We start from the raw sequence: 72,089 nt of genomic DNA, 5'->3' as shown, positions 1-72,089 counted from the left end.
TCGTATTCCCTTAGTTAATAAGAACAATCGCGCAAAAATAAAACAACCATGGATTACCAAAGGGTTAATGCGTTCTATACTCACCCGTAATCGCTTATATAAAATGTCCTTACGTAAACCAACACCACAGAACAAAGCAAAATACAGAACATATCGAAATACATTAACCACATTAATCCGGGCATCTCGAAAGCGATATTATTCAGACATATTAGAATCAAATAAGGACAGTAAAACCAAACTGTGGCGAATTATTAATGACCTTATTAAGAATAAAAAGAAAGAACTCCCGACCGTTATTTCCGAAAATGACCAAGATGTTAACGACCCTGAAATCATTGCAAATTGTTTTAATAAGTTCTTTACCAACATAGGCCCCAATCTCGCCTCAACAATACTTCCAAACGCTGGAAATTTTACAGATTACCTTCCTGAAAGTAATAATAATTCTTTATTTTTTACTCCCACGAATGAAAATGAAATACTGAATATTGTTCGATCTTTTAAGTCGAGTAGATCATGTGGCCACGATGGATTAAGTATGCACTTACTAAAACAAATAATATATTTTTTAGTAACCCCCATAGTACATATCTGTAACTTATCATTATCTACTGGGATCTTCCCAAATTCTTTAAAGATTGCGAAAGTAATCCCTATTCACAAAAAAGATGATGCGTCCCAAATAAAGAATTATCGTCCAATTTCATTATTGCCCGTCATTTCCAAAATCCTTGAAAAGATTGCACATGAACGTTTGTATAAGTTTCTAGTTGATAACCACATTTTAAATCCTAACCAATTTGGTTTTCGAAAAGGTTTTTCTACAGATTTTGCAATCATTCAAACTTGTGACAAAATTATCGATTCTATTGCGAACAAACAGCACGTGATAGGAGTTTTTATGGACCTGAGCAAGGCCTTTGATACAATAGACCATGGAATTTTATTAAAAAAGCTACATAATTATGGCATAAGAGGAATAGTTCTTTCCTGGTTCCGAGATTATTTATCCCAACGTCAGCAATACGTAGCATTTCATTCAAGTACCTCGTTTAAGTCATATATTACTTGCGGTGTACCACAGGGATCCATTTTAGGACCTCTACTTTTTCTTATATATATTAACGATATTATAAATTCCTCAACCCTTCTCACCTATGTATTATTCGCGGACGATACCAGTGTCTTCTACTCTCACAACTGTTTAAACACACTAGTGGATATACTTAATTCTGAGCTTGCAAAAATTTCTACATGGTTTAAATGCAATAAATTATCACTAAATATAGATAAAACGTGTTTCATAAACTTCAATACTTCACATTTGCAACCGATAATGCCTAATAACATTATTATTGATGGTATGCCCATTATTGGAAAAAAATCAACCAAGTTCTTAGGGGTAACCCTTGACTCCAATTTAAATTGGAATAACCACATTGATAATATAACCACATTAATATCTAAAGTCATTGGAATACTTCGGGGATTAAAATATTTTGTAACGGAAAAAGTACTCACTATGTTATACAATGCATTAATCTTACCGTATATTAATTATTGTAATGTTGTCTGGGGAAACTGTAATAAAACCAAAGTAAATGTTATTTTTCTTTTACAGAAAAAGGCAATAAGAATATGTACTAACTCACATTATTTAGAACATACTGATCCATTATTCCTTAGACTAAAAGTTCTTAAAGTTGACGATATACACAAATTTCAAACAGCAATATTTATGTTTAAATACACGCAAAATCTACTCCCACTCTTCCACAACGCATTTTCCCTTAACAGGGATGTCCATGCTTACCCCACGCGCCATCGTAATGATTTCCATTTGAATAACCCTAAACTCCTATTAGCTCAAAAATCAATTCGGCATAACGGGCCTGATATTTGGAATTCACTCCCTCTCCACATAAAACAGTGCACATCTCTTTATTCTTTTAAGGCAAATACAAAGAAATATTTCTTGGCACAATATCATACGGTACAGTAATCATTAAACATGTACCTCTTATACTCAACAACAAGGCAATATTTTGGTCCACCCCCTTTTCCCTTTCTTTTACTTTGCTGCTTGACCCTTCGCCCATAGTATAACATATTCAATCATTTTCTTAGAAGTGCTGACCATCAACACTTTCGCGCTTCATCACCTGCACACGCACTCACAGGCACCACTCCTGTTTACCAAGTAATTGTATAAAACTGGATTTACACGCATTTTAACATGGCCCATCCGTATTAGTGTTCAAGTACTACAATAAAAAATGGTAATTTAACTCTGGCTGTCCGTCTGTTCAAGCACGGCTTATAACGGCGGCCCTCTGCATTATATGTATATATTATATATTGTACTGTGAATCAAGTCATTATTGGCCATATAAACATTTTGTATGTTATTTAACGTTTCATTTGTCTTTATATACAAAATATGACTTACTATGTAATATGTCAATAATTTTCAGAATTGTATTTGTGTAATTGAACCTGCCTTTGTTATTTTTGTATTCTGAAAGAAAATATGAAATGCAGAAAATAAAATCTTTTCAAACAAACAAACTTCAAACAATACACGGGCGTAAAGGTGATCGCGTTTCATATTATCTATTATATAATCAAGTCCTCAGGACTCATTCACTGTTCAAACTTTAATATCTGTTTTTGTAATCATTGACATTTTAAAGTACAATTTCTATATGCCTTCACAAGCATACATGCATCCTCTCTCATGAACACATGCACATTTTCCTTTTCATTTTTTTGTGCTAATAGTGTTTAAATCTATTTCCTCTCAGGCGTAGATTTCCACATCGGTCTTCCATTGGAAAGCAACCACCGTGTCGCCCGCCTTCTCGTGAACCGTCGCCCGGCATTGCTGCGAATCCTAAAGAGTATACAGACTTCGGATGGAAGACAAGTTCTAAAGCACATGATAGCCACCAACGCCTTTGGAGAAATGATGGACAATTTGAATGAAATGGCAGATGTATGTATACAGGCACATTCAGCCCCCCCCCCCACACACACACACACACATACACACAATGTTGCAAAGGTCGAGGATGTGAAGTTTGTATTCAAGCGCTCTTTGGCCCGCTCTTAGCCACGCATTCTACTTTTTTTTTCTTTTTCTTTTTTTTTTGGGGGGGGGGGGTTCTGTTCAGGAAACTTAAAGGGGATTTCTAGTTACTGATCAGTGGGAATCAGCGGAAATGCTGGGGGATGATTGGGGATGGGGGATCCTTGTGGGATTCATTTAAGAGTGCATTATAAATCTATTGTTGTGTGAAAATTATTTGCTTCAGAATGGTCTCATATTCAAGTAATGTGCATTTTAAGCATGTCTGTACAGTGACGGGGCATTAAACTGCACATTACTTGACTAAGAGACTGTTCCGAAGCAAATAATTTTCACACATCAATAGATCTCTATGTATAATGTACTCTTAAATGAATCCTACAAAAATTGGAACAGGCATCCCCCAGCATTCCCACTGATTCCCACTGATCAGTTACTAGCCATCCCCCTTAATGTGAGATCGTACTACAATATTGTTACAGATCTGGTCATCATTATTATGTCGCAATACACTGAAGCCTGCGAGTGGATCGCCCTGTACCAGCCAACTCCATCACACACCAATCTCTATTTTTTTTTTCGCCTTAAGTGTTTTTGCCCCTCCATCATTCTCTCTATTCAGGTATATACCTGTGCTATCTTATTCCTTGAATTATTCAAGAACTGTTTCGTACAAACACGGCAATATCTAGACATTCATTATTTTCTCATTTTTTTGTCAGATTTTTGATGAAACAGGTAATGTTCTATTGACATTCATTTTTTGTTTTGTTTATTGTTGGTGGGGGACTATTATTAGTTGAGATGTCTATCCTTTGTTGAGTCTAATCCTCATTTTGCTCGGCATGTTTATTAAAACGTCTTGTTGTGGGCAGTGTCCTGCTGTAATGATTTTTTCATAATTAGTTTGTTGTTATACAGGGTGTATCAAAAAAAAGTTACACTTAAAAAAATGTCTAAATTACATTTAAAAATATTAGAAGATTTTTTTCATATTTACGGATGATATTTATCGATCTCATCTATCAAATGCAATCAACAAAACAAATTTTTGTTCACGCTTGGCTGAACACTGACGCTCTTTGTCCAAGGTGTAAAAAATGACTTGCGCCAAATTGAAAGAAGATGGAAAATTCAGCCAGCAGTCCAAATAATGCTCCCATTAAAAAAAAATGCTCTTTTGCTGGTGGTAGAAACAACAAGGGAAGAGAGCAGTGGCCAGTTTGGATGAACAAAATACCAAAAACCTAAAAACAAAGTCACGGGGGGGGGGGAGGGAGGTTATTCCCTATGCCTATGTCGATCTACAACTTTAAACATGCAACAATTGTGACTGACTGATTAATTGATTGATTGATTGATTAAATGATTGATTGATTGATTGATTGATTGATTGATTGATTGATTGGATTGGATTTGATCGATTGATTGATTGGATTGATTGTATTGATTGAATGATTGAAAGGTGATATTTCCTATGTCGATCTGTCACTTTAAACATGCATACAATAATGATTGTGACAGATTGATTGATTGATTGATTGATTGATTGATTCTTGGATTGATTGATTGATGTATTGATCAATTGATTGGACTGATTGATTGATTGGATTGATGGTATTGATTGAATGACCTGAGGATGCATTAATTTTGTACTTTCCTTCTTGACTGAGGGACTGGCATGTGGGTTCGATATGTCTGTGCATGATTTTGATAATCAACCTTCTATTACACAATGGAATCATTTAAAACGTGACAGAAAATCGCCAGAAAATTCCTAAACTATCATAACATAATTAAAATTGTGAGCAAAAGAGCAATTTGTTTGAATGAGAAAACTTCTTTGGACTGCTGGCTGAATTTTCCATCTTCTTTCAATTTGGCGCAAGTCATTTTTCACACTCTGGACAAAGAGCGTCAGTGTTCCACCAAGCGTGAACAAAAATTTGTTTGGTTGATTGCACTTGAAAGATGAGTCTATTGGGCATCCATGAATATGAAAAAAACTCTCCGAAACATTTTGAGATGTATTCATGAAAAGATTTTCAAAATTTTAACTTTTTTATACGCCATGTATAGGTTTCCCCCGCCTAATTTCATCAGATTTGCATTCGAATTAATGAAAAGGCATTCAAATTCAAGCGATTTGGGTCACTGCTCTACTCTTACGGTCCATTTTAATTCTTTGAGTATTCTATTTCATTTCTTGTCATTCCCTTTATATTTCATGTCATTCAATTCAGGGGGAAATTCATTCAATTCAACGACTCAAAGTTGGCGTTCAATTTCGCGCCAGCTGGATAGACATTTAAATTCGCGCCAAATACCACTTTCAATTTCATTTATAGGAACACAGCTTTGCATTTTGAAAGTTCAAATTCAGTCAACATACACAGTTTCTACGGACCTTTTTTCACTGTCATACAATCGGATGATACAATTTCATTTTCATTTCAAAGTCTCATTTAATTATCTTAATTGTTTTGGATGTATTTCTTTCCTGGCTACCTTTCTATAATTTTCAAGTCATCGCTAACAGTATATGTAACATTTAGGAACTGGCCATATCCTAGAATATTTTAGGGGTCCTATGTACATCCAAATCCAAATTGATTCATTTTCATTTCATTCCTTAGTTTCCCGTGTCCATATTATCGATCATAAGTCGCCGCAATGGGCTCCGCTGTAAATGGTATAGACCCATTTACCAAAAGATAATATCACCAGTTTCTGGTTGTCATGCTAGAGTCACACACGGCCGGATTTCCTACCGAGACCATAAGGAATTAAAACCGTATCGACCCGGTTCGAGCCGTAGAGACCCGAATTGACCCGCATCGTAACCCGTGTCAATTCCTGATGGATTCCGGGGGCTACGATACGGCGCGGCGGTGAAAAAAAAAAAATTGGTCATGTTCAAAATTTTCTCACGGATTTTAATTCCGTATTGATATCCAAATTGACCCTGTTCGAACAGCGCATTGACTCGCATCGAACCGCTGTAACGCGCAGCGTAAAACCGTATGGACCCTTGCCGTATACCGCATTGCCTTCATGCAACAGATGATGACAAGGTTTACATCTGGGTAGGTACGGGTCGTAGAGGGTTGACACGAGTCGATACTGGGGTCGAAAAGGATGAAAAGGATTTAAAGCGGATTTTTATATGGTTCGTTACGGGTCAATATGGGTCTCTACGGCTCGAACCTGGTCCATACGGTTTTAATTCCTCTTGGACCCGATTCGAAATCCGGCCTTGTGTGACTGTAGCATAAATAATTACCCTCCATTCCGGGACTAATCCGGCTCATTTTCAACCGAATCAAATCGTTTTGTGACCCGGCTGTGTGTGACTCTAGCATGAAGGTCGTGCTTCATCCACCATTATTGTGTACGTATTGAGATGTTCACGCATACTCTGTATTGTAGCAGCTGCTAAATAATATTACTCTATGAATAACGTGTAAATGCATTCTTATGAAAGTGAGGTTACACGAGTTATTTAGTATGAGTCAAAATCACATTTGAAGGTATATCAAATTTGCATACTTTTAAACTGCTGAGTAACTACAAAGAATAAAAGCAACAACGAAAAAGACTGCCCATTCTTTGTAGTTGTTTGCCTTGTCGTGACTTTAAATTCCGTAAGCCTCTCCACGGAGGTGCTGATTCGAATTTGAATGCATTGACTTACATTTTTTTTTTTGAATGCCCTTTTTACACCCTTGTGTGAGAAACTCATGAAATCGCATGCTAATGAAATTAAATTGAATGAACTAGTTACCTTTTTGAATGTCGATCTCGGTGATCATTCAAATTCACTCCAACTTGAATGACCGCATCGTTAAATCGAATGCGAATCTGATGAAATTGGGCAGGAAAACCAACTATTGTACGTCTTTCAAAATTTTCCTTTGTTGTTGATTTATTAATTTATAATAATGATCATCACTGATACCACTTAGTTTTCGACAAGGGAATAATCTCAGCGTCAACATCACAAACACTGAGAAAGTCATTTGCATGGACTATAAACTTTACAGGGGTAGGCATGCCACGATGTATGCATTCACACACGCTCTCTGTACACCATTGCATTATAAGCGTTACTGAGGCGTTCTTGTCCCCAATTGTCTGTGGTCACGCAATTTATTTGGATGTGTATACTGCATCCAAACTGTATTACGCTGTGAAAATGGGAACACACCCGATATAAGCATGTACATATACATATGCATTTATATACATATACAATGTACGTATATTTTTTTTGTGTGTGTGTGAGTATGCATGACTGTCAAAGAAATGCTCATGAAAAACACTTTATCTATCAGCACTTATGCGAAAATTAAAACTAAACTAAACTAAACTACAACTGAGCAATAACCTGATACAATAATTGCATTACAAAATACTGTTTCAAGTACATCTAAAATGTACATATACCTGGTACACGGAAACACATACAATAATCACCCCTTAGATTGTTTTTATCATTACGTCTTCCTATTCACCTTAGATAGTTACCCACTTCACTTCATTAAGGTCAAAATGATACGTATATATCGAGGCAAATTGCCTGAAGGCAGGACCCCCCAAAAAAGCCAATAACGGCATTTAAAACTTTTGCGTCTTTTCGACAGTTCGGAGTCTTCAACGATCCCGCTTACAGAGCCATCGAATTGCCTTCAGCAAACGGTATTGGGTCTGCGGCTGGTCTTGCAAAGGTTCGTATGAGAAAAAAAAACATGGCGGCAATGTCGAAAACGTTGTGCTATCTGCACTTAATATGCTTAAGTTATCAGTATGAATAGCTTGTGACTATTTCCATGGTGTAAAAGTGGCAAAAATGAAGTAATTAGTTTACAACATGAGAGATTATCCTCAATAATTTTTACCGAAGGATTGGCGAACATTTTATAATAAAATTAATCAAAAAAAAAGAATAAGTGTGTGAATATAAAGACCAATAATTTTCGGTTCCATTTATCCTTCTGATGTATTATGGAGCAATTCACTGATAAATGGTTGAATGTAGTTGTATCAAACTTTATTTGTCATATCCTTTATTATTTTGTAAGATTTTCATTGAATGATTAATGTATGTAATAATGAATGTGTTTATTTATCTGTTTTTCTTTTGATCACATTATATCATATTGCAATACGCAATTGAGTATATGGAATCTATATGGTGTGTAAATTCACAATTATCATTACCACTTTATTATCATTATCATCATAATCATTATTAGTTATTCAACTATGGGCTTAAATACTATTTTCATAAAGCAATGGCGTAATTCAGAGGATAATCGTTAATCGTTAATGTGTCCAAAGTAATGATAACTTGCACCTCCAAGTGACTAAACACACCATCAAGAAAAGTAAAATGATAATGATGTTTAATCGTTGTCTCAGTTTAATCCCATCTTTTGTTGTGTTCTCCATTTTCTACCTAATATTTCGTATTTTAAAGGGGTGGTACAGTTTCGGTTGATATGGGGATTGATGTTGCAAACGATTTTGATGATTTTTTTTTTATTACAAATCTCGTATGAAATATGAAAGAGAACATTATACTTAAATGAATCCAAAGTTTATTTGATTTTTAAAAAATGGTTTTGAAATGGATGAGATATCCAAAACAAAGTTATCCTTATCAAAGGTGAGACCCAGCTTCTATTCGGATTGCATCGTTTTACTACATATATATATAAAATATATATATATATTTGATATCTCATCCATATAACCCCATTTTTATATGTATGCTTTTCAATATTTCATATAGTGGTTTTTAAGTATGTCACAAAATGTAAAAGTTGAACTGTCAACTAATGAACATTTTACTATCTTGCTATTTTACTATTTTGCACTTACAAATTACTTAAACAAGCTGGAAATTTGATCCAGTAGTTTTAATGTATATATATTTGTTGTTTATCCAGCGTTTTTCGTTTATTTAAAATATTTTGTAGCCTTATCCTTAATTATGTATTATGATGAAATCTATGTATTCAATTTCTGTAAAACATTTATCTGTTTCTGTTAGAAATGGAAAAATGAATGAATGAATGAGAGAACGAATATATCAAATATATATGTCCATTTCCGGTTTATAATGTGATGTTCTTCTGTTTTCAGCTCTATGGAATAATTTCATCAGGTGGCATAGACCCAGTTACTAACAGAACTCTGCTGTCGAAGGAGAGAGTCGACGATTTTCTGAATTTCGAGCCTCCTTCTGTCGACAGGACTCTTGGTCTTCCTCTCTCCAACAGTCGCGGGATGATGAAAATTGATAAGTTTGTGGTATGTTACCAATCAGGCTTTAAAAGATGACTCATGTTATACGTATGAAGACAAACCTGTCTACAGCGGCCACCCAAGGGTCAAGAGGGAAAAGACCGTTATAGACAGGTGGCCGCTGTGGCCAGGGTCGTTGGATTTTCTCTCTGAGGAATTGTTTATCTTAGTGGTCGTATACGGCAGGTTACTGCTATAGATAGGTGACCGCTACAGATAGGTGGCCGCTAGGGCTGGTTTGACTGTAACTGGTTTCGTATTTGAACACAATGGCACTACAACAGTTTTTATAGTGTGATTTCATTTTCAAGTCAAGTCCTAAACGTAACATCTCGTTCCACACAATACCGGATCATATTTTCTCCGCTTTTCCGCATCTTGCTTGGATAATGTTTGTGTTATACAGCCTTATTCTTTTTTGATAACCCTCTCATTAATAATTCTGTCCTAATTGATTAGCGTACATGATACCCTCGCTATTGTTATTTGATGAGTCAAAGTAATGATATAAACATCACGATAGCTATTTCGAAGGTGAACATTCCTTTGCTATAAAAGGTAATTAAAAGTTACCCCATATAAATTTCACATTTCTTTTTACATAACTGAACTTATGCCCGTGATTCTAATGTCTATATTCGAAGGATCGAGTTATGATTTAATATGTGAACTGGAGACATTCTCCTTCTTTTTGTAGGACGGAGTGACAATGTTTGGACACCCAGGAGCTGGCGGACAACACGGCTGTGCAGACCCGGGGCATCAGGTTGGATTCGCCTACGTCAGTAGCACCATGATTCAAAATCTTGTCGGTGAAGATCCTCGGACTAATCAACTTGTGCAGAGTCTTTATAAATGTGTCCAAAAGCTTGAAAATCATTAATCATTATTTTTTTAAGGGTTTTTTACTATTAGTAAACATTTTTTTTCTCTCTCTCTCTCTTTTTTTTTTTTGAAAATCGGTGAAGGCGTTTGTACCAATTCCCTTCATCACATATATCGAAAATATCATAATTCACAAGTAATACCCAACCAACACTAGATTGACATGAATCTTTAGGCATACAAGAATTTGTAAGAAGTATAATATTTGTGAAAATTACCAAGGCATCCATATATTGGAGGGCGAGTTACGATAAATGATGAAAGAAAACAGTAAAAATAAATCATTGAATAAGTTTGAGACAACAACAACAATGGAATTGCTTCGTCATTAAAGCTAAATGGTTTAAAGGACAAGTTCAACTTGATATTTCACACTTGTTGAACTTGATGTATTGAGTGTGTGCAGCAATATGATGTAAAACACATCAGTGAAAGGTCGAGGAGAAATTTGAAGTTCCGTTCAAAATTTTTGAAGTTGTAGTGCCATAATCGCTGGATAAGAAGACTATTCTATACAGCTTGTGATTTCACACGGGTACAACTGTACAGCAAAGATTTCTAGCTTTCCTTAAACTTTCACTCCTGTTTAGTAAACTGATATTACTGAATTCACTCAATCTACAATAAATTAAGATGAAATTTTCCTTTAAATGACTATAGAATGCCAAAAAAAAAAGAAAGTGAATGTATTAAGTATAGTAGTAAAAATACATAAGATATTGGTAAATAGGGAAAGCTTATGATAATATACGTCTAGAGAAACTCTATTTTTCTGCAGAAATCGCTAACTTTAAGAAACCACTTAAAGAAAGGAGGACGGAAATTGGCGTGGTTGAGTTATTTCTTGAAACATTTTGATAATGGTAGCTTGGTGATGCTATCTGAAAATTTCGATATTCAAAGAATCATGGATGGTGTTTTGGAGGGATATGCCACTTCCATAAATTATATTAATGCATTATTGGAGAACTGTAATAATACTGTAGAAAAGGGAAACTGTAACTTCGAAGGTAAGAATAAAACATCGATTAAAAAAAAAGTAGATATTGGTCGGGCTTCGCTTTGTTTGCCCGTGTTAAATGATATGTTAATTCCTTAAAGGCATACGATCGTCATCCCTTATGGTACGTAAACTCCGAACGACCGAAGTTTGTGCATGCAATTGCGCAATGCCAGACTCGGTGCTATATCCATAAACGTGTGGGACAATGCTGCCACTGAGACACGTGTGTGTGTGTGTGTGTGTGTGCGTGTGTGAGTACGCATCATACACAAACATTGTCACCGCAAATTGCGGTGAATGGAGGAGAGAGGCCAGAAGACGCATGGCTCTTTTGGCCTCTCTTCATGCGCATGCGCACTGAGAGTGTGCGTCCATTCGGAAGCTCTCGTGGCTCGCTCGGACAGCCATTTTGGGTTAGGAAATTTGTAGCACAGAGCTCTTGTAGTCTAGCGTGTTGTTCGCTGACCCATTGAGTCAGCGCTATTCTCATTCGGTGTCACTACATTACCCATTTGATACAGAATGGGGGAGGCAGCGTGTTGCGTTCGTCTCCGTGCCGCACAAACCACTCGCCACGATTAAGTGCCTTTAAGAGTGTAGCTACAACAGTAACTGTTGTATTCCTTTATCTATTATCGGAGAGGGTTGGTATACAACCGTATCTACCGTCTCGGAGATTGATTAATGTGCATACTAAATCCTTCACCATGTTCACCCATTTTACACGCTTTATATGATGAGTGATAATATTAGACGCCATTCGCAATAACGTGACAGTAACGTGACACCGCATCAATAACGTGCTTTTCGCTTTCCTTTACTCTGTTGCAATTGGCGGAAGGGGGCATTCGACATAACACGCTTCTAACAATATGACGCCACGCTTTTTTTTAAGACTGGGATTGTGTCCAATGGCAATGTGTATGTTTTGATTATATATATATAACACGGTTGCAATATATTGTTATGGCTTAATTTTGTTATTGTTCTCTCAGTATCAACACTTGAGAAAGGGCGGCGAGACGCCCGAAAATTTGTGTCAAGAAATAAACCGTTGGTGAATACAGCATGAACTTTGTTGCAGCTTTGTTACTTATATATATATATATATATATATAAGGTGAAGTGGGTTCAGCCTCGTGCGTTGTGGGTGCTGCATTATCTTTATGTGGTGTGACGGAGGAATGACTGCTCGCAGACGTTGCAGTATGTTCACCAATAGCCTTTTATTCTCCCGAGCTTTCTACCGAGTTACCGGTCCGGCGTTTCAAGGGTTTGAGACGTAAACACAAAAGCAGAAAAGAAACCAATTTCCATACATTTGAACAGTTTCCATACATTTGAACAGAATAAGGCAAAAAAAAAGGGAAAATAAAAAGCCAAAAGAAAATCAAACGGAATATAGACAGTAACATGACATTCACTTCAACGGAGCTGCAAAATTATGACATAAATAGTATAAATAAGCAATAACAGCAGTAATGATTGCAATGAAATCATTCGAAATACATCAACCAACGTATAGGTTAAAACACACTGGTTACTTTTTAAAGCGTTGGGGGTATGCCTGCTGTGTTTGGTGTCAGTGGGATGAGTGTGAGGGGTTCGCAAACGTGATGTGGGTGTAGTGAAGTGTGAGGGGGTGTAAATTGGACTGCTTTGTAATAATGGCTGGTCTCCAGGCAGGAATGCGTCGTCTGCATCACAAATAAGCACCATGTCCGTTAGAATACGCAGAATAAGCAGTAGCTGGTCAGGATACATCTTCCTCACTTCAAAATCCAAGCTCTTTCCAATAGCTGGAGAGTATCAAACTCAAACCAGCTGTTGCCCGCGAAACTTCAATAATATTGACAACCCATGCACCCTTCCTATAATCACATACACTCTACACATCACATGACATCATGTTCCAGCGTTTTCACTCCTCACTGATTGGTCTCTATAATACTGAAAACTTGTTAAACTCACCCAAGCTTACACAACTATTTTACATAATAATACTATCATGAATATTCACGTTCAGTTCACAGGATAGATTCATAGATCCCTAGATCAAGGATCAATGATGGACTTTTTTTTTTCTCATGCAACGCTAGAGTAGGGGCATACGGCGATAGGTATAATTACCCCCCCCCCCCCCGAAATTGGAGAAAAAATAGCAATTATTCTGTGCATGCCTCTATCTTTGTCAGTCTGACCAGATAGGAAGTCGTTTGTTTGTTTGTTTGTTTGTTTGTTGTTGCTGGTTGTGTGTTTTTTTTTTTTAAGTTTACATCTGAGAAGACGGCTGGATAGCCCATATGAAGTTGCACTATTGTAGCTGGTCTTCCATGGGGGTCCAGTTGGGTGTAAGGCGGGACCACTGCACCCGAGTAAACACTCTGCTCATTGATAACATGAGGAATACATGAAGAGGGATTTTTTACATGCATGAGTTGCGACTGTCTCACACATGGGACCTTCATTTTACGTCCTTTTTGCGAGGGACAGAGCTTTTTGCCTGTTACAAGAGGGGACAGTGTGATTACACACAACATTGCTCAGTCCAGACTCGGGAATCGTCCCTTGGATCGTGAGGCAGACGGGCTGCCGACTGAGCTAGCTTACTGCCCAAACATTGAACTTTAATTTTCAAAATCATGCTGTAAGATTGAAGGCACACACTCACACGTGCGCGCGCGCGCGCGTGCACATACACACACACACACACACACACACACAAACACACACACACACACACACAAATATATTATATATTACATTCCCATTAATGATAATAATGGTAAATTGTAATGACAATCACAGACAGTGCAATTCATGGTAAATATTCTTTGCTGAAAAAAAAATCACAGAAAGAACAAGCGACAAGAATGCGCATGATACTTCTTTTCTCAGTCTGAGTAAGGTCCAAAGTGCATGCTTTTCTAATGGAGCTTCGTCCTGTTCCAAGGTACCCTCTGGGCGGATTTTTTTTTTTTTTTTGCTATATACATATATGTTATGCCAGGTAAATATTTTAGACAAGTTCTACTGTGTCTGGTGAAGCGCAAAGTGTCTGTTCTTTGATCGAACGATAACAGAGCGGTGGGCCTGACACTCCGTTCTGGTTCTTGATCGTACACTGACTCGCAATTCTTGGAGTGAAGTCAGAACTGCCGAGTCACTGTAATCTGGTAACTCCTTGCTGTAATTATGGGGCTGATGAAGAATGCTGCCCTTATGGGTGTGACAGCCATCTTGGTGGTGTTCCTGCCAAGATGCTTTCAGACTCCACCACCTGTCATCACAGAGGGTTATGTAGCTCCTGGATTCGAAGACGTCCTAGAGGCTTTCAAGTGAGTCGTCGTTAAAAGTGTATTCATCTGGCTTCCTGTTCAGAAAGACCATATTATTCACTTAGATTATTAAAAGTACCTTAACATCGATCTACCAGTCACTGCAAACCAAATGCATGATACATTATGTATTTTGTTCCACTGTCAAACGATAAAGGAAAGTCTACAGCAGGTGCTTTCTCATCGTAAATATTACAGCATGAAAACTAGATTTCTTTCAGAGAAATGGGGGAAAAGTTGAGTTTGATTCCAAATACATGTAGTATCGGAGATTACATGTAGACTGCTGTGTATGCTGTTAGCATAGAAATAAATTGAAAATAATCTAAATTTATACCTGCCTATACTTATTGAAAGGGGCAGTGTTTTGAGAACTATCTCGATCTTGAACTATAAATATTTCACGACAGATTAATCAACAGCTTTCAAGTGCTTAGAAGGGCTGTGAAATAATCTGAAATGGTGAATGAATGGGACAACGGACTAAATAAACCATTTTCACTCTGATCCTATAAAATTCCACTCCAATCAAGATAGTGCAGTGCAACGTGTCTCCTAGCATCGACTCTTAGCAGCTACACTATAAAGAGCAAGGAAAAAGGATTAGCGTGTACCGGCAACAACAGGCAACAACAAGGAAGCATCAGACACGGACACATAGTTATGTAAATGGATAAGGAACAGATAGTTCCAGATTATAATTATTTCGTGGATGATCTTTCATTCAAATTATAATCGTCAAAAATAATTAACTCTTGTTCTATCTTTGACACAGAGCAAACTTTGAGAGTGGTCGAGATCCTCGTACTGGAGGAGCGGCATTTGCTGCCTATCATCGGGGAAAGAAAGTCGTCGATATTTGGGGTGGCTTTGCAGATTATGAGAGCAAGCAGAAATGGCGGCAAGACACCATCTCCATTTTCTTCTCATCAACGAAAGGTGAATTTCATCTTTGTTTTTTATTTTTTCAATTATTGTAAACGTCAATTTCAGGCATGATGATTATGGTAAACCTGTTTTCAAACTTGCTAACAGAAATGAGAAGAAGCTTGATCGAAAATACCCCCGCGAGATTTATCATCACAATGACAGATGTGAAACGACACAAATGATCAGATGTTCGTGTTCTTACCAGTGTAGCAAGGTATTAAATTGCATCAGGGAATTTAGATAGAGCAGAAAAAAAATACACCCTGTGACCCTCTTTGTGCTGATATAAGGTATTTTCATGATACACAATCATGTTGAACCACACACGTATTCTAATTCGAATAAGAGAGTAGTATCGTTCTCACACACAGGCAAAGTCCGGAAATGGAACGGGGGGTCGACCCGACGTCTCTTGCAGCGGATGGAGTGATTTGGCAACATACCAATTTCTTGTTATTCTGGCAAAATTTCACAACTTTAAGGTGAACTTGTTTACGCAAAGCTATTAATTTTCCATGTACATTGATAATTCTCAGGGAGTATAAGTTAGTTCACTCCGGCCTTTTCAACTTTGTCAGGGGTGGAGCTGCGGCCCCATACTCCCATTTAAAACTGCACCTCTGGTCTGGTTTTTGTGGTTATATTTTGTTGGTGGTGGTTTTTTTTAATAGGTAAGCGTGGAGTTTTCTGTTTGCCTTCATTTAGTCACTGGACATTCCTCTAGCAAAAATCAAGGAGATTAGTACTTCAACCCTTATTTCCCGGATTGCAATTATTTCTTTCTCCCGATGTAGGAGTTGCGTCAGTGTGCATTGCCATGCTCGTAGATCGAGGTTTGCTGGACTACAACAAACCAGTCGCCCACTACTGGCCGGAATTCGCACAGAAGGGCAAAGAGAAGGTTACCGTCAAAGACATGATGGAGCATAAGGTCATTAAATCTTTTATAAGGAAATGTGAACGGTCTCGTAACAAGTAATCAATGGTGAAAAGACTTTAAAAATCTGAAAGGGAGGAAGACAAAGCGTAAAATTCATTTGAAACAAAAGTGACCGATTGATATGGTAAGGTGAAATTATGTACAAACGAGTACATTAAAATGTTAATTTGTTTTTGAAACATACATTCACAAACTTAAAAGAATGTGCAATTGAAAATGGCACTAATTTTACAATGTAGATAGTATTTATCGACGTGCTATTACATCTTAATGATAGAATCTATTCTTACGTGAATCGCTTTCACATTAATGGCATGTATGATACATGTTTGTGATTGACACATAATTGCAAGTAGTTTTACTTACTCTTATAAGGCGGGACTTGCCGTATCCGCACCACCTGGTTTGAGCCTGGACTTGTTACAAGACGTTGCCAAGGCGGGAGAACTCATGGCAAGGACAGAGCCACAATGGGAGTATGATGGCCACACCCATGGTTACCATGGTTTCACATTTGGACCACTAGCCAATGAGCTTTTGCGGAGAGTTGACCCTCAACATCGAACTCTGGGACAGTTTTTCAAGGAGGAGATAGCAGAGCCTTTCGGTAATGTCCATTGATAATATGTTCAGTCAGTCATATTGATTCCTTATTAAGAAAAGGTGGACGTAATGGTTTATCTTGGTTATTAAATTCCTATGGTTCTTTGATTGGAAAATGAAATAAGTTTCGTTATTTTGAAAGTTCATTATTCCGAAAATGTAAAAAAAAAAGGTGTTCGTTTATCCATAGATTTTAGGCGTTATTCAGACGGTTCGTTAATCGGAAAGTCAAATAAGGTTCGTTATCATTATACCGAAGGTTTGTGAATATGAAAATGAAGTATAAAGGGTCGAATTTCAGTATCAGGTACGTTTATCCCAAAATGGTTTGTTAGTCCGAAAATGAAAAAAAAAATAAGAAGGAAAAGTACTTATACTTACAAACCTTCGTAATTAGGTACTTTACATTTCGTTTTCGGCTTCACGAATCTTATTTCATTTTCGCAATAATGAACCTTCAGAATCACGAACTGTAACCAAAGGGCGAGGGGCGGTAGACAGTGGTTGAAATAAGAGAAAGCAAACAAAACGATTGAATATTATGACAAAGAGAGAGAGAGGGGGGGGGGGATTTGTGTTCTTTGCAGCCAGTCACGTATCATAATTGTCTGTTATCATTTCCAATAAGAACCTACTCCTACAGTAGCTTAACATATTATCTCCTTGATGGAAATGGTTTCTCGTGATTTCCAGCTGCTAGTAGCGCAAATTCACCATTGTGCAGTAAACACGTACGTAAAGTCCTTAGGACTCATTCACTGTTCAAACTTAAATCCCTGCTTTTTTAATCTTTGGCTTTTTAAAGGATAATGTCTATAACATGACTTAACAAGCACACAAGAACCCTCTCGCACAAACACATGCACATTTTTTTTTTTTTGCTAATGCTGTTTAAATCTATTTCCTTTCAGGTATAGATTTCCACATCGGTCTTCCATTGGAAAGCAACCACCGCGTCGCCCGCCTTCTCGTGGACCGTCGCCCGGTATTGCTGCAATTCCTTGACAGTATAGGGACTTCGGCTGGAAGACAAGCTGTAAAACACATGATAGCCACAAACGCCATGGGAGAAATGCTGGACAATGTGAATGAAATGGCAGATGTACGTATACATGAACATCCCCCCCCCCCCAACACACACAATGTAGCAAAGGTCGAGGATGTGAAGTTTGTATTCAAGCGTTCTTTGCCCCCGCTCTTTGTCACACCCTCGACTTTTTTCTGTTCAGAAAACTCGATGTGAGATCGTACTGCAATATTGTTACAGATTATCTGGTCATATTATGTCGCAATACAAAAAAGCCTCCGACTGGATCGCCCTATACCAGCTAACTCCATCACTCCCGAGTCTCCATAATTATTTGTTCCCCTTACCCACCCCCTCCCCCCGTCCCCGTCCATCTCTCTTTATATACAGCAAGTTGTGTTATCTTGTTCTTTAAATTATCAAAGAACTGTTTCGTACATACACCACAATATCTATATAGTTCGTATTTTCTCATTTCCGTCATGTTTTTGTTGAACCAGGTTCTATCGACATGCGTTTTTTAAATGTTTTTCTTCTTTTCTTTTCTTTTTTTTTGGGGGGGGGGGCTAGTATAAGTTGAGATGTCTGTTCTGTGTCATGTCCAATAATAATTTGCTCTACTCTTCATGTTCATTAAAACGTCTTTTTCTGAGCAGTGTATTGGTATTTCTATTGTGTTTTATACGTCTTTCAATGTTTTCCTTTGTTGTTCGGTTAATTTAAGATGATGATCATCACTGATAGCACTTAACTGCCGACAAGAGAATATTCTTAGCGTCAACTTCAAAAATACGAAAGAAAGTCATTTGCATGGAATATAAACTATAGAGGTTTAGGCATGCCACAATGTATGCATTCACACGCACTCTCTGTACACCATTTCATTATAAGCATTTGTCATTTGACATTTTGAAGTTTTGCTTATTTCTGCAAAACAGTTCTTGTACAGTGGATATGACTATGCAAATGAATAAGCTAACACGTTATACCTAACAAATTTCCATTGATCGTGTATCAAAAAGAAATGACGAAAATTCAATTCTTCTGTCATTGAAGTCTGAAACATGATGTTATTCCTGTCCTGGTTAAATAACTTCAGAATAGTGATCAGTTAGAGATACGAGGATTGAGTCTCGGGCATAATTGCGTTTGAATGAAAAACAGGAAACTTCAAAATTTTATGTACAAACTATATGGTAAGTTGTGAAGGGTTGACATGCTCATTTTTCCATTTGCATATTCATATTGATTTTTCAAGACTGTCCCCCCCCCCCTCAAAAAAAAGAAAAAGAAAAAGAAAAAGAAAACATGATAGCGAAAACTTCAAAATGTCGTAACTTCCTATTTTTTCCGATTTCGATCAATATATTTCAATATTTTACTCTTCCTTATCAGACTAACTTATATTTGGACTTGATTTCCCCTTTAAATTGTTTTATCATTATACATAGGATTATTCCACTTCACCTATAACATAATCACCCACTTCGCTTCACTACATCAAAATGATACGTATCTGACGGGGCAATCTGCCTGACGGCACGGCCCCAATAAAACCCAATAACAACGAAAAGAGAGCATTAAACTGTAAAAACGTTTGTGTCTTTTGGACAGTTCGGAGTTTTTAACGATCCGCGTACAGAGCCATTGAAGTGCCTTCAGCCAATGGTATCGGGTCTGCGGCTGGCCTCGCAAAGGTGCGTATGAAAAAAAAATGGCGGCTATGTAGTAAACGTGGTGCTATCTGCCAAAGTGATCAGTATGAATAGGATATGATTATTTCCATGGTGTAAAATGCCAAATAGGAGTAATTTAGGTATGAATCCAAAGTTTATTTGATTAAAAAAATGTTTTTGAAATGAATGAGATATCCCAAACAAAGTTATGCTTATCAAAGGTGAGACCCACTTTCTATATATTAAGTTTGCATCCTTTTACTGTATTATTTGATATCTTATCCATTTCAAACCCCATTTTCATAGAATCGTATGCTTTTCAACATTTCATATAGTGGTTTTTAAGTATATGTCACAAGATTTAAAAGGTGAATTGTCACCTAATGAATATTTTACTATCCCTTTAAACTTCTCTATTTGCACTTACATATTACTTAAACAAGCTGGAATTTGACCCAGTAAATTTAATGTACATATTTTTTATATCCAGCATTTCCGTATACTTACAATATTTTGTAAGCTTATCCTTTATTATGTATTATGATGTTTCTGTAAAATATCTATATGTTTCTATTAGAAATGGAAAATTAATGAATTAATGAAAGAATGAATATATGAAATATGTATGTCCATTTCCGATTGAATAAAAAAAATGTGATGTTCTTCTGTTTCAAGCTCTACGGAATAATTTCATCTGGTGGCATAGACCCAGTTACTAATAGAACTCTGCTGTCGAAGGAGGAGAATCGACGATTTTCTGAATTTCGAGCCTCCTTCTGTCGACAGAACTCTTGGTCTTCCTCTCTCCTTCAGTCGCGGGATGATGAAAATCGATCAATTTGTGGTATGTTGCCAATCAGGCTGTAAAAGATGACCATGCTACTTATAAAGTCAAACCTGTCTATAGCTGCCACTCAAGGACACGAAAAAGTGACCGTTATAGACAGATGAATGCTTTATATATGACCAGGTTCGTTGGCTTTTCTCTCTAAGGAATAGTTTTAATGGTCGTATACGGAAGTGGCCGCTATAGAAAAATGGCGGCTGAGGCAGGTTTGACTGTAACTGGTTTCGTATTTGAACACAGTGAAACTATAACAGTTTTATAGTAGTGATTTCATTTTCAAGTCAAGTCTTAAACGTATACATCTCGTTCCACACAGTACCGGATCATATTTTCTTCCCGCTTTTCCGCACCTTGATTGGCTAATGTTAGTATCATACATCTCTATTTTTTTATATCCCTCTCATAAACAATTCTGTCATAAATGATTATTGTACATGAGACCCTCGCTATTGTTATTTGATGAGTCAAAGTAATGATATAATTAACATCAAGATAGCTATTTCAAAGGTGAACGTTCCTTTGCTTTAAAAGGTTATATTTTGTTACCCTATATAAATTTCACATTTCTTTTTACATAACTGAACTTATGCCCGTGATTCTAATGTCTATATTCGAAGGATCGAGTTATGATTTAATATGTGAACTGACCTGACGTTCTCCTTCTTTTCGTAGGACGGAGTGACAATGTTTGGGCACCCAGGAGCTGGCGGACAATACGGTTGTGCAGACCCGGGGCATCAGGTTGGATTCGCCTACGTCAGTAGCACCATGCTTCCATATCTTCTGGGTGAAGATCCTCGGTCTAATCAACTCGTTCAGAGTCTGTATAGATGTGTCCAAAAACTTGAACATCTATAATCAATATGGGTTTTTTACCATTAATACAAATTTTTCACCTTTTTTTTAACTAGGTGAAGGTGTCTGTAGCTTCCCTTCATCACATTTATCGCAATATTTCACAACGTAATTCGCTACCAAAAATGGATTGACATGAATCTTTGGGCATACAAGAATTTGTAAAATGTATAATATTTGTGAAAATTGCCGAGACATCCATAATATCGGAGGACGAGTGTCGGTAAACAATTCAAGATCACAATAAATAAAATATCCTTGAATCAGCTTGAGACAACAACAACAACAACAACAACAATGTAATAGATTCATGATTAAAGCTAAATGGTATAAAGGACAAGGTCAGCTTGAGACATGTGTATTGACTCAGTGTGTGCTGCAATATTAGTAGAACTCGTCAGTGAAAGTTTGAGGAAAATCTGACAATCCCATCAAAGGTTAGCCATTTTTGAAGGTTTTCGCTAGGGATGAAGGGGGAGGCCCCGAAAATTCGCTAGGGATGAAGGGGAGGCCCCGAAAATTTGGATTTTGAATTTAAACTGCCATTTAATGTATTTCTCTATTGTGACATTATTATTGCTATTTCTAGTACTGTCAATACGCGGAGCAATTACAATATAATATATTAATATGTAAGGTGAAGTGGGCTCAGCCTCGTATACGTTGTGGGTGCTGCATTATCTTTATGTACAGGTGTGACGGAGGAATGACTGCTCGCTGACGTTGCAATATGTTCACTAATAGCCATTAATTCTCCCGAGCTTTCGACCGAGTTACCGGTCTTTTTCAAGGGCTTGGGACGTAAACACAAAAGCAGAAAAGCAACCAATTTCCATACATTTGAACAGAATAAGGCAAAAACAAGGAAAAATAAAAAGCCAAAAGAAAATGAAAAGAAAATCAAACGGAATATAGACAGTAACATGACATTCACTACAACGGAGCGGCAATATTATGACATACACTGGCAGTGAAAATAATGGAACAGTAGTAGCAGTATAGTATGAATAAGCAATAACAGCAGTAATGATTGAAATGATATCATTCGAAATACATCAACCAACTTAGGTGGAACTGTATAAATTAATACACTAAGGCTTTGGGGGTATGCCTGCTGTGTTTGGTATCAATGGGCTGATGGATGATGTGAGGGGTTCGCAAACGTGATGTGGGGGTAGTGAAGTGTGAGGGGGTGTAAATTTGAGTTTTTGGGACGTTGATGGCGCGAAGAACTTGAAGCTTCCACAGATTAATCATTATACTCAACTTCTTTCTTACATTTTGTCCATAATCATGCAATGAATGTGTGTGTGCAGTAAAACGCACACAAACTGTATATACTCGTCATATATACGTAGGCCCTACATACATACGCAATATGTATCAAATGTACATGTATGTAATCATATAGGTATATACATATACATATATATATATATATATGTATACACTTTGTATATTTATATATATATATATATATATATATATATATATGTGTGTGTGTGTGTGTGTGTGTGTGTGTGTGTGTGAGTGCGTCTGTCCGTAACATTATAGCATTGCTTATTCATTTCACAACTCAATTTCCAAAACACAGATATAACATTAAAAACAGTCAGACATTAAAACATTCATATAATACAAATAGAAACGGATACAATTACACTCTTGAACACACTCGACATTTTTACCCCTCACATATTATAACAGCGCACACCTCCCTTTGGCAAAAACTTTGGCACATGCATCACATATTTTCATACACCCACACAAGCATACACATTACTCCGCATTGCATATCGTAACCCAAATATTTTGCGAAAGGGTGTTATGTAATCGATACGTATTCAATAGACGAATACCAGCCTTATGGACACACTTGCACCGACACCCAAGCTGACAATGCATGTTTGCACCTTCCCCCTTTCCGCTCTTTTAGAGTGTATTTATAATCACATGATGTAGACTAGTGCACATGAACACATACTAGGGGCTTGATACACGCTCACACGCATGCGTAAAAGCATGCGCTAGCGTTGACACACACATTATTATATGCATTCACAGGGTTATACCTTTAAAGATGTACAAACACATTCAAGTAGGCGACCATAAACCTGGCCAGTATAATGAAAGAAAAAAAAAGAGATAGCAAACTTGAAGAGAGAGAGAAGAAAAAAATGGCATTGATATCTTACATTACAGAACAGGTATACTCGTATGATAACATTGTAGTATTGCTTATTCATTTCACAACTTCATTTCCAAAACACAGATATATCATTTAAAACCGTCAGACATTAAGACATTCATATTAAAAAAGACAGAAACGGATACAATTACACGCTTTCCTTTGGCAAAAACTTTGACACATGCATCACATATTTTCATACACCCACACAAGCATTCACATTACTCCGCATTGCATAGCGTAAACGAGATAATTGCGAAAGGGTATTATTGAATAAATATGTAAACGAATACCGGCGTTATATGGACACACTTGCATCTACACCCAAGTTGACAATGCATGTTAAAATAGTTATTATTCTATACATTCCTCTATCTTTGTCAGTCTGGTTAGTCTGCTCATTGATTGCGAGGAATACATGAAGAGGGATTTCTTTTACATGCATGAGTTGCGACTCTCTGACACAATACCATGGGACCTTCATTTTACGTCCTATCCGAGGGACAGAGCTTTTTGCCTGTTACAAGAGGGGGCATTATGATTACACACAACATTGCTCAGTTGGACTCGGGAATAGTCCCTTGGATCGTGAAGTAGACGAGCTACCGACTGAGCTAGCTTACTGCCCAAACATTTAACTTTAACTTCCAAAATCACGCTGTAAGAAGGCACACACTCACACGCGCACAGACAGGCAGACAGACAGACACACACACACATTATATGTATTCTCATTAATGATAATGATGATACATTGTTATGACAATCACAGACAGTGCAATTCATGACATATATGTACATATATATATATATGTGTGTGTATATATCTAGGTATATATATATATATGTATATATATATATATATATATATATATAATTTATTTGCTGAAAAACAAAAAGAAAAAGCGACAAGAATGCGCATGAGCATGATGCATCAAATACTAATTCTTTTCTCAGTCTGAGTAAGGTCCAAAGTGCATATTTTGCTAATGGAGCTTCGTCCTGTTCCTAGGCACCCTTTGGGCAGATTTTTTATTTGATTATATATTATTATGCCAACTAAATATTTTAGACAAGTTCTACTGTGTCTGGTGAAGTGCAAACTGCCTGTTCTTTGATCGAACGATAACACAGTGGGCCTGAGTCTCCGCTCTGGTTCTTGATCGTATACTGACACCCACTTCTTGGAGTAAAGTCAGAACTGCCGAGTCACTGTAATCTGGTAACTCCTTGCTGTAAGTATGGGGCTGATGAAGAATGCTGCCCTTATGGGTGTGACAGCCATCTTGGTGGTTTTCCTGCCAAGATTCTTTCAGACTCCACCACCTGTCGTCACAGAGGGTTATGTAGCTCCTGGATTCGAAGACGTCCTAAAGGCTTTCAGGTGAGTCGTCGTTAAAAATTGTCAAGTAAGTTAGTCGTTAAAGGTTACGTTATGGGTTGTGATTATTGTTTATGAGGTCAAAGGTTTAGGGTTGGGGATTGGGTGGAAATCCAGGAATCTGCTAATGTTGAAGTTTTTTTTCTTCAGTTTTTTAAATCAGTTAATGTATGGATTGTAAATCTATTATTGTATAATTTATTTCACAAGGCGTGCTCTGGGCCACGGAGTCATTGGTTGGATGATTATACTGGAATTTTATTGTGGTTTTCATGTTTTGAAGTTTGACGCGGACCATGGCGTTATATCTGGGGTCGAGTGATAGTTTTTTAGTTCTGAATGATTGTTAAATGTTTCTTAGGGGCAAAATGAGCAGGCTCACATGCCTACGGGCAATATCAAATGTCTTGCTTAACTTTTGTGTGCCCTGACCCTCATGTTGTCTCGATTTATTCCATTTTAATTTTGTGCAACATGTACAGTGCAGTGTATGATTTTGCAATGCTCATTCTGGTTTTTGGTTCATGTTTGTAATATTTATGATATGTATCCCATATTCTTTACCTGGTCAAATAAATAATGATAATAATAATAAAAGTGTATTCATTTGGCTTTATGTTCTAAAAGAGCATGCATCATTTTCAATGAGATCATCATGTATCTTAAAAACATTCGTCTAACCGTTAAATTATGGTGAATGAGACATTAAAAGCAAGAAAATCATAATAAGGTGTCAAAGCAGAGGGAAATGTCTCCTAAAACAGATTTTTTTTTCTTTTTTTTATGTGACTTATCAAAGGATCTTCGCGCCACTGAGAAATCGCGAGTTAAAACTGATTGATTTGCTCCACCGATATTCGCTCCGGAACAGCTTTTTCGAGCCCTAAAATATGACGTCACGAAATGAACAAAACCCTTTACGAGTGCAGCGGGACATCGAGGCCGCCATTCATAAAGCACGTATTTCTTGGTGAGCAGATGCAATATCTGGCCTGTCTTTAGTCGCGTCTGCTTTCTCGGCTGAGACATTAAAACGTCCAATTTTCACCTTATATTGTACGGAAAGACTTTGAGTTTGACATCGAAAGTGAATTGAGTGATGACAGTGACAATGATACTGATAGTGACAGTGGCAAAGTCGGGGTTGTAAAAGAAGCGAGGGAGAGGTGACGGATATGGAAGGCCGTTGCTGACATAATTCGTTTGGGGCATACGTATGGAAACGGGCATACATTATGCAACTGCCTTTAACAAACGTTTGCTAATTGACCAATCAGTAAGTGTTGTTCGGCAAACGTTTGTAGGGTGTTTAGCAAACGTTTGCATGTTATCTATTATACATATGCCCCATTCCATACGTATGTCAATTTACTGCGCATATATATAATGTACTTCGTTTAATGTGTGCGTGGAATCTCACACCGTACCTTGTTAGTTCCTCAGCTGGAACATGGTTAAATCTGCCTTCTTCAATGAGCTGAAGATTTTGTTTTGTTTTGTTTTTTGTTTGTTTTTTTAGGGGGGATTTTGCACTTCTTTTCCACTTGAGTTTTATTGGCCATACTGAGATGATCTGAGCAGACCTGAGCCGTACTGAGCTGATCAGCTGGTTCTAACAGCTAACTTCATTGGTTGCCTTGAAAATCAATTTACTGGCATTTTGCGCATACGTATAAAAACGGTATACGTTTGCTTTAAAAAAAGAAGAAAAATTGTAAACGTTTGCCCTCGCAGCGTGCAAACGTTTGCCAAACAACAGCAGACGTTTGCTAAAGGCAGTTGCATACGTATGCCCTTTTCCATACGTATGCCCCAAACGAATTATGTCCGCAAAGGTCTTCTATAGACGGAGCCGACTGTGTGGATGGAGTGCGTACCACAGCGCACATTTCGTGACGTCATGATTTGGGTCACCAAAATTTCGCCGTCAGATCGGGTTCAGGTGGTCTAAAAGGGGTCTCAAAACACCATCTCTCCATCGTTCTGGAGACGTTTTTACCTTCTGAAAATTAATCATTCATATTCCTAGAGACTTATGCTTTCCAGAAATGTTTAAATCACCTTGTTTATGAATATCGTCCCTTTTTTTTTTCGTTCACTATACTTTAACGCAATCAAAAGGCAGATCATTTGTTCCACTGTGAAATGATGATTTAGCAAAGTCTACAACATGTGCTTTCTCATCTTAAACATTAAAGCACGAAAACTGACTTTTCTCAAAGAAATGAAAATGATTTTTCAAGTTTGAGACATTAAAACTCTTGAACCAAATACAATACTGACCTCTTATTTTCTCCGAATATCAAATATATGGTAAAGATGTTAATTTGTACATGGTTATCATAAACATTTTTCAATTTCATTTTTTTTTACTTTTTAGAGAAAGCATTCTGAAAAAAATTCTCCATAAAAACCTAAGACGGTTCAAAATAGCATTTCATTCAGAATATTAAAAAAAAAACAGATGAATAGACAGTAAAACAGACAAAATTGTATCAAAATCGAAATGATACATTTACTTTGGCGCAATACACTATATCAACTTTGATGGCAGACATCTTGAATTTTTAGAGTGATTGATGTAAATTTTGTCTTAAAACTTCTATAGCAAGACTGGTACAAAGTTTCAAGATTCTACCTCTATTTGAAAAATATTTTTTGCTTCATCTCATCTGCTTCAGAAAGATCTACGTTAAAATGATAGCGATCAGCGTCACCTGAGCTAACACTTTGGTATGCGTTTGCCAAGACTACTATATGCACCACTGGCACTGGCGCCAGTGGTGCGTGTAGTAGTCTTAGCGTGCGACTTCAAGACTTCAAGACTTCGAGAGTGGCCATTTTTTTAAACATAAAATGAGTTTTCAAGTTTGAGACATTATAACTCCTGAACCGAAAATGTAACTTACCTCTAATTTTGTCCAAATATGAATTATATGTCAAACAAAATTCTTGAGACGTTTCAAGATAATCCTTCAGTCTTTCTCTAATTTATGCTGAATCAAGCATTTTCATGATTTTCATTTTTTCAGAAAAATATCATAAAATGAGTTTTTTTCCTTAAAATCTAGATCCAGTTACCACAATAACCAACAAAAATGGTATCAACGTGTAAAAGATTATTCTCTTTCATATGACATCAAATTCGTTCAAATCTAATGTTTCTATCAAATTCTTTCAAATAACAAATTCAGTAAATATGGCCGCCATCTTGGACGCCATCTTCGATTTGGAGGCTTTCTCAACATTTTTTTTTTAAGGTAGACCAGTGGAATGTTGCATATTACAATTAAAACTTGAAAATAGCATGGTCTACTTAATTTGTAGAGGGAGTGGAACTCGATCTCTGTTTTTTAGCTTTCGGCCCCCCGCTTAATAGTTACGGACTATATTTCGTAGTTGACAAACAATGGTTGATCTTTCATTCAAATTATAATCTTCTGAAATAATTAACCCTTGTTCTATCTTTGACACAGAGCAAACTTTGAGAGTGGTCGAGATCCCCGTACAGGAGGATCGGCATTTGCTGCCTATCATCGAGGAAAGAAAGTCGTCGACATTTGGGGTGGATTCGCAGATTATGAGAGCAAGCAGAAATGGCGGCAGGACACTATCTCCATTTTCTTCTCATCAACGAAAGGTGAATTCCATCTTTGTTTTTTTATTGTTTCTGAATTATTGTGAACGTCCGTTTCAGGCAAGATGATTGTGATAAACCTGTCTTCAAACTTGCAAACAGAAATGAGAAGAAGCTTGATCGAAAATACCCCCGCAAAATTTATCATCACAACGACAGACGTGAAACGACACAAATGATCAGATGTTCGTGTTCTTACTCGTGTAGCAAGGTATTAAATTGCATCAGGGAATTTAGATAGAGCAGAAAAAATACACCTGTGACCCTCTTTGTGATGATATAAGGTATTTTCATGATACACAATCATGTTGAGCCACAGACGTATTCTAATTCGAAGAAGAGAGTAGCTTTCTCACACACAGGCAAAGTCCGGAAATGGAACGGGGGGGGGGGGACGTCTCTTGCTGCAGATGGAGTGATTTGGCAACACACCAATTTCTTATTATCCTAGCAGAATTTTACAACTTTAATATCAACTTATTCCTACGCAATGCTATGAATTTTTCATGCACATTGATAGTTATTAGAGAGTTTAAGTTAATAGTTCTATCCGGCCTTTTGTCTAAACTTTGCCGGGTGAGCTGCGGCCCCATACTCCCATTTAATTAAAACTGCACCTCTGGTCTGTTATTGAGGTTTTATTTTGTTCTTGTTGTTTAGGTAAGTATGGAATTTTCTGTTTGAATTCGTTTAGTCACTGTATGTGTCCTCTATCAATAATCAAGGAGATTGTTACTTCAAACCTTATTTCCCGTATTGTAATTATCATTCTTTTCTTTTTTCTCTATGTAGGAGTTGCGTCAGTGTGCATTGCCATGCTTGTAGATCGAGGTTTGCTGGACTACAACAAACCAGTGGCCCACTACTGGCCGGAATTTGCACAGAAGGGCAAAGAGAAGGTTACCGTCAAAGACATGATGGAGCATAAGGTCATTGAACTTTTTTTATGAACGGTCTGGTCATATGGTAAAAGACTTTAAAAGAAATCTGAAAGAGAAATTCCTAACGCATTTATAAGTTAATCTGCTAAGTAAGAGTAACATGCACTTTAAACAACGTAGTGACTGATTGATAGAAATCTGATGGTAAGGTGAAATTACATGTATGTTCGAATGAGTATATTACAATGTTAATTTCTTTTTGAAACACACATTCACAAACAAACTTAAAAGAATGTGCAATTGAAAATAAAACTTAATTTTACAATGTAGAAAGTAATTATCGACATGCTATTACATCTCAATGAGGAAATCCATTCTTAGGTGAGTTATTCTCATAAAATTGCATGTATGATATGTGATTCACACATGACCGAAGTAGTACTTTACCCTTTTAAAGGCGGGGCTTCCTGTATCCGCACCACCTGGATTGAGCCTGGAGTTGCTACAAGACGTTGCCAAGGCAGGTGAACTCATGGCCAGAACAGAGCCACAATGGGAGTATGATGGGCACACCCATGGTTACCATGGTTTCACATTTGGACCACTAACCAATGAGCTTTTGCGTCGAGTTGACCCTCAACATCGAACTCTGGGGCAGTTTTTCAAGGAGGAGATAGCCGAGCCTTTCGGTAATGTCAACCAATAGCACGTTCAGTCAGTCAATTTGATTCCTTATTCAGAAAAGGGACGAAATGGTATATTGTACATTCATTTAGAAGGTTCGGTGATTGGAAAATGAAAGAAGGTTCGTTTTCCGAAGGTCCGTTTTCCGAAGGTCCGTTTTCCGAAACGCAATCTCAATAGGCGTACTTAGACAAATTGTTAGATGGTCATTAATCCGAAAATGAAAAAAAAAAATGTTCGTTAATCAGAAAATCAAATAAGGTTCGTTATCGTTATTCCGAAGGTTTGTGAATCTGAAATAATGAAATAAGGGTCGTAATTCCCCCATTAGGTATTTTTATCAGAAAATGAAATAATGTTCGCTTTTCTGAAGGTTTGTTGAACCGAAAATGAAAAGAAGTTGCATGCTTACGAACCTTAGAACTAACGAACCTAGCCTATTTCATTTTCCAAATTAACAATCATTTGGAATAATGATCCTTCAGAATAACTAACTGTAAACTAAACATTAGGGCGAGGAACGGTATAGACAGTGATCGCGTGAGACACGTTAAGGAGAGGGAGAAAGGGGAGGAATTTATATTTGCTTTTTCTTTTTTTTTTAACGCTAGCTGGGTGTATCATAACGGAAAATCTGTATTCCCAGTAAGAACCAAATCCTACAGTATAACTCATAAAATCATATTTACATCTCCTTGATAAAAATGGTCTTTCGTGATTTCCATATGCTAATGACGCCAAATTTACCAATGTGCAGTTCACATGCTTAAAGGTGATTACGTTTCATATCTATCACGCCTATAATCAAGTCCTCAGCACTCATTCACTGTTCAAACTTTAATTATCTCTGTTTTTGTAATCTTTGACATTTAAAAGTGCAATGTCTATATGCCTTCACAAGCATACAAGCACCCTCTGGCACGAACATATGCACAATTTTTTGCTAATATTACAGTGTTTAAATCTATTTCGTTTTAGGCATAGATTTCCACATCGGTCTTCCATTTGAAAGCAACCACCGTGTCGCCCGCCTTCTCGTGGACCGTCGCCCGGTATTGCTGCAACTCCTAGACAGCATACAGACTTCGGATGGAAGACAAGTTCTAAAGCACATGATAGCCACCAACGCCTTTGGAGAAATGCTGGACAATTTGAATGAAATGGCAGATGTACGTATACATGAACATCCACGCCCCCCCCCCCCCACACACACACACATACACAATGTAGCAAAGGTCGAGGATGTGAAGTTTGTCTACAAGCGTTCTTTGCCCCGCTCTTCGCCAAACCGACTTTTTCTTTTCTATTCAGAAAACTCAACGTGAGATCGTACTGCAATATTTTCATAGATCTGGTCATAATTATTATGTTGTTGACACAGGTAATGTTCTATTTGCATTAATTTTTTATTGTTGGTGGGGGACTATTATTAGTTGAGATGTCTATCCTGTGTTACTAAATGTCTAATTTTCATTTGCTCTGCATGTTCATTAATACGTCTTGTTCTGGGCAGTGAAGTGCTGTAATGATTGTTGTTTTGTTTTGTTTTTTGTTATATAGGATTTCCCCGCCCCATTTCATCAGATTTGCATTCGAATTTATGAAAAGGCGTTCAAATTCAAGCGATTTTGGTCACTTCACTTCTCTTACGGTTCATTTTAATTCTTTGAGTACTCAACTTCATTTCACGTCATTCCTTTTGTATTTCATGTCATTCAATTTAGAGAGAAATTCATTCCATTTAACGACTCAAAGTTGGCATTCAATTTCGCGCCAGCTGGAGAGACATTCAAATTTGTGCCAAATACCGGTTTCAATTTCATTTGTAGTAACACAACTTCGCACTTCGAACGTTCAAATTCGATTAACATTATACACAACTTCTACGGGCCTTTTTTCACTGTCATACAATCGGATGATACAATAATATTTCATTTTCATTCCAAAGTCTATCTTAATTGTATTTGATGCATTTCTTTCCTGTCGACATTTCTGTCAATTTCAAGTCATCCCCAACAGTATATGTAACATTTAGGAACTGGCCATATTCCAGAATATTCTAGGGGTCCTATATATACGTCCAAATCCATATTGATCCATTTGGATTTCATTCCTTAGTTTCCCGTGTCCATAATTATCGATCATAATTTGCCGCAATTGGATCAGCTGTAGATAGACCCATTTCACCGAAGGGTCATATCGCCAGTTCTGTTGGTTGTCAATGCTAGAGTCACACACGACCGGATTTCGTACCGAGTCCATAAGGAATTAAAACCGTATCGATCCGGTTTGAGCCGTAGAGACCCGCATTGACCTGCATTGTAACCCGTGTCAATTCCTGATGGATTCCGGGGGCCACGATACGGCAGTGATTTTTTTTTCATGTTCAAAATCTTCTCACGGATTTCAATTCCGTGTTGATATCCGAATTGACCCGGTTCGAACAACATTGACTCGCATCGACCCGCTGCTGCACACGAGCAGCGTAAAACCGTATGGACCTTTGCCGTATATCGCATTGCCTTCATGCAACTGATGATGACAAGGTTTACATCGGGGTCGGTACGGGTCGAAGCGGGTTGATACAGGTCAGATATAGGGGTCAAAAAGGATTCAGTTAAGGACTTGAAGCGGATTTTATACGGTTCGATACGGGTCAATATACGGGACTCTACGGCTCGACTCGGGTCGATACGGTTTTATTTCCTTATGGACCTAGTTCGAAATCCTGCCGTGTGTGTTACTTTATATGGAAATAAAATCATTTTGAATTGAATTGAATTGAATTGAATTGAATTGAATTGAATTGAAGTGAATTGAACTGAATTGAAGTGAATTGAACTGAATTGAACTGTAGCGTAAATTACCCTCCATTCCGGGGCTAATCCGGCTCATTTTTAACCGAATCAAATTTTGTGACTGGGCCGTGTGCGAATCTTAAAGCATGAATGTCATGCTTCATCCCCCATTATTGTGTCCGTATTTGAGATGTTCACGCATACTCTGTATTGTAGCAACGGCTAAAATCGTGTATGAATAAAGTGTATATGCATGTTTGTTAAAGTGAGGTTATGCGAGTTATTCAGTATGAGTCAAAATCACATTTCAAGGAATATCTAATTTGCATATTCAAATAGCTGAGTAACTTCAAAGAATAAAAGCAACAACGAAAAAGACTGCCCATACTTTTTAGTTGTTTGCCTTATCGTGAATTTGAATTACATAAGCCTCTCCACGGACGCACTGATTCGAATTTGAATGCACTGCACTTGCATTTTCTAATTTGAATGCCCTTTTCACACCCTTGTGTGAGAAACTCATGAAACGGCATGCTGATGAAATTACATTGAATGAGCTTGTTTCCTTTTTGAACGTCGATCTTGGTGATCATTCAAATTCACTCGAACTTGAATGATCGCATCGTTAAATCGAAGGCGAATCTGATGAAGTTGGGCTTGAAAACCTACTATTATACGTCTTTCAAAACGTTCCTTTGTTGTTGCTTGATAAATTATTTATGACGATGATCATCACAGATACCGCTTAGCTTTCGACAAGGGAATGTTCTTAGCGTCAACTTCACAAACACTAAGAAATTCGCATGAAATACAAACCATAAAGGGGTAGGCAGGCAAGTACAATATACCACGATGTATGCATTCACACACGATTTCTGTACACCATTGTATTACAAGCGTTGATGAGGTGGTCTTATCCCCAATTTTCTATGGTCACGCAATCTACTGCTGCACCCTACCTGTATAACGCGGTGAAAATGGGAACACACCCGATATAAGTATGTACATATACACATTCATGTACATGTACGTATATTTTTTTTGTGTGTGTGTGTGAGTATGCATGACTGTTAAAGAAATGTTCATGAAAAACACTTTAATTGTTAGCACTTATGCGAAAATTAAAACTAAACTAAACTAAACTAAACCATTGTAAACTGAGCAATAACCTGATACAATTGCATTACAAAATACTTCAAGTACATCTAAAATGTACTTACACCTGATATACGGAAACTCATACAATAATCACCCCTTAAATTGTTTTTATCACTGCATCTTCCTATGCACCTTAAATAGTTACCCACTTCACTTCATTAGGGTCAAAATGATACGTACATATCGAGGCAAAATGCCTGAAGGCAGGACCCAAAAAAAGCCAATAACGGCATTAAAAACTTTTGCGTCTTTTCGACAGTTCGGAGTCTTCAACGATCCCGCTTACAGAGCCATCGAATTGCCTTCAGCAAACGGTATCGGGTCTGCGGCTGGCCTTGCAAAGGTTCGCATGAAAAAAAAAATGACTGCAATGTAGAAAACGGACGTGGTGCTATCTGCACTTAATGCTAATGTGATCACTATGAATAGCTTATAATTATTTCCATGTTGTAAAAATGCCAAGTAATTAGTTTACAACTTGAGAGATTGAGCAATCATTTTTGCCGAAGGATTGACGGATATCTGATATTAATTTCTGTGAGCTGAATGAAAAAAAAAAAGTTTGTGAATATAAAGACCTATAATTTTCGGTTCCATTTATCCTTCTGATATATGAAGCAATTCACTGATAAATGGATTAATGTAGTTGTTTCAAACTTTTTTGTTCATGTCTTTTATTATTTTATAAGATTTTCATTGAATGATTAATGTATGTTATAATAAATACGTTTATTCATCTATTCTTTTTCTTTTGATTCAGTTATATCATATTGCAGTACACAATTGAGTATATATAAACTATAGGCAGTGTAAATTCACAATTATCATTATCACTTTATCATCATTATCATTATAATCATTATTAATTCTTCAACCAAAGGCCTAAATACTATTTTCATTAAGCAATGGCGTAATTCAGAGGATAATCGTTAATCGTTAATGTGTCAAAAGTAATGATAACTTTCACCTTCAAGTGACTAAACACACCATCAAGAAAAGTATAAATCTATTTTTGTGTCGTGTTCTTCATTTTCTACCTAATATTTCGTATTTTAAAGGGGTGGTACAGTTTTGGTTGCTATGGGGTTTGAGGTTTCTAATGTGTTTTTATGATGATTTTTTTTTATATAATAATTACAAATATCGTATAAAATATGAAAGAGAACGATACTAAAATAAACCCAAAGTTTATTTGATAAAAAAAGTTTTTGAAATGAATGAGATATCCAAAACAAAGTTATTTTTATCAAAGGTAAGACCCACCTTCTATTCGGATTGCATTGTTTTACTATATTTTTTTTTGATACATCATCCATTTCAAACCCCATTTTTATATGTATGCTTTTCAACATTTCATATAGTGGTTTTTAAGTATGCCACAAAATTTAAAAGCTGAATTGTCAACTAACGAATATTTCACTATCCCTGTAAAGAGTGTGTACTGTTCTGGTTGAAGTGAGGATTTAGCTTTTAACGTTTTGCAATATATTAAGAAACCACTCTATGAGATGTCAAAGAGCATGCAATACTAAAGGGTATCAACAGTTTCTTTTTTGTGTTTTTTTTTTAATGAAAATGGGGTTTTAAAATGGCTGAGATATCTAAAAACGAGGTGAAACAAAGAGATGTTAATAAAAGGCGTGGCCTGCCGCCTTTTATTATTATTACCTTTTTTGGATATCTCAGCCATTTGAAAACAAAATTTTGTCAAATAACGTTGAATCCTTCTTAAAATTACATGCTCTTTCATATTTTGTATAAGAGGTTTCTCATTATCTCACTTAGGAATGTTCAAAACATGAATCCCCACCTCAACCAGTATTGTACAGTTCGTTTTAACTGCTCTGGTGTTTTGCACTTACAAATTCCTTAAACAAGCTGAAAATTTGATCCAGTAGTTTTAATGTATATTTTTTTATATCCAGCGTTTAAGTATACTTATAATATTTTGTAGCCTTATCCTTAATTATGTATTATGATGAAATTTATGTATTCAATTTCTGTAAAATATCCATGTTTCTGTTAGAAATGGGAAAATGAATGAATGAATGAGAGGACGAATATATGTAATATTCGTGTCCATTTCCGGTTTATATTGTGAGGCTCTTCTGTTTTCAGCTCTATGGAATAATTTCATCCGGTGGCATAGACCCAGTTACTAACAGAACTCTGCTGTCGAAGGAGAGAATCGACGATTTTCTGAATTTCGAGCCTCCTTCTGTCGACAGAACTCTTGGTCTTCCTCTCTCCAACAGTCGCGGGATGATGAAACTTGACAAGTTTGTGGTATGTTGCCAATCAGCCGTAAAGGATGACTATATTACTTATAAAGTCATACCTGTCTACAGCAACCAATCAAGGGACACGAAAACACGAAAAAGTGACCGTTATAGACAGATGACCGCTACAGCCAGGGTCGTTGGCTTTTTCTCTCTAAGGAATTGTTTTAAAAGTCGTATACGGAAGGTGGCCACTATGATGGCAGCTAAGGCAGGTTTGACTGTAACTGGTTTCGTATTTGAACACAATGACACTACCACAGTTTTCTGTGAAACCACAGTGATTTCTTTTTCAAGTCAAGTCCTCAACGAAACACCACGTTCCACACAATACCGGCTCATATTTACTCTGCTCTTCCGCAACTTGATTTGCTAATGTTTGTATTATACAGCCTTAATTTGTGTGATAACCCTCTCATAAACAATTCTGTCCAAAATGATTATCCCACATGAGACCCTCGCTACTTTTATTTGCTGAGTCAATTTATTTGTTTGCTATAAACACGATAAAAGGTTATTTGTTACCCTAAAAATTTCACACTTCTTTTTACATAACTGAATTAACTCATGCCCGTGATTCTAATGTCTATATTCATCGAGTTATGACATAATGCGTCGATCGACTGACCTGACATTTTCCTTCTTTGTGTAGGACGGAGTGACAATGTTTGGGCACCCAGGAGCTGGCGGACAACACGGCTGTGCAGACCCGGGGCATCAGGTTGGATTCGCCTACGTCAGTAGCACCATGCTTCAATATCTTATCGGTGAAGATCCTCGGACTAATCAACTTGTGCAGAGTCTTTATAGATGTTTACAAAAGCTTGAAAATCATTAATTTTGAGGGGGTTCTACTATAAGTACAAATCTCTATCTCCCTCTCTCTCTCTCTCTCTCTCTCTCTCTCTCTTGAAAATCGGTGAAGGTGTTTGTACCAGTTCCCTTCATCACATTACGTAATTATCGAAATATTTCACAACGTAATACGCAACCAACAATGGAATGTCATGAATCATAGGCAGACAAGAATTTGTAAGAAGTATAATATTTGTGAAAATTACCAAGGCATTCATAATTATATTGGAGGACGAGTTTCGGTAAATAATTCTAGAAAACAAGAAAAATAAAATATCCTTGAATCAGCTTGAAACAACAACAATAACAACAATGGAATACCTTCATGATTAAAGCTAAATGGTATGAAGGGCAAGTTCAACTTGATAGACATGTGTATTATCAACTTAGTGTGTGCAGCAATATTAGCATAACTCGTCAGTGAAAGTTTGAGAAATATCTGACAATCCCTTCAAAGGTTAGCCATTATTGACTTTTTTTTTCACCATCGCTGAATGGATAAGAAGACTGTACTACAGCTTGTGATTTCACCTGGGTACAACTGAAGAGTTTGTTTGCAAAAACCGATAAGTCCATTTTTGAAGATTTTGAAGTACGGCCTCTGTCATAAAATACAAAATAATATACCTTTTAAATGATATATTGGTCACTACATATAAAGGTATATTATTGAAGTTATGGTCAAAAGAAGCAAACATTTTCTTATTATTCTCTCTATTTTTCTTGACCTTTAATCGCAAATATGTCCATTTGGCAAATATGGACTTATCGGTTTTTGCAAACAAACTCTTCAACTATACACACAGAAACGATTTCTGATTTTCATCAGACTTCCACTTCTGCTCAAACTACTGATATTGTTGAATTCATTTAATCCACAGTGAACTTTTCCTTTTAATGACGATAGAATACTCAAACAACGGTAAATTTATTTAGTATGGAAAAAAAAATACATAAACTGATTACAACTTTCAGATATTGGTAAAAGGAACGGGCTTAAAAATATAAGTCTATACAGAAACTCTTTTTTTTCTTCAAACTGCTACTCAAGAAATCACTGAAAGAAAGGGGGTTGGAACTTGGCCTGATTATTTATTTCTTAAAACATTTTAATTATGATACTTTGTTGACGCTTTTTTAAATATCTCAACATTAAATGAATAATGAATCGTGTTTTGGAGGGATATACCACTTCCATAAATTACATCACTATATCATTAGAGAACTGTAATAATACTCTAGAATAAGGAAACTATAACTTAGAAGGTAAGGATAAGATATCGTTCGAAATAAAGTAGATATCGGTCAGGCTTCGTCTTGTTTTCCTGTGCTTAATATGTTAATTCCCTAAGAGTGCAGCTGCCACATTGGTATTACATCATCTAAATCGGAGAGGGTTTCACTGTATCTACCTACTCGGACACAAATGCACAAACCATTGTGTCCATTTTACACGATTATGATGAGCGATATAGGCGTTATATGCAATAACGCAACAGTAACATGACCCCGCAATGATAACGTGCTCTTCGCTTTTCTTTACTCTATTGCAAATTTGATTGGCGGAAGGGAGCATCCGACATGACACACTTCTAACAAAATGACGCCACGCTTTTTAAAGGGGATGGCTAGTAACTGGTCAGTTGGAATCAATGTGAATGCTGGGGGTGATTGTTCCAATCCTTGTGGGATTCATTTAAGAGTACATTATATTTCTATTGTTGTGTGAAAATATTGTTTGCTTCAGAATAGTTTCATATTTAAGTATGTACAGTTTAGTGTTTCCAGGTAAGCGTGCCTGTACAGTGACGGGGCTTTAAACTGCACATTACTTGAATATGAGACCGTTCTGAAGCAAATATTTTTCACACAACAATAATCATAATGTACTCTTAAATGAATCTCACCAGAATTGGAACAATCATCCCCCAGCATTCCCACTTATACCCACTGATCAGTTACTAGCTATCCCCTTTAAGAATGGGACTGGGAATGTGTATGTACGTATCAATATATATATATATATATATATATATATATATATATATATATATAATTATTATGTACATGTATGATAAGTATCATAGTATATAGTGCGAGAAGATAAGAGCATTTGCGGACGTAGCTAGTGATCAACGCCATCGGGACCCCTTCTCGCACTCTCATCTCTCTCTCTCTCTCTCTCTCTCTCTCTCTCTCTTTGGATATATATAAATATATATATATATATATATATATATATTGTAGTTGCTCCGCGTATTGGCAGTACTAGAAATAGCAATAATGATGTCACAACAGAGAAATGCATTAAATGCCAATCTTGATTTTAATGAATAATCCGAATTTTCGAGGATCCTTCCTCGTCATCAGGGATGACTGTCATCCCTGATGAAGAGGAAGGATCCTCGACAATTCGGATTATTCATTAAAATCAAGATTGGCATTTAATGCATTTATCTGTTGTGACATCATTATTGCCATATATATATATATATATATATATATATATATATATATATGTATATATGCGTGAGTGTGTGTGTGTTGTTTTGATCCAAGCTCTATCCAATAGCTGGAGAATATTATACTAGTACTCAAACCAGCTGCTGTTCGCGAAACTTCAATAATTGACAACCCATGCACCCTTCCTGTTATACAATCAAATACACTCTACACATCACATGACATCATGTTCAAGTGTTTTCACTCCTCACTGATTGGCCTCTATAATAATGACAACTTGTTAAACTCACCCAAGCTTACACTATTTTACATAATAATACTATCATGAATATTCAGTTTCAGTTCATAGGATTAATTCATAGATCCCTAGATCAAGGATTAAATAATGATGGACTTTTTTTCTCATACAATGCTAGAGTAGGGGCATACGTCATAGGTATAATTATCCCCCCCCCCCAAATAATGATGGACTTTTTTTTTCTCATGCAATTCTAGAGTAGGGGCATACGTCATAGGTATAATTATCCCCCCCCCCCCCCCGAAATCGGAGGGGGAAAATAGTGATTATTCTAGGCCTGTGCATGCCTCTATCTTTGTCAGACTGGACATGAAGTCTTTTTTGTTTGTTTGTTTGTTTGTTTGTTGGCTGGTTGTGGGTTTTTTTTTTTGGTCTTGTTTTTTAGTTTACATCTGACAAGATGGCTAGCTAGCCCATATTAAGTTGCACTATATAGCTGGTCTTCCATGGGGGTCCGGTTGGGTGTAAGGCGGGGCCACTTCACCCGCCGGGCGGGTAAACACCCTGCTCTTTGATTGCGATGAATACACTAAGAGATATTCCATGCATGCATGAGTTGCGACTCTCTCACACACGGGACCTTCATTTTACGTCCTTTTTACGAGGGACAGAGCTTTCTGCCTGTTACAAGAGGGGACAGTGTGATTACACACAACATTGCTCAGTGGGACTCGGGAATCGTCCCCTAGATCGTGAGGCATATCGACGAGCTGCTGACTGAGCTAGCTTACTGCCCAAACATTTAACTTTAACTTTAACTTTTCAAGAAGGCACACACTCACACGCGCACAGACACACAGACACACACACACGCATATATGTATATTCTCATTAATGATAGTAATAGTAAATTTTAATGACAATCACAGACAGTGCAATTCATTGTCTTTGCTGAAAAAAAAAATCACAGAAAGAACGAGCGACAAGAATGCGCATGGTGCAGCAAATACTAATTCTTTTCTCAGTCAGAGTAAAGTCCAAAGTGCATACTTTGCTAATGGAGCTTCGTCCTGTTCCAAGGCACCCTCTGGGCAGATTTTTTTTTTTTGTTTGCTATGTACACTGTACATGTATACGGTGTACACTATGTACCCCCCCCCCCCCCACCACCACCACCACCACCACCACCACTGCAGGGCAAATGCATTAGAGGAGGTAAGATTTTATTCTAGTTTTTTGTACAACAAACAAATTATCCAAGATGGCAGCAGAATTACATGAATTAATATAAATCAATTAGCGTAACTCAGCGGTTACAGCATCGATTTTGATCAAATTTTCGCGAAGTTTCCATGATTTTCTATCAGTTTTTACACTGTAATATCATTGGGAGGGTATTTACGGCATTTTCGTGAAATTATTCCACGGCCGGACAACTTCGCCTTTGACAACTCGGCTGATCGTGGAAGTTAAATTCCACGATCAGTATATAGAGAGTTTGCCGAGAGTTTCCTATGTACTGATTGTGGAATTTGTCGACACCACCTCAGGGATTTTGGATGCAGTTAACACGGGCTGGTGACAAATTTCAGTACATATAGGGCCTATAGTTTCCTATAGGGAAATACGTGTTGGAAATCTGTAATCGCTTATCTCTTGTGTGAGGAGAGCTTCGCACGCACAGAACTAACAAACGCGTTTGGTCTAGACATGAAGCTATTGTATGGTCTTGATCCATTCAAAATCACGGAAGCGTGCAGGCGGTCTGATATTCGGGTACCGGTACGTGTTAAAAGATTATGTCTCCAGTAGCAGAAAACACGATATGGCCATTTACCTACTTTCTGTACACGGTATATTATTCTGCCAGGTAGATATTTTAGACAAGTTCTACTGTATCTGGTGAAGTGAAAAAAAGTCTGTTCTTTGAACGGACGATAATACAGCGGTGGGCCTGGCACTCCGTTCTGGTTCTTGATCGTATACTGTCTCAAAATTCTTGGAGTGAGGTTAAAACTGCCAAGTAATACTGTAATAATGGGGCTGATGAAGAATGCTGCCCTTATGGGTGTGACAGCCATCTTGATAGTGTTCCTGCCAAGATTCTTTCAGACTCCACCACCTGTCATCACAGAGGGTTATGTAGCTCCTGGATTCGAAGACGTCCTAGAGACTTTCAGGTGAGTCGTCGTTAAAAGTGTATTCATCTGGCTTCCTGTTCAAAATGAGCATCAAGTTCAATGAAATCATGTTTATATGTGCATGTTTTTAAAATTCATCTAACCGTCAACATAAACCAAAGGCAGATTATTTTATTCCACTGTGAAACAATGAAGCAAAATCTACAAAAGATGCTTTCTCAGGAATTAAAGCACGGAAACTGACATCTCTCAATTCCCTTACAAAATGTCCAGTGGTAATTACCACAGGACAGTACTACAGGACAGTACCACAGGACAGTCACCACAGGACAGTACCACGTACAGGACGGTACCACAGGGCCAAACCACTGGAATACATGTCCCGTGGTATTTTGGGGCGTACCACAGGGCAGTACGGTTCGGTGTAAAAATGGCAGGGGTAAAAATGGCAGGGGTAAAAATGGCAGAGGTAAAAATGGCAGAGGTAAAAATGGCAGAGGTAAAAATGGCAGAGGTAAAAATGGCAGGAGTAAAATTGGCAGGAGTAAAATTGGCAGGGGTAAAAATGGCAGAGGTAAAAATGGCAGAGGTAAATATGGCAGGGGTAAAAATGGCATGGGTAAAAAGGGCAGAGGTAAAAATGGCAGAGGTAAAAATGGCAGAGGTAAAAATGGCAGAGGTAAAAACGGCAGAGGTAAAAATGGCAGAGGTAAAAATGGCAGAGGTAAATAATTATGTGGTAAAAATGTCAGAGGTAAAGTTGTCAGTGGTCGAAATGTCAGTGGTCAAAATGCTAGAGATAAAAAATGCCATTGATAAAAATTTAGTCGTTGAAATGCAAGAGGACGAGGTAAAAGTGACAGAGATTTTTTTCCTTCATGTTTCCGACACCTTTCTCGCAATACGCGCTTTTCGTGCCTCCTCCTGAAATAAAGCACGGGGGAGACCGGGGAGAAATGGGACACGGGGAAAAATATGGGACACTCATAACATGCTAGTCAACAATCCAATTATATCAGTAAAAAGATGAGCCTCGGTACACCTGAGAATGGACATATTAACCACTATACAGCTCTACATGTATCTTGTCGGTAAAATATCAAACTTACTTTAGATCTGGTAGGTCCTATACTATGTTAATAAGTATTTTAAAAAGTGTGCAAACTTCTGAAAATAAAATTGCTTGATAACAGACATGCAGCAATGAAAAATTGGTTACAGCTCGTTATTCCGAAGGTTCGTTATTCCGAAGGCTCTTTATTCCTAAGATTCTTCATTCCGAAGGTTCATTGTTCCGAATTTCATTTTCGGATTAACCAATCTTCGGAATAACGAACCTTCGGAATAACGCCACAAATTTTCGGATTAACGAAGCCTTTTTCATTTTCGGATTAACGAACCTCTGTATAGGTATACGGAATTTGCGTGTTTTGGATTAACGACCCTTCGGAATAACGAACCTTCGGAATAGCAAACCTTCGGAATAACGAACAGCACCCGAAAAATTTGCAGGGATCTTTTATTGTTTCTGTTACCACTGAGAGAAATTTAAAAGGGCAGTGTTACATTTCTCCCCGCGGCACATGTAAAGAGAGTCTTGCAGAGCTTCAGCGATCCCTGTGTAAATTGAATCGCGATCATAATATGGTAGTCAAAGGCGGTGATTTCAATCTACCTGGATTGGATTGGATTGGATTTTCTTACTGTTGTTGTATAACGAGGGAACAATGTCATTTTCGATGGCTGAATCTACCAATCTTTAGCAACACACCATGTTGATAACATAATGGAATCTGACTTTGGAGCAACAGCTAAGTTTGAAAGGCATCAAACATTAACATTTTTTCGCCTGCGGATTCGTTCAACAATGATTGAAAGAAATCCCATGGCAAACGATCAGTTTTTACTCTCACTAGAACAGTTTATTGCTAAAGTTCGTCTCCAGTTTCAATAGGCATAAGTTTGTAAAGTGACCACAAAGTATTCATTAAACTTCGAGATATTTGTTTTTGCGCCATGAGATACTTAAACAATGTAACAAAATATTTTGCAAGAGCTTATTTGTTTTTGCGCCATGTGATACTTGAACAATGTAATAAAATATTTTGCAAGAGCTTACTTATGTCTGCCGATACATTTGCTGTAGTTTGTCTTTTGCGTTTTGTATTTTTACTTCTACATCATGTCGTGAGCAGGCCTTGTGAGATAAATAGGCTCCTACGACACCTGAATGTGAGGAAATAATATTGAACAGGTGAAAAATTAGCGGTTTGCTTCGACTATGTCTCCTTCACTTCTTTACACTAAACAGTTCAAAAAATGAAAAGTAATGACAATATACTAGCCTGGACGTGAGCGGAATTCGTTTGTGTAAGAGTGTGTATGTGAGAGTATGTATATCTGCGTATATGTTTATACCAAAAGATGGTTCGTGTGTGTGTGTATGTGTGTGTGTGTGTGATAACTTCATTGGGCGAAACAACGTAGGATTATACTGTTTAAGGACTTTGCAGCATTGTTGGATCCCCCTAATAATGATAAATAATAATAATGATATTAATAATAATAATAATAATAATAATAATAATAATAATGAAAATAATAATAACAATAATACTGAATAATAAAAGTAATTTCCCATGGGCCTACTAGGCTCTTAGCTGGTTTATTATTTCTCTGCACACAGACAGATTACGCCACTGCACTTGAATCAAACTCAGAATAATGAGAGTGCTCTAATCTTTTTTAAACATAATTAAATCAATATTCTTCAAATCTGCAATTTGGATTTGTTAATTCGATAAATACAGTTTGCTCTGACTAGGATATCATTCAAGACCTCTTCGTTAAGTTTATATCTGACGAAATCGCTCTCATTACTTCTGACATTTTACTTCTGCCATATTTACCTCTGCCATTTTTACCTCTGCCATTTTTACCTCTGCCATTTTTACCCCTGCCATTTTTACCTCTGCCATTTCTACCCCTGCCATTTCTACCCCTGCTATTTTTACCTCTGCCATTTTTACCCCTGCCATTTTTACCCCTGCCATTTTTACCCCTGCCATTTTTACCTCTGCCATTTTTACCTGGCACCGGCAGTACCACAGGACAGTACCACAGGGCAGTACCACAGTACACCGTACTACCGTAGGGCAGTACCACAGGACCAGTATAGCCTACCCCAGAACAGCAATTTGGATTTGTTAATTCGATAAATACAGTTTGCTCTGACTAGGATATCATTCAAGACCTCTTCGTTAAGTTTATATCTGACGAAATCGCTCTCATTACTTCTGACATTTTACCTCTGCCATTTTTACCTCTGCCATTTTTACCTCTGCCATTTTTACCCCTGCCATTTTTACCTCTGCCATTTTTACCTCTGCCATTTTTACCTCTGCCATTTTTACCTGGCACCGGCAGTACCACAGGACAGTACCACAGGGCAGTACCACAGTACACCGTACTACCGTAGGGCAGTACCACAGGACCAGTATAGCCTACCCCAGAACAGTACCCCAGCTAGGCACTGTTCTGTAGTATTTGGGGACATTACCACAGGATAGTACAGGTCATTAATTACCACACAACATTACCACAGGTCATTACCACACAGCATTAGTTGTACCATGGTACAACAGGAGAGTACCACACAGGGTGGATCGAAAAAAAAAATCCGGGAGAATCGATAGCAGCATATCCAGGAATATTCGTGATAGGCGAGTGATGAATTACTTAGGACAAACATGGCCCTTCTTAATAAACCTGTCCTGCTCCTTACATATAACCTCAAACAACAGTCTCACAGGGCCTAGTGCCACTCTAGTCCTATGTACAGAGTAGATCTGTATAGTACAAATCCTATTCCTATATATTTATGGCCATCTATCCGTAATGCATTATGGCATTGTTACTAATACCTTGATATCAAGATATATAAATACACTTTCATAATAATATATATTTATGATGGGAATAACATAACATTATTAGAAAATTTTTAATAAAGTTCAAAGTAAGTCCCATCATTAATATTTCAACTTTTTAAGTCTTTTATGAGTTTTTTTCTAAAATCTATATTGCTTTTTTTGAATATTCATGAGTTACGTAAAAATTTGTACCACAGGAACACCACAGGAATACTACAAGAGTACCGCATGAAATGTCACATGCTTTATATTGTCAGCACTTACACTTAATAGGTAATACTGTAGGAGTGTGGTACTGTGGTACTGTCCTGTGGTGTGGTACTGCCCTGTGGTAATGATGTGTGGTACTGCTCTGTGGTAATGGTATGTGGTATACTGTCCTGTGGTAGTGTCCTAAGAATGGTACTCTCCTGTGGTACTGTCCTGTGTTACGTCCCAAAATACCGCAGGACAATTCGTGTTGTACTAGCTGTCCTGTGGTACTGGACCTGCGGTAATGTCCTGTGGTTATGTCCTGTGGTACTCCCCTGTGGTACTGTCCTGTGGTACATCCCAAAATACCACAGGATAATTCCTGTCGTACTGTCCTGTAGTATTGTTCTGTCGTACTGCCCTGTGTGATACTGTCTTGTAGGCCTACCATACATCAGTGCCTGTGCTGTCATATGTTTTTGTTGTACATGCATGGCACTGAGAAGTACCACAGGGAGTACTGCACGAGCCTGTGACACTGTAACACACAGTTCCTGTGGTAACATTTATTTGTGTGGTACATTGTGTGATATCGACAAGTACCACAGGGAGTACAACACGAGCCTGTAACAGGCCCGTAGCCGGGGGGGGGGGGGGGGGGGGGGGGGGGGGGGGGGGGGTGGCGTCGGGTGCGTACGCACCCCCAAACTCTGAAAGGTCCACTTTTTCATAATAACGGTTTTTAGCAATTCTCAAGATAACAATCCAAATAAATATAAGACACATCATATGCTACGTAAATGTGGAAGAGTACGTTTAACAATGTTACAAATAATTGTACGAAACCCTTTTGTTGTATGAACCATCGGATCGTCCCCATGCACACAAACACAAATGTTATGTATCAATTTGTGCAAGCTATTATCATATTGGCACTGCATGCCATGGTCCTTGGCGCGTGTGACCGGTGTTGTTTTTTTTTTTCCACTGGCCGCCCGAGTACGTGCGATTCGTGGATGACATTGAGGTTGACACTTGCATTTTTTCACAGGAACAGAGGTAAGTGGATGAAAATCTAATAGCCTCAAGTTTACATATATGATAAAATTTAAAGAAATTTCCTCGAAATTACTATAATCGAAAACCTGAGACATTTTATATCTACGTCTTACAAAGATATAGTACATGTATATATAAGTACATGTTGGCATGATAATGCCTGGGGATAGATTATTATGTCAACTATTTTCCATTATGAATGCATGCTCCAATCAAATTGTGAAAAGGTGGTCATGAATTAGCATTTCTTACGAACGATCAGGAGAGACAAAACAAAATGAAAGGCCTGTCTTACTCCAGTTCTCTTGTAACACTCATTGGGCCATTATGCATGCCTAACAAATTATAATAGCTGCTTTTTCTAGCCCTTTTGCTAGTACCAACATTCGAGAAAAGATCATCTATCTTAGAGGGTATGAGAGAGAATGGAAAGTGCTGAGCTATGAAGTAAAATGGTAAAGTAAAAAGTTTGTCAGGTAGTATTACAAAAGAAACTCATTCTTTTTTGTTTGTTTATTTTATCATTATTTACTTATCTCTCTTCTAACTTAAAGGTAGTGGATATCTTTGCAGCCCAAATTCGAAAATGCCTAGAGACAGCTAGTAATCAAATATGCTACTATAATTTAATAAATAAGAAATAACCATTCCAGTATGTATCTTAGTGTGCACAGTAAGACAGATCAAATCAAATAGGAAAACATCTGAGCACTAAGCCTGAGGTCTGAATTTGCACTCAACTTCTTCCAATGGCTAACGGATGTTTAATTTTTGAATTTCACTGACCTCCAAATTTCACAAAGAAAACCTTCTTAGCATGATGGTTAATATGACATTTGACTGATACAGTACTCTCCGCATAATCGGGTAGGCTCGGGCAGAGCGTTTCTTACCCGATTAAGCGGAGTACCCGATTAACAGAAGAACACGTCTCATTCACAATTGACACACACAGTGTGTATGTACATGCATTGTACACTGCACCAAACACCTACACTGTTATATGCTTAACACTCGTGCTTGCACGGCACATTATACATACCTTGCACTTATTCAGTCACGAGCAATAATCTACACTCTTTTTATGGACAAAATTAATCACTCCCCAAATGGTCCATCTTCTTTGCAAATTAAGCAGAGAAGGCGATTAGCCGTGGAAAATTTGACATTCATGATTTCTTAAAGTGTTATATCTGCTATAAAATGTGGGTAGAAAGTAGATAACAAGGAAATTATTTACCCATTTATGCGGAGAGGCAACCCGATTATCAGGTAATTTCAATGTGCATTGGAACTGATTTTGACATTACTACCCAATTAAACGGAGTACCCGTTTAAGCGATACCCGATTACGAGTACTGTATTGGAGATGTTTGCGAATCGGATCTACTACCTTTAATATTATTAAATCTAAAATGATTATTTGAAAGTTCGGAAATGCTGGAAATATCCTACCATAAGGAGGCAAAATATAAATGGTTCACATTTACAATTCATTTTGTTTTAAAATTTTTCTTATTCATTTTCGTTTTTGACAAACTCGCATACCAACGGCTGCTATACTGTATAGTAAAGTGAATGTTTCATCTTCCAAACAGCATCCAATGGGATGGAAAACTCCAACTGAAAGGTGGACACCGTGACCATACTCGCTAAAGAAAACGCGTAATAGGGGTCGTTTTTTCTCACGGATTAGATGGAAAATGTGATGTACGAGCGTATATAATCAAAGGGTATCAAAAAGGCCGAAATTTGGGAAAATGGTATATTGTTCAATCATGATGAAGTACTTCTTTAGGGTGCAGGAAACATTTAAGGAATACTTGTTTTTAAGGACCGAAAAAATCATATGATCATTACTCGTTTAGGGGCCATTTTGAAAGTCCATGTATGAGCATGGTGTCCACCTTTTAATTGTCGCTACCCCTCACGGGACAGTATCAAAGGACCGTTTTGTTAATTAACGCAATCCCCCCTTCCTTTAAAAATCCTGGCTTCAGGCCTGCTAACGCGGGTATACAATAGAAAAATAAAAGTTAAAACAACACCAGGAAAATCACTATTCTCAATTTTGCGGCGCGCTACGCGCGCAGAGTCTCGAACACAATTAAACTTTGCAACTTCCTGGCAAAATGAGTTTTTATAATTTCCTAGATGAAATACCGTAACGCGATTGCATGCAACAGACAAAAATACAAATTTCCTCGAGACTTTAAAACGTCATTAAAACAGTCAAAATTCACAATTTGCGGCGCGCTTCGCGCGCAAATTCTTATACAACTTTTGTAGTTCGGTCGTCCAAAGAATATATATATATATATATATATATATATATATACATATATAATTGTGTGTGTGTGTGTGTGTGTGTGTGTGTGTGATCATTGGTATTGGTACCGAAGGTCCGTTTTTTTAGTGACCGCACCCCCCCCCCCTTGAAAAATCCTGGCTACGGGCCTGCTGTAATACAGTACCGCACAGTTCATGTGGTAACATATATTTTTGTGGTACATTGTGTGGTACCGACAAGTATACTACAGGGAGTACCCTACAAGCCCATGGTACAGCACCACACAGTTCCTGTGGTAACATTGATTGTGTGTGTTACATTGTGTGATATGGACAAGTACCAAAGGGTGTACCACAGGACATTTTTGTTAGGGAAAGAAATTAAAAAAAATGAGTTCCGTTCAAATTAATATTGGAGGTCACTGTCACGTAAAGTGCTGTATAAATTCTAAGCATAAAAAGAAATATAAAAAACAACTAAATTTATAATCATCTGCCTACTTCTTGAAAGCACCAGCATGTTGAATCCTATCTCGATCTGGATCTATATTTCAAGTCAGATTAGTTAACAGCTTTCAAAGAACAATAACGAATTGAATCAATTCTTTTCATCCTGATCATATAAAGTACACACCAATAAAGATAATAATACGCCTCTTAGCATTGGACTTTAACAGCTAAACACCTAAGAGAAAGGAGAAAAGATCAGCGTGAACAGTAGAAGAAATCGCTAAAAGCTCAAGGAAGCAGACACTGAAATGTAGCATGTGAATGAATGAGAATCAGAAAGACGTCGATCATATTCCGTATAATTGATCTTTAATTCAAATATAATCTCGAATTAATCAAATATTTCACACAGAGCGAACTTTGAGAGTGGTCGAGATCCCCGTACTGGAGGAGCGGCATTTGCTGCCTATCATCGGGGAAAGAAAGTCGTCGACATTTGGGGTGGTTTCGCAGATTATGAGAGCAAGCGGAAATGGCAGCAAGACACTATCTCCATTTTCTTCTCATCAACGAAAGGTGAATTCCGTCTTTCTATACATCTAAAATCATTGTACACGTTACAGTGTCATACATGATGATTGTGGTAGACCTGTCTCGAAACTTGATACAGAAATGGTAAGAATCTTGGTCGCAAATATACTGCAGTGAGATTTATTAGCACAAAGACAGACGTGAAAGGACACAATCAATGATCAGCTGTTTGTGTTCTTACTTGTGTAGCTAGAAAACAGCAGGGAATTTAAGAAAAATAGAAATAGTATTCCCCCTGGTTATGTGTTTAAGGTACTTTCATTATACACAATAGTGCTGTGCCAAACTCGTATTCCGATTATAGTTTGGGGTTCCCCGTTGAGATGGAACGGTCATTTTTATCAACTTGGCATGTTGATTTCAAAGTCTGGAGATGGGAGGGGGGGGGGGGCAACCGGGGGAGGAATTCACAACATTAAGGTGAACTTAATTTACGCAAAGCCATTCATATTCCCACATTGATAACTATCAGTATCAGTTAGCTCACTCCGGTCCTTATCTCCTTTTAGTCAGGGGTGGAGCTTCAGAATGTTCTACATTGTAGTGAAGACGAGGGAGGGACGGAGAGAATGGAAAACTTACTGAACCTCGTGGGGTCAAGAAAGAGAGCCCTTGCCCATTTCCGCTCCCTTCTTTCCTTTGAGCCGGGACCCAGAAAATGGTGGAGTTCATACAGTGCCCATGAGTTGTCACTTTTTCAGGTTTTGTGATACATGTACCTCCGAGCCCACTACCCCCCCCCCCCCCACACACACACACTTTTTTTTTAGGTAAGCAAATTGTTTTCGATTTGCCTTCATTTAACAATGGCTATGTCCCCTGACAACTAAAGGAGATTAATACTTCAAGCCTTATTTCCCTGATTGTAATTATTTCTTTCCCCCGATGTAGGAGTTGCGTCAGTCTGCATCGCCATGCTTGTAGATCGAGGTTTGCTGGACTACAACAAACCAGTCGCCCACTACTGGCCGGAATTCGCACAGAAGGGCAAAGAAAAGGTCACCGTCAAAGACATGTTGGAGCATAAGGTTATATTAAACTCTTCCATACTGAAACCTGAAGTGTCTGCCTAGGGGGATTATACAGTTTTGGTTGAGATGGGGCTTGATATTTTCTCTTTTTTATTTTTGTTTTATGACGAATTTTGAGATAATGAGAAACCTCTCATGAAATATGATGAGAATGTATCATTCTAAGAGAAATTCAGAGTCTATTCAATGAAAGTTGGTTTTGAAATGGCTGAGATATGAAAAAAAGCAATATAGGACCCACCTTTTATTAGGATCGCCGCTTGTTTTACTTTGTTTTTTTGGATGTCTCAGACACTTCAAAACCCATTTTCTTCAAATAAAGTTTGTATTCCTCTTAAAATCGTATGCTTTTCAACATTTCATTATGTGGTTTCTAAGTATCTCGCAAAAATAAGTTAAAAGCTAAAATCTCATGTCAACCAATACTATACCATCATTTAATAAAGGGACGCAGTCCTCACGAAATAAAAAAAAATATATATATATATGTTGTTGGTACCTCCAATGAACTACTTTCACCAAAAACAAACTTTCAAATCACCAAATAAGCTCGTACATTTTGGTTGAAAAAGTGTGACTTTGCATGGTGAATATGCTAATGAGCAAGTATTGGCGGAGAGTCATACGTCATCGATGCACAACTCTTTCCAGTGGTGTTCTGCTCGTCATGCGTACGCTCCCTAGTTATTTATAAATACATGTGTACTATTTATTTTTATAATAATTGTATATATAAATAAGCTTGAAATATTTTGTTTGAAATAATCAAACCACATATTGTCACATTTTATGAAAAAATCAGATATGATCATTTTGAACACTTAAATTGGTTTTCTGAGGCACGGCTGTCAACTTGAGAGTAGGGAATCAATGACGTTGCACCTTTTGGTAGGCTCTTACACGATCGCTTGCAGGAATTATTTTTTAAAAATCGCGTACGGAGACAATTTTTGATGTCCACGCGTATAAATTGGTGAAAGGTTATATTTTTTACTATTCTTGATTATCAGTACAGTGAAAATCTCAGGACTGCTTCCCTTTAAAGGCAAAAATCTAAGAGGAAAATTCCTGGAACATTTAAAAGTTGGTGTATTAATTAAGAGTTAATTATATAGAAAGAACAGTGACAGATTTATGAAAATCTGATGGTAACTGAATTTTTAAGTTAAAATTGTACTGTGAAATTATGCAAACGAGTACATTATATTTGTTTTTGAAACACACATTCGCAAACAAACTTAAAAGAATGTGCAATTTAGAATAACACTAAATAACTTCAACTTTATTTTCATTTCTATTGAATAAACATGGAAAATTATATATAAAATGTATTAACAGAACACATTTGTAACAATTTCAAAGGAAACGTACATGTGATCACGAGTAACAACATAAATTCATAAGGTATAAATATATATGCATAATACAAGAATTGGAATGAAAATGGAGGGTCCCACTAAAAAGCAAAGCTAGTAGGGTATGGGACCCTGAAAATACATACACAAAATCAAAGAAACCAATGTCAACTGACATTAAATCAACTTAAGAAGGGAAAAAAGAAAAAAAGAAAAAAAGAGGGAAAAAAGAAGAAAAGAGAAAAAAGAGACTATGGTACAACACGCGCCATCGTGGACACAAGGAGACTGGACTTCATGATGTACAGCTTGTAAGTGTAATGATAAAAAATGATAAATTTTACAGTGTAGATAGTAATTATCGTGCTATTCCATCCTAACGATGGAATCCATTCTTACGTGAATTATTCTCATAAAATAGCATGTATGATATGTGATTGACACATGACTGGTGGTTTTACTTGCCCTTCTAAGGCGGGGATTTTTGTATCCGCACCACCTGGTTTGAGCCTGGAGTTGCTACAAGACGTTGCAAAGGCGGGTGAACTAATGGCAAGGACAGAGCCACAATGGGAATATGATGGCCACACCCATGGTTACCATGGTTTCACATTTGGACCACTAGTCAATGAGCTTTTGCGGCGAGTTGACCCTCAACATCGAACTCTGGGACAGTTTTTCAAGGAGGAGATAGCAAAGCCTTTCGGTAATGTCAATTGATAGTACGTTCAGACAGTCAAATTGATTCCTTATTTAGAAAAGGGACGAAATGGTTTATCTTAATTCCGAAGTTGATTGGAAAATGAAAGAAGGTTCCTTATTCCGAAGATCCGTTTGTCCGAAACACAATCTCAATATGTGTATTTAGATGATCATTAATCCGAAAATAATTTTTAAAAAGTTTGTTAATAAGAAAATCGTTAAAGTTCGTTATCGTTATTCCGAGGGTTTGTGAATCTGAAATAATGAAATAAGGGTCGTAATTCCCCGACTGAGTATTTTGACCAGAAAATGAAATTAGGTTCGCTGTTTTGGAGGTTTGTTAATCCGAAAATGAAAAGAAGGTGCCTACTTACGAACCTTCGGACTAGCTAACCTATTCAAATTTTCGGATTAAGGATCATCTAGAATGATGAACATTCAGAATAACGAACTGTAACCTAAAAATGAGGGCTAGGAACGGTAGACAGTGGTAAAAAGAGAAAGAAAACAAAATGATCGCATGAGACACATTAAAGGGCTCCTGAAATCCAAATGCATGTTGATTTGTGTCGATTTTATGATACCCTCAACATCACTTTCGCGGTGAAATGTATATCTAGAAACATTCCACATATTTTTAACGAATTTCTCTTCTATTTTTCTTCAGATTACTTGGGAACACCAAAAAAGAAATCCTTCGAAACCAATATTCCTCAAATGACGTCATCTGAAAATTATTGCTACTTTGCTGAAATGTTTAACAAAAGACATTGGAATACACCTTCCCCTGGACTCAACATAACTTGCGTGTTCCCTCACCATGTCTTTTGTTAGTCACATTCACAGAAACATGCGAGTTATGCTGAGTCGAGGGGAAGGTGCATAATTCCACTCTTTTTTTTTTTTTTTTGGTAATACATCAATATGCCCTCACATGCTCACCCTCTCGCATGAACACATGCACAATTTCTTGCTAATGCCGTTTAAATATCCTTTCTTTCAGGCATAGATTTCCACATTGGTCTTCCATTGGAAAGCAACCACCGCGTCGCCCGCCTTCTCGTTGACAATCGCCCGGTATTGGTGCTACTCCTTGAGAGTCTACGGACTTCGGATGGAAGACAATCTGTAAAACACATGATAGCCACGAACGCCATTCTAGAAATGATGGACAATGTGAATGAAATTGCAGATGTACGTATACATGAACATCCACTCCCCCCCCCCCACACACACACAATGTATATAGCAAAGGTCGAGGATGTGAAGGTTGTATACATTAAAGCATTCTTTGCCCCGCTCTTGTCACACCAAGGAGGCTTTATACATGGAGTTCCCGCTGGCTGTGATTATTCAAACAGTTGTCAGATTGATGTACAAAAGAATTCCACAAGTGCACTTGTGCCTTTGATGATCGATGTTCGACGCCGCCGTCATGCAGAGCAATCTGAGAATTAATTTCGAACGTTATCATAATGTTGGCCATATTTTGGTTATTCATTTATTAAATAAAATGAAATTTCACTTAATGATAAAGCATGTAAAACAAAAAGTCAATTCCGTCAAGAAATTTGCGTAAAAGTGTACATCACAGCAGCTGTATCACGTGAAAAAGTTTAAACCTGTACCATCCTGGAAAGCTGGTTTAATCACTTTTCCGCCCAATTTCCATTTAAGGAAACTAATATGGAATAATCTTCAAGTATAATTCTTTATTGATAGATATATCACATTAGTGCCCGGATATGCCCAGTCGAGTAATTTCAAGTTTCATCTTCATTTCAGCATTTTTCGCTCAATTTCTATTCGCGCATCCTCGTGTCTGTACCGCCTACCTCTTAACTAGGAGGGATAGCGAAAAGTAATTACCATCACAAAGAGATAGCTTCCTTTGAAAGTGGCTGGTGATTTAAGCCATGTTCAGACGTATTTCTAGTCGGAGTAAAAATTTATGGCACGGCAATTAAAATAAAAATTAATGCACATCTTACCACGACCCTTGTGTCCACACGACGGTCGTGGGAAGAAACTCCGACCAATTTATATGCGAGGGTCGGTGTAACTTCCGGAAGTGGTAGCGCCGCGCACGTCGACCATGCGATTGTTTTTTTACCAGTGGCATGTGTCTTCTCCATTCTTGTTGATGGAAATTTCTGCATGAGCGCTAGCTTCTTCGTCGCTATCGACTAGGTTAGAATTGCACTACACCCGCACGGGTAGTCGCAAAATGTCAACATTGCGATTTGACCCAGGAAGTTTTACCTAGTTCGTAAGGTTTGTAAGTTCATAGATACTCCGAGGGCTTGTCCGCACGGGCAATTTACTCCGACCGGCTAGTCGTGGTAGCGAGATACTCCTGAGAAAACTCAGGAGTATCTCGTTCGGAGGAAGAGGTCGTGGTAAGTTCCTCCGATCGGAGGAAGTTACCACGACCATGTTCAGACGGGCACTACTCCGACCTATCCTCCGAAGTTACTCCGACCAAGCTTCCTCCGACCCTTCCTCCGAAGTTACTCCGATCAAAACTGCCTCCGTCTGAACACAGCTTATCAAATGAGACACGAGTCAATAGATTGTCTTCGTATCTGCGCGGCAGATCCTGTTTGGCACATGTTTCAAATATTTTTGAGCGGCGGCTTCGAACGTGGGATCAAAGCGAATAACACTGTTGTTACTCCATCTCTTGGACCTCCTTGGTCACACCCTAGATTTTTTGTTTCTTTTCAGAAAACTCGATGTGAGATCGTAACGGGTCGGTGCAATATAATGCTAACCCACACAACAGTCATTTTGAGATAATCGATGTTGAATGTTTGGAAACTCCATACATTATACATTAATAAAACATGAATATATGCATTTTTACCATCTTATTGATTGAATTCAAATATGATATTTTCACGGAGAATAGATTGAAGAGAAGGATTATGAAAATGCATGTAACTCAATTTTGACAGAAGTGTGGATTAGCACGCACCGACCCTCTCTATTGTTTCAGATCTGGTCATATTATAAGAACGAAATAGATGAAATGAATAAATGAATGAAGGAATGAATGAATGCATGAATGTCGCAATACAAAAAGCCCTATACCAGCTAACTCCATCACTCCTGAGTCTCCATATTTGTTCCACTTACGTCCCCAACCCCTCCCCCCCCCCCCCCACCGCCCATCTCTCTTTCTATACAGGAAGTTGTGTTATCTTAAATATATTTTTACATAAGTAGTATTTTCTCATTTCCATCAGATTCTTTTTGAACCAGGTTTTATCGACATCTATTTTTAATGTCTTTTTTTTTTGGGGGGGGGGGGAGGCTACTATTAGTTGAGATGTCTGTTCTGTGTTATGTTTAATTCTCATTTGCTCTACTCTGCATGTTCATAAATACGTCTTTTTCTGGGCAGTGTATTGCTATTTCTATTGCGTTTTAATACATCCTTCGATGTTTTCTTTTGTTGTTTGGTTAATTTGAGATGGTGATCATCACTGATAGCGCTTAACTGCCGACAAGAGAATATAATCAGCTTCAACTTCAAAAACACGAAGAAAGGCATTTGCATGGAAGATAAACTCTAGAGGTTTAGGCATGCCACGATGTATGCATTCACACACACTCTCTATATACCATTTCATTAAAAGCATTTGACAGTTGACATTTTGAAGTTTTGGTAATTTCTGCAAAACAGTTTTTGTACAGTGGATATGACTATACAAAGGAGTGAGCTAACCATGTCATACCCTCCTAAGTTTCCATTGATCGTGTGAAAAAGAACAATGAAGAAAAACTGTGATCAGTTAGAGATACGTGAATTTGAGTCTCGGGCATAATTGCGCTTGAATGAAAAACTGGAAACTTCAAAATTTTATGTACAAACTATATCGTAAGTTGTGAGGGGATGGCATGCTCACTTTGCCATTTGCATGTTCATAAAGATTGCTTAAGAACTGTTCCCCCCCCAAAAAAAAAATAAATAAAAAAATAAAAAAATAAATAAAAATAAATAAATGAATAAATAAATAAATAAATAAAAATAAATAAATAAATAAACTTCAAAATGTCAAAATTTTCCTATTTTTCGTCCGATTTCGATAAAAAATTATACAGTTGAACTCGCTTTATTTTACTCTTTCTTTTCAGATTAGCTTATCTTTGAACTTAATTTCCCCTTAAATTTTTTTTCGTCATAACATCTCCCACTTCAGCTAACATAATCACCCACTTTGCTTCACACACGTCAAAATGATACGTATCTGACGGGGCAAACTGCCTGACGGTAGGGTCCCAATAAAGCCCAATAACAACGAAAAGAGAGCATTGAAAACGTTTCTGTCTTTTGCACAGCTCCGAGTCTTTAACAATCCCGCGTACAGAGCCATCGAATTGCCTTCAGCCAACGGTATCGGGTCTGCGGCTGGCCTTGCAAAGGTGCGTATGAAGAAAAAAAGAAAAGAAAATGGCGGCAATGTAGAAAACGTGGTGCTATCTGCACTTGATATGCTAAAGTGATCAGAATGAATAGGATATAATCTAATATCATGGTGTAAAGATGCCACGTAGGAAGTAATTAGCTTACAACATGAGAGATGGTAAAATAATATTTGCCGAAGGATTGTCGGATACCTTTTTTTTTCTGTATAAGCGGAACGAAAAAAAAAATATCAAGTGTGTAAATAGAAAGAGCAATAATTTTTGGTTCCATATTATCCCTCTGATATATAAGGCAATTCACTGATAAATGGATGAGTTTACAGTTGTATCAAAGTTTCAAGAAAATATTAATATTTTGTAAGATTTTCATTAACAATTCATGTTGTTAATCAATTTATTTCTTTTTTCTTTTTCTTTTCTTTTCTTTTGATAACATGATATAATATTGGTATACGCAGTTGAGTATATAGAAAATGCGCAGTGTACATTCACAATTATTATCAATATACTATTATTATTATTGTTATTATTATCATTATCATTATTATTATTATCATTACTATTATTATTTCTTCATCCATATACTCCTTTCATAAAGCAACGTAATTATGTAAAGCAAAGTAATTCTGAGGATAATCGTTAATTGTTAATGTGTCAAAAGTGATAACTTGCATCTCCAAGTGACTAAATACGCCATCATGAAAAGTAACATGATATGATTAGCCGTTGTGTCTCATTTAAACACCATTGTCTGATGCGTCCTCCATTTTCTACCTAACATGACATTGTCATATTTTAAGCTTCTCTATATATTTTTCCCCCACCAATTACTTAAACAAGATGGAAAATATGACCCAGTACAACGTAAAAACATTTACGCCTATGTGCGTGTTTATGTATGTGTGGGTGTCCATTTCCGGCCTTAAACCAAATAATGTGATGTTCTTCTGTTTTCAGCTCTATGGAATAATTTCATCTGGTGGCATAGACCCAGTTACTAACAGAACTCTGCTGTCGAAGGAGAGAATCGACGATTTTCTGAATTTCGAGCCTCCTTCTGTCGACAGAACCCTTGGTCTCCCTATCTCCTTCAATCGCGGGATGATGAAAGTTTATAAGTTTGTGGTATGTTGCCAATCAGGCCGTAAGAGATGACAAAAAGAGAAGTCAAACCTGTCTATAGCGGCCACTCAAGGGACACGAAAAAGTGGCCGTTATAGGCAAATGGCCGCTGTAGCCAGGGTCGTTGGCTTATATATCAAAGAATTGCTTAATGGTCGTATACGGAAGGTGGCCGCTATAAATAGGTGGCCACCAAGGGAGGTGGTTTGACTGTAACTGGTTTTGTATTTGAATACAATGACACTACCACAGTTTTACAGTAGTGATTTCTTTTTCAAGTCAATTCCTCAACGAAACACCTCATATTCCACACAATACGGGATCATATTTTTCCGCAATTTGATTGGCTAATGTTTGTATTTTACAGCTTATTTCTTTCTTTTTTTTATAACCCTCTCATAAATGATTCTGTCCAAAATGATTTTTCGTTTATGAGACCCTCGCTATTATTTGATGAGATCAAGTAATGATAACATCAAGATAGCTATTTCAAACGTAAACATACCTTTGCCATAAAAGGGTATTTGTTACCCTTTATAAATTTCACATTTCTTTTTACATAACTGAACTTATGCCCGTGATTCTAATGTCTATATCTGAAGGATTGAGTTATGATTTAATACGTCAACTGACATGACATTCTCCTTCTTTTTGTAGGACGGAGTGACAATGTTTGGGCACCACGGATCTGGCGGTCAATGGGGCTGTGCAGACCCGGGGCATCAGGTTGGATTCGCCTACGTCAGTAGCATTATGCTTCATAATCCTATTGGTGATGATCCTCGGACTAATCAACTTGTGCAGAGTCTTTATAGATGTGTCCAAAAGATTGAAAATCATTAATTTTGAGGGACTTTTTACTATTTAAATACAAATTGTCCTTCTCTATTTTCTTTTTAAAATCGGTGAACGTATTTGTACCAATTCCCTTTATCATATTTATCGAAATATTTCACAACGTACAATGTAATACGCAACCAACAGTGGATTGACATAAATCTTTAGGCATGTAAGAATTTGAAAAGAAGTACACTTTGTAATTTTTTGAAGTTGTAGTGCCATCATCGCTTGACAAGATGACTATTCTACAGCTTGTGATTTCACACGGGTGCAACTATACAGAAAAGATTTCTAACTTTCCTCAAACTTTCACTCCAGTTTAACTGTATTACTGAATTCACTCAATCTACAGTAGATGAACTTTTCCTTTAAATGACTACAGAGTGCCAAAAAAGAAATTCAATGTATTCTGTATAGTAGTAAAAAAAGATATTGGTTGATATAGGGCAGGCTTATGATACGTGAAATCATCACCAACACTCTCTTCAAACAAAACTTGAAGACTTACTTATTATGATGTCCCTATAATCTTATGTGCACTGGACTTATACTGTCGCTGCCTGGTAATTTATATATATTTCATCTTCTGTGGCGACCAGGGATGGACGATCTCGTAGCGCTTTGTATCCAGTGGAAAAGGCGCTCTAAAAATGTCTACTATTGTAATTATCATATCTAGTGAAACTCTATATTTCTGCAGCAACTGCTAACTTAAGAAACCGTTGAAAGAAAGAAGGAGGACGGAAATTGGCCTGGTTGAGTTATTTCTTGAAACATTTTGATAATTAAGGGGGTCGGTGCAATATAGTGCTAACTACACTTCTGTCAAAATTGAGTTACATGCATTTTCATAATCTTTATCCTTCACTCTAACCTCCGTGAAAATATATTTGAATTCAACCAATAAGATGGTAAAAAATGCATGCATTCATGTTTCATTAATGTACAATGTATGGACTTTCCAAACATTCAACAGTGATTATCTCAAAATGACTATTGTGTGAGTCAGCACTATATTGCACCGACCCCCTCAATTGTACTTTGGTAATGCTATCTGTAAATCTCGATATTCAATGAATCATGAATGGTGTTTTGGAGTTGTATTCCACTTCCATAAATCACATTACGGGTCATGTACTGTATCATTAGAAAACTGTAATAATACTGTAGAATAAGGAAACTATAACTTAGAAGGTAAGGATAGAATATCGGTTTGAAATAAAGTAGATATCGGTCAGGCTTCGTCTTGATTCAATGTGTGTTTAATATGTTAATTCCCTAAGAGTATACAGCTACCACAGTGGTATTACATCATCTAAATCGGAGAGGGTTAACTTCACCGTTTCTAGCTACTCGGAGACAAATGCACGTAGTAAATCCTTCACCATGTTTACAGAGTGCCTTGTTTTTTTTCTTCTTCTTTTGTCACTGTTAATATGCTGGTTTTGTTAATGTTATTGTGTTTTCTAGTCTTTTTGTATGAATAACACCAATGCGCTTAGAAACGCCAATATGAAGCGCCATATAAATGCAATTATTATTATTATTATTGTTGTTGTTATTTCACACGCTTGGTTATGAGGTGTGATAGTATTAGGCGCCATTACGTAACAGTAACGTGACTCCGCATTGATAACGTGCTTTTTGTTTTCCTTTACTCTGTTTCAAATCAGAGTGGCGGAAGGACATGACACACTGATAACAAAATGACGGATGTATATACAGATAATACATATATATATGTATATATATATAAAATATATGAATATATATATTATATATATATATATAATGTATATATATATATATATATATATATTATATATATATATATATAATATATATATATATATATATATATATATATATATATATATATATATATATATATATATGTGTGTCTGTGTGTGTGTCTGTGTGTCTGTGTGTATATGTATACATGACATGTATATGTGTGTGAGTGTGTGTGTGTCCATAATATAATCCTTACACTTCCAGTATACACCACTGAAGGCTAGAAAGACTGCAGAAAACAGCTGCCCATTTTAATTGTTACCTGAGAGAAGAAGATGTATAATACGGCTTTGTAATAATGGCTGGTCTCCAGGCGGGAATGGAATCCACTGCACATGCGTCGTCTCCATCACAAATAAAACACCATGTCCTGTAGAATACACAAATACACCATCAGTTGGTCAGGATACATCTTCCTCACGTCATAATCAAAGTTCTTTCCGTCAGCAGAAGAGTATTATACACAAACCTCGGGCCGAATGCATAAAGCAAGCAATTGCTTGTAAGCAATTGCTTCAAGCAAAATCACAAGCTCGTCTAGCAAAAGGTGTAGCTCAAGCAATTGCTTAAATCCATATGAATAATCTTTTGCTCTTGCTTATACCTTTGTATGCTTGTCCCACACAAGCAATATTGCTTGCGTTTTCAACAAAAGGGACGTCACGCCTGTGCGAACACAAGAACAAAGATGAGTATGACCGCATGTATTTGAAAGGGCATGTGTGGAAACATTTCCTGACATAGCAAAGGAGCTATGAAATGACACTCATAAATGCACACACAAACGCGCACACACATCTATACACACACGTACTGGCTGATTCCCATCACTGCTTATCAAGCTTATAGTAGCCCGAATGTGCCAGTTAGCACGTGGAGCGAGGTCTCCTTGCTCTCCACCGCAGTCAGACATCCTATCTGTTTTTCATCACATTTTGCGTGCTAACCACTGGACATTTCCGTTGTTGAAATGAAAAAGTTTCTTTCACTACTTAGGAGTAATTCATTGTAGATTTATACCACTCCTGTACAAGTGCGGTCTTTCTTCTATGAATATGAAAATGATACTTAAAAGGGAGCGTCCCAGTTAAGCAAAAGCTCAAGCTCATTTTACAGAGCTTGGAAAATTGTAAGCAATTGCTAGCAAGAACAAGCAAAAGTCATGTTTTATGCATACGTTTTAAAACAAATGCTTGGTTCTAATCAATTGCTTGCGGGCAGGAAGCAATATCTTGTGTTTGCTAGCAAAGCTTCTGCTCGCAAGCTGCATTGCTTGTTTTTACGCATACGGATTCAAGTAAAAGGCTAGCACAATCAATTGCTAGCGTTTATGCATCCGGCCGCTTGTGTCTCCGCGAAACCACAATAATTGACACCCATGCACTCTGCCTATCATGCATTACACTTTACACATCACATCCATATTTCCCGGCGTTTTCACTCCTCGCTGATTGGCCTCATATTGGAAACTTGTTAAACTCACCCAAGCTTACACAACTATTTTCATAATAATACTATCATGAATATTCAGTTTCAGTAACGGCTTCTCATTTGAATGTTTTGTTATGATAATTCGGTTCGTAAGAATTAGTAGGCCCTATATTCAAGCTTGATGAGAGCCCATGAAAAGAAACCTCATCATTAAAACCCGTCAGAAGTCATATGTTTTCAGGATATTCTATCTGACTACTCTGTGTGCTGCCCCATCTGTTTCTTTGAGCGGCTGGAGAGCTAATAGAATCCGCGAGTCCTACATAATTATGATATGTTACTCTTTGTTTTTAGACCAACTTTTCACTGGTCCAGAATTGCCCTCTAACGTCCCAAAAGTCAGTATACAGTGGAAACTGCTCGTTAAAACATGGAAGACATACATTTCTCCTTGATGACATCCAATGAAACCAAATCCCTTTTAAACCGTGACGAGAGTCAGTCTCCAATAGACCGTTTAAAAATCATTAAAACCTAATTCATTTTTTTTTTTTTTGGGGGGGGGGGGGTAAACTCTATTCTAAGCAGCCGAAAACAAAGCTAATCATTAAAAGCTAGTGCCATTTTGGATTCATTCTATTCTTAGCAGCCGAAAACAAAGCTAATCATTAAAACCTAGTGCCATTTTGGATTCACTCTATTCTTAGCAGCCGAAAACAAAGCTAATACCCGCTTACTCTAAACTTTTTCTTGATGCAAACTACACAAAGCAGTCGGGTGCTAATTGTTAATCCCATGATTATCTCCTGTTTTTGTCTAATAAACTGCGATTTGCCTTCGCTACTGGCGTCAATCAAACAGTCTTCTACACGAGCGTTTCAAGAAAGGCAGTGGAGTGTATCAACTATTGAAAGGGAGACGGTGAAACGGACCACGGTCATGTTCCGTACGGCTAGCTTCGGGACGAACACAATGGAGCGTTCGTGGTACCCACCTGCGAACAGTCGCTGGAGCGAGACATGCTGAGAATAATGACCGCACCTGCGTCATGATTGTGTGTTTCGTAATGTCTTGTGCGCATCGGTGCCTTTCTCCTGACAAAGTATATTTACCACCGACTTACTATTTTCTGTCACATTCGAGTCAGTCACAAGTCGACTTTTGCCACCGACAAGTTTCACAACCGTGAGTCAAGATTATGTCCGTAAACGTCTGGATTTGCCCTTTCTTACACCTCTGCCTTGTTTTACCTATCCGCATGCGCACATGCATGGGTGAGCTTGTGTGGAAGAGATTTTATTTTGATATCTCGTCGTCGGTACCTTGCATTCAGACTGTGCACTTGTGAAAAACCTGTCTCTGGAGGTGTTATTTTCCGAGTTGTCTTAAAAGCATCACACATCACACTTAGGACATTATCGTCTGCCTCGATCGACCATTCTCCAGTTCTTCAGACAATCATTCTACAGTGGTATGCTGATGGGTTCCACGGAATGAACCGCTAGTGTGAAAGTAACTGAAACACCACAAGGCCCTTTCATGGTCACATTATATCCTTCACAATACCATTGATGTTGTCGTCTCATTCCTTGAAGGAGCTTCGTCTTCTGCTCTGTATGTGGCATTCATGTGAAAGGATGTGCTACGGGCAATAACCCCATAGTATCAAGGACTTCCACTTGCATCTATTACAGAGAAGGACGCAGAGAAGAAAATATCAAGTTATAAGGTTGTAAGACCCCTACAGGGTGTGTGTATCGCTATTCATCCTTGCACCAAAAGTTATCTCGCACAATAATGACCACGACAAAATGACTGTGGACCAGCAAGGACTGGAGACGGACTGACGACATCAGAAGTGACCAAAAGATGTTGGTCTCTTTAAAAACAAGATCACTTCCCGAGCAAGGAGCCATAAGATGACTGCGTAGTTCTACCTCCATTGTGTCCCTGGTGCTTTTGACAGAAAAGCTTTTCAAAGGACCAAATGCGAGCAGCTTTCGCATGCATTTACACGTCATTACTCGCAAATTAGTCAACCCATCAGTCAAAGTCGGATGCATTTGGACAATCAGAAATTCTCCAAAGAACTGATTAAGTGCACAAGTTCTCGTTTGTTACTTTTAGTTTTCATGCCAAATCGTCCATCATTCGGGAACTTACTCTCTTCCCTATAAACAGATTAAAATGCGCCGAGAAAATCAACAAGTATTATCATCTATTACACCCCCATTGGAGGAGTAACAGCTTTTGAAAGTGTATCACGGCATCTCGTGTTGTGTAGAATCCAGAGCCAATTTCAAATACCTCGGAATGGTAATTGCAAATCAACAACAAACTAGTTGCGCTGAAAACACATGAGAGTGATTCTCCGGATTTTGTTTCTTTCATACGGTATGCGCACTCTTTCTTCGGTCTGTTACGGCCAAGTTCAGTATTGCGAAAGACGCAGAAAGGAGTAGTCCTTTTAGATTTGATCAAGACGCTGTACTGTGGTCAAGCTCACAAAATATTTCTGAGGGAACTGAAGATCTAGTACCGTGTTTGAGCCCTTATCAGCGAAGATGAAGGGATGTTCAGCGGAAACACTTTATTGAAAATGTAAATCGTCTGTGTTGAGCTTTACAGTATCCATCTTTGCGCAAGAAAAGTCATCGTAACGCACTCTATGTTTGAAAAGTCGCAAGCGCCCGTTCGAGGGAATACGAATATGATAACCGAATCAGTGCTTCTGTGTAACCCGGGCATAGTTTTAGAGGAAAACATCATAATGCTATAATGCTTTAACAAAGGAAGCTAAACGTGGATTTGTGAGGTGGATTATTGAAGCACAACTTGTCTTAAACTCGTCGATTATCTCAAAAGACTATCATAAGACAATATGAAATACAGCATGGGCGACGTCGAAAATTCGCCCGTTAGCCCATCTCCTCGCACATCGTTTCTGGGGGTGGGCTCCTCTCGGACTAGCGTCCGAGCAGACGTCGAAGAGAATGGCAGCGACCTGAATGGCAACGTCAACGACATCCAGAACGATGTCGGACAAACACAAGAGCAATGTCAAGACAAGCTCAAGCCGGAGTGCGCTGAGGAGAAAACCCAATATGTCGGCACATCCAAACAGGATGTTGATAATGACCAATTCCAGGGTTGCCATGGCAACGGCAATATCCACATCAAGAACGATGTTGAACACACACAAGAACAATGTCAAGACAAGCTCAAGCCGAAGAGCAATGAGGAGAAAACCCAGTTTGTCGGCACATCGGAAAAGGATGTTAATAATGACCAATTCCAGGGTTGCCATGGCAACGGCAATGTCAACGACATCCAGAACGATGTCGAACAACCTCAAGAACAATGTCAAGACAAGCTCATGCCGAAGAGCGATGAGGAGAAAACCCAGCATGTTGGCACATCGGAAAAGGACGTTGATAACGACCAACTACAGGGTTGCCATGGAAACAATGTGACTCAAAGTCGAAGGTGCTCGAAGGACAACAAAACAGATGACAGATGTCCGAGTGCTGAGAGCAGGTGAGATTCTCTTTATTATTATTTTTCTTCTGGTTAATCGTTTCTCTTAGTTTTTCTGTTCTCCTTCACCTAACAAGAGTTGCGTTTGTGTACAATTAAATACATATACTAAAAACAAAAACAAAAACAAAAACAAAGAAAACTCGAACTACTTACAAAATATATCCCCTGGTTATGGTCATGGGAGTATTCTCCCCATGTCCCCTCCTGTGTACTTTATTTCTGCATCTCATTTTTCTTTCTGTGTTTAAGAGGGAATATGATTCTACTTTCATCTTGTCTTCTTATGGTTTTTATTTCTCTCTCTTTCTTTTTCAATATTGGAAACTTTAGGATTAGTTATTGTTTATCAAGTAAAGTAAATTGTGTGCAAATCGGCTCTCGTTTCATCTCTATCCGAGTAGTGGTGAGACAAAGCAAAGAGATAAAAAAGAAAAAGGGAAAAAGCGTACAGTACATAATATGAAGAGTAAAAAAAAAAAACAAAAAACAGAGTAGATGGGAAAACAGACATGAATATCAAATGCAGTGAACTCCCGTTGTAACGAAGTCATCGGAACTGGCAATTTTCTTCCAGTATATATAAATTTCGTTATAACCGAACAAATAAACAATTAAAAAATATATATATCCGTGTTCGGTATAACGGGAGTGCATTGTACCAGGTATACTTATTACATGCAAACATGCAAAGGCTAGCAAAAGACAGAATGCACGTCTTGACAGGAGCTTAATTAGCGATAGATGATAATGTTTTGCAGTGTTAAACGAGTACAAGATACTAGTATATTATACTAGTATCTTGTACTCGTTAAACACTGAATTCAGAGTGCATGGATACTGTGGCTTACACAGTATCATTTCGTTCAAACTGCAAAAAGCCATTCCTCGAAAAAAAGTTACAGCGAGTTTGAGATCGAAATTTCCGGCGTTATCAGGGTTCTACGGTACATTCCAAGTGTACTCTTTCTTTACTCAGCAGACGTTAAGATGTTTTCTGGTAGACCAAAGATGAGCAATTTTTTTTTTTTTTTTGGCTCAGAGAAAAAAAAAGATATGCCCGTTTTTGTCGCCAGTATTGGCAGAAATCAAATGCGTAATGTGATATGAATTGACAATGATTTAATCCACCGTGACAATATAATAGGGTAGCTGCGAGAGTTTGTTGATGTTGCCTTGGTTTTCATCCGGGTTCATCGCACGTTACCATAACGGCACCATGCATTCTAATGCGCGAAAACACCAAAGTACACATCATTTATTTTTTTTAATGTTTGTCATTTCACGAATATGAAGAACGTGATCTTTTATAATTACTCTATTTTTGAAAAAGAGATTAATATTTCATTCGACTGGATCTAATTTTGTTGTTAGGAAAGCAAAACAAAAATGTAATGAAATGGGGATCATATAAAACGTTCCCAGCGAAGAAGCTCGCAGTGCAGCAGGTGGGCAAATTCGTTTTGTGTCACAGTTCACCTGCACAACTTGCATGGACTATAATACATGTACTTGATTACTCATCAGCTGCGGTTGTATCTCAAGAATCAGTTTGATGGGATGATGAAGCTTTATTGTTTCACTTTGCATTAGAAGGAACGACTACTCAGTACAAGAGCGGCCGAGACAAAAGGTGGGGGGGGGGGGGGGGGGGGGGGGGAGAGAAAGCAAACAAAGAAGAGAACGAGGAAGACAAACACATTGTGACATACTTAGAACCACGACGGGTAGTGGTGAATAGAACCAGTCTCGGAAAGAATCGATCGAGTTATCACAAATTCACGCTATCCCCAGCCAAGGTCGCTGGGGAGGAGTAGTACGTAGCACCCAGGTGTCAGTGTACTCAAGAAAGGAGGTTAGTAAGATATCGGAGTACCGTATAGACGCGCGGTATATAACTTCGGTGAACTCCTTACGCTTTTCGCTGTGTGAACACTAGATGATTTCATAAGTAGCCCCCCACCACCACCACCAAAAAAAAAACACAATTGGATTTCCGCAATTAAATCTAAAGATGATCAAACTGACTGAATGATAAAGATTTCAGGGTCCAAAAATACATCCTACCTGCAGAAAACCCCATTCAATTTGGTTAAGTGGTCACAGAGAAAAGTGGATTGTTGTAAAGCATGTCATGAGTCTAATTCTTCCAAGTTAAGCACTTGGATGCTCCTGGAACTGCATATTAATGTGTGAACACAGTAGACTAGGAGGGATGGGATTCCTGACATGCTCTACTAGGATCCTCATTATATTTTCTTTTTGATCGCTTCTTCATCTCTGTAGATACAATATATACTAGGAATGTCTTTGAAAAGGATAGACAGATCACGCGTTGCAAATCTCACAAAAAAAAAAAATGAAAATATGAAACGGCATTTTTCTACGTTTAATCTACCGTATGTGGACTTTGCGAAGATTCTCCAAAATAAAAACAAACAAACGAACAAAATAAGCAGCTGCAGCATCAAAATACTCTCCAATTACCATGTACATACGGAAAAGTTCAACTTCACAAAAGCAGTCAAAAGTTTGGTTCAATGACATATCGCGCATAATCCCTTGATTCTTAACCTTCTTTCCGAAATATCAATGCACCATTGAGTAGTCTGCGCTATGCTTTATAAAGTACGCTCGATGCCATAATTATATGAACTATATAAAACTTCTGAAATTATCAATTTGATTTTCCAATAAATGTGCCAACAGATACCGGTGCGCATCACGTAATAATCCCATTTACCAATCATCAATATTTTTTTATTTTAACAAGTTAACTGGATTTAAGGTTTAGCACGATTTATGCTGATTATTCTAATCATCAATATCATATCTTTCTCTTTTTGGTCTTATAAGCATCCTACCAAAACTCTGGGGTATCTATTCTCTGCGCACAAGGCAAGAGAAAACAAATAATAATGCCTTACAAGAGAAGGGTGAAAGGAAAACCACCCAGCTATATGGTGAATTCAGTCTGACGCCCACATGACTCGAAATGAGGTTTCGATGAGATATAAACATCTCAATAGTCGCTGTTGTTCTTGCCCCAAGCAAGTTTCTTTGGTGAAATACACAGTATTCCTTATCTTTTCACAAGATTGAAAGAAAAGGAAAACAACGATTTTTTTTTTACTACAATGTGTCATACGAGAATAAGGATGGGCGGAAACCATAAAGTGATGGTGCCTTCATAGTCCGATGGCGCTCACTTGTATTGGGCGGGCTCTTGTATCATTAAGGTTTCAATGAAATATAAACATCCCATTACACGGATGCACCTATATGCACCTTTTTTTGTGACGAATGGACAGACGATGACCTAAAAATGTGATAGTGACGAAAGCAAAAAAAACAAACAAACAAACAAACAAATAAGAGTAAAAGTAGCCATAAAAGTGAGTAGCTTGTCTGGAAACGGTCCGTCCCAAACTCCACCCACTCCATTCAATCTCGTTTCAAAGAAGAAGAGAAAATCGTTAAAGGACAAGTCGATATTTGGAAACGTGTAAAAGGCGGTTTCGATGCATCTGTTTTATCTATTATCTAAATTTATCTATTCGTAACCATTACCAAGGAAGCATCGATATGAAATTGTAAAGAAAATTCAAAATGCTTTCACTCTTCACTCTTCATAATGAAAGAGCACTTGACTAACCCCTCTCAGAAAGCATGGGAAATAATTACATGTACTACCCTTAACATAATATGTCAGTATCAATAAGGTGATTGAAAGTGTATATTTTCATTAAAAAATGAATCTTCGAGGAAGTCTCTTTGAATTTTCTTGATCATGTTGTCCACACAGGACATTATAACCAGTAGTAGTCTCCTCGCCCAGCAGTTCCAACACCAAAATTTTAACAATTCATAACTTTTGCATTGATTGTCTGATTTTCCTCAAACTGTCAATGATGTGTTCTACTATTACATTTAATGTTGCTGCTTTCACTCAATCCACATTTCCCTTTGGGTTTTGGTTTCCTTTAAAGTCAACTTGAAATAGCGTGGATTTGCAAATTAATAATCCTAATCTGTTTTCTATTTACCCCCCCCCCCCCCCCCCTCTCCTGTCGGACACTCCCTATACGCTGTACAAGTAGGTCGTCCTCGTCGTGCAGCTCCTCCTCTGGAAGCTCCTATTCGTCAGACTCCGAATCCCACTCGAGTTACTCTTCCAGATCCGGATCCGGTTCGGAGGATTCTGATACCGACTACGACAGCGATACGTTTACCGGTTCTTCCACTTACTCAGACACTGGAAGCGATTCGGGTAGCGACTCATCAGATGGCGAAGACGGGAGCAGCGAGAACGGCAGCCATTCGAACTATACGTCCGGTAGCGGCTCGTCGTCGGGCAGCGGATCGGGATCCGAGTCCGGATCCGAATCAGACTCAGAATCGGAACCAGAAACGGAATCAGAATCCCGAAACAGTATCAACAAGAGTGAAGACGGTTATCATACTCCAGTGAGCAAAGACTCCGGAATATCCTTGAAGGACAACACTTCGCTGGAACCGGTGAAAGATACAGCTGAAGTGACGCAAAAAGTGCGGCAAGGAGGAGTGGATAGTTTGCTAGTATTCGGCAGAAAGAGAAACTCTGAACAACGGACTTCGTCTGCATTATGCATCATTCTGTGATGATGTCGACTGTTTGCAATACTGAGATGACGCCAGTGTCAATGAAGTAAACACATGGGCAAGATTGTCATAGAAAATTTATATTTCGAAACAACTATTCTCATATCGCATGAAAGACTTCACTTTACAGCTGTACTTCAGGTTTGTGTTTTCCACAACACCAAACCAAACCAAACCCCTGGAAAGAAAAATGAACTCAGGAAGATGGAAAAACTGATTTTGTGATTTCATCATCTCTATTCCCTGGATGCATGCTTTCACAAGCGTGTTTTCACAAGCACTTTAATATTATTGTCGTTTCGTATGTTGGTTGAATAATATAATGATCGACACACGAGGTAACTACATAGGCCTACGCTCCAGGGCAGGAGCCGCGGAAGGGATGGGGTCTACAAGTAAGTGGCTGCAGTCCCCCCCCCCCCCCCCCCACACACACACACACACACACAAATATTTTGGCTCGTCAAAACGAAGGGGAATAAAAA

At 37.7% G+C, this 72,089-nt stretch overlaps 4 protein-coding genes across 4 annotated transcripts in view; all 4 read left to right on the top strand.

Annotated features, from left to right (window-relative positions):
- Positions 1-10,283, top strand: part of LOC139742847 (beta-lactamase domain-containing protein 2-like) — an 18,843-nt gene extending 8,560 nt beyond the window's left edge. Inside the window, exons 5-8 of the mRNA XM_071653363.1 lie at positions 2,808-2,998; positions 7,735-7,818; positions 9,239-9,406; positions 10,098-10,283. Coding sequence (XP_071509464.1) covers positions 2,808-2,998; positions 7,735-7,818; positions 9,239-9,406; positions 10,098-10,283 — 629 coding nt within the window. The remainder of the gene's footprint in view (positions 1-2,807; positions 2,999-7,734; positions 7,819-9,238; positions 9,407-10,097) is intronic.
- A 4,103-nt stretch (positions 10,284-14,386) lies between these two features.
- On the top strand, positions 14,387-21,507 carry LOC139742846 (beta-lactamase domain-containing protein 2-like). Its single transcript, XM_071653361.1, has 8 exons — positions 14,387-14,626; positions 15,402-15,565; positions 16,351-16,487; positions 16,872-17,103; positions 18,011-18,201; positions 19,767-19,823; positions 20,478-20,570; positions 21,322-21,507. The coding sequence occupies exons 1-8, from the start codon at positions 14,484-14,486 to the stop codon at positions 21,505-21,507; spliced, it is 1,203 nt and encodes a 400-aa protein (XP_071509462.1). The 5' UTR covers positions 14,387-14,483.
- Positions 21,508-24,886: 3,379 nt separating this feature from the next.
- Positions 24,887-39,060, top strand: LOC139742843 (beta-lactamase domain-containing protein 2-like). Its single transcript, XM_071653359.1, has 8 exons — positions 24,887-25,076; positions 28,550-28,713; positions 29,503-29,639; positions 30,049-30,280; positions 31,254-31,444; positions 34,491-34,574; positions 36,350-36,517; positions 37,163-39,060. The coding sequence occupies exons 1-8, from the start codon at positions 24,934-24,936 to the stop codon at positions 37,346-37,348; spliced, it is 1,305 nt and encodes a 434-aa protein (XP_071509460.1). The 5' UTR covers positions 24,887-24,933; the 3' UTR covers positions 37,349-39,060.
- Positions 39,061-41,768: 2,708 nt separating this feature from the next.
- On the top strand, positions 41,769-60,205 carry LOC139742856 (beta-lactamase domain-containing protein 2-like). The gene is made up of 8 exons (XM_071653372.1): positions 41,769-42,246; positions 50,542-50,705; positions 51,612-51,748; positions 53,581-53,812; positions 54,812-55,002; positions 58,153-58,236; positions 59,197-59,364; positions 60,019-60,205. Exons 1-8 carry the CDS (start codon positions 42,104-42,106, stop codon positions 60,202-60,204), a joined length of 1,305 nt encoding a protein of 434 aa, XP_071509473.1. The 5' UTR covers positions 41,769-42,103; the 3' UTR covers position 60,205.
- Positions 60,206-72,089: the final 11,884 nt, after the last annotated feature.

This window comes from Diadema antillarum, unplaced genomic scaffold, assembly GCF_040938485.1.
Source record: "Diadema antillarum isolate AM-2024a unplaced genomic scaffold, OU_Dant_1.0 seq00001027_RagTag, whole genome shotgun sequence".
NCBI lineage: Eukaryota > Metazoa > Echinodermata > Echinoidea > Diadematoida > Diadematidae > Diadema > Diadema antillarum.
Note: the sequence above shows the minus strand (reverse complement) of the source record. Positions and strands in the feature narration are given on the sequence as shown.

Coding starts and splice junctions, on each gene's coding strand:
- LOC139742846 (XM_071653361.1), top strand. CDS start 14,484: ATGGGGCTGATGAAGAATGCTGCCCTTATGGGTGTGACAGCCATCTTG. Junction 15,566..16,350: donor TTTCTTCTCATCAACGAAAG/GTGAATTTCATC, acceptor CTCCCGATGTAG/GAGTTGCGTCAGTGTGCATT. Junction 20,571..21,321: donor GACGATTTTCTGAATTTCGA/GCCTCCTTCTGT, acceptor TTCTTTTCGTAG/GACGGAGTGACAATGTTTGG.
- LOC139742843 (XM_071653359.1), top strand. CDS start 24,934: ATGGGGCTGATGAAGAATGCTGCCCTTATGGGTGTGACAGCCATCTTG. Junction 28,714..29,502: donor TTTCTTCTCATCAACGAAAG/GTGAATTCCATC, acceptor TTCTCTATGTAG/GAGTTGCGTCAGTGTGCATT. Junction 36,518..37,162: donor TGAAACTTGACAAGTTTGTG/GTATGTTGCCAA, acceptor TTCTTTGTGTAG/GACGGAGTGACAATGTTTGG.
- LOC139742856 (XM_071653372.1), top strand. CDS start 42,104: ATGGGGCTGATGAAGAATGCTGCCCTTATGGGTGTGACAGCCATCTTG. Junction 55,003..58,152: donor ATGTGAATGAAATTGCAGAT/GTACGTATACAT, acceptor TCTTTTGCACAG/CTCCGAGTCTTTAACAATCC. Junction 59,365..60,018: donor TGAAAGTTTATAAGTTTGTG/GTATGTTGCCAA, acceptor TTCTTTTTGTAG/GACGGAGTGACAATGTTTGG.